General features: G+C 40.1%; 2 protein-coding genes across 2 annotated transcripts in view; one reads left to right on the top strand and one right to left on the bottom strand.

The window, feature by feature from the left end:
* The window catches only part of HADH (hydroxyacyl-CoA dehydrogenase), a 16469-nt gene extending 1507 nt beyond the window's left edge, over window positions 1–14962 (top strand). Inside the window, exons 2-8 of the mRNA XM_057379084.1 lie at window positions 1739–1867; window positions 3171–3328; window positions 6440–6566; window positions 7796–7885; window positions 9374–9446; window positions 12545–12661; window positions 13720–14962. Coding sequence (XP_057235067.1) covers window positions 1739–1867; window positions 3171–3328; window positions 6440–6566; window positions 7796–7885; window positions 9374–9446; window positions 12545–12661; window positions 13720–13838 — 813 coding nt within the window. The 3' untranslated portion in view covers window positions 13839–14962. The remainder of the gene's footprint in view (window positions 1–1738; window positions 1868–3170; window positions 3329–6439; window positions 6567–7795; window positions 7886–9373; window positions 9447–12544; window positions 12662–13719) is intronic.
* Window positions 14963–27233: 12271 nt separating this feature from the next.
* On the bottom strand, window positions 27234–52827 carry LOC130581148 (lymphoid enhancer-binding factor 1-like; the record flags this gene model as incomplete). Its single annotated transcript, XM_057379090.1, has 7 exons — window positions 27234–28355; window positions 41172–41220; window positions 44839–44946; window positions 47646–47808; window positions 48512–48634; window positions 50503–50586; window positions 52796–52827. Coding segments are annotated over 7 exons (639 nt in total), but the record flags the coding sequence as incomplete, so codon positions are not given.
* Between the last annotated feature and the right edge of the window lie 5 nt (window positions 52828–52832).

Here is a 52832-nt window from a genome sequence, read left to right as displayed (position 1 = left end):
TTTTTTTTTTTTTTTTTTTTTTTTTGCTAAGGACATAGCTATTTATTTATTGATTACCTGATAAAAACACTTCTCTGTATCTTGATACTAGAGCCTGAGTCTTCTACTGAAGAAAAGCTTTGAGGCAAGTTGTTCACATGATTGAGAAAGATGCACATTATGCAAAGCTTAAAATTTTCCAGGGAAAGTGAGATGATCTTCATGTTCTCTTAGACTGCACATTTTTAGAGAGCAGCTTGTCAAGAGAAACATGTCTGGTATTTGACAGTAACAGGGATTGCAGGCTTTCACCACTGTTAAGGACCCAGGATTGTTTKGCTGGCCATCTGCCTCCAATTTATCAATCCAAAATTAGCTCAAAGTAGTGGTGTTTATAACACTGAATGCTGTCTCCCCTGTACCCTGTTAATAAAACTGCTCTTCCTCCCTTTTCGCACACTTAAGAAATTGTGTCTCCTCTCATCTTGCCTTTTCATACTGTGAGGTGAAGCTAACCTCTGCTAAAATGTATGATTGAAAGCCATAATTTTTGATTCTGCTCTGTGAAAAGCTTTTCTGTATGAGAAAAGCATTAATTGACTCCYCAGCACTCACGTTTCTTATTTAGCATTCTTAAGGTCATTGGGTAGTAGAGTCTAGGCAAGCATGTGTTTGAATTGCTGCGAGATATAGTATAATCTTGTCTCATTTTCTTCCTTTTTGTTCATGTAAATATGATGGGGAAAGGGAGATTTCCCTTTTTTCTTTGATTTTTTTCCAGGATTTTTTACCAGCTGGTCAGTGATGGTGTCATAAATGGATCCTCAGTGAAGCATGTCTTGTGAATGTGCTTGGTAATGATTTTTCAGATGAAGATTGAAGGTCTTGCTTCATTGTTATGAATGATCAGCAACTGATTAAGTGTTAGGAGTGAAAATACAAGCTTGTTTTAAGTAGCTTTTATGATCCACGTTTTTTAATGGAATGGCCCATTAAAATAAAAGCATAAGTTGGATAAAGAAATGTCCATCTGCAGACTGGCCCCATGTTAGAGCTCTACTGCTGCTGTCCAGAGGGAATCTGGCATTTCTTTATTTGCTGGATTAGTGAGRCAAATTRGATGAGACTGTCATGTTGCTTTTCYTCTTGAGGTATCTGTATTTTTCATTTCAACTAACTTTGTTGGAGGAGGTCTTGTAGGCACATGAGTCTTTAGTCACCAGGTATAAGGTTAAATACAAAGTACAAGACTGCAGAAGGGAAGCTCTGAAGTTGAGTGACTTTAAAAACCATCATTGCAACAATGTTTTAACATCTGTTTTACACAGTTGTATTACAGTTCTATTAGTTCAAGAATTCTCAGAATGGAAATAGGCTGTTGCTACATGGGGATCATAAAAAAATGAATAGTGAAGTAGTAGATAATGAACAGCTAATTTTTAATATGCTGATGCGGGGTGAGAAAGTGATAGCCATGGTCTAAGAATTTAGATGCCTTGAGACACAAGATTCTGCAGTGTGAGGGAAAGAGGGATTTCTTTTTTCTTTTAAGTTGTTTGAGACCTTTTTCCCTTCGGCTCCACCCCAACTATGTACAGGTTTTTATGATTTTTCTAATAAAGTGCATTTAATTCAATGATCTTTAGCTCTCTTTTTTCCTAATTATTGCCTGGCATATTGTCTGTCAACACGAATTAATATGATTGGTTGTTTTATGATATTGGTGTTGAATTATTTTATTTTTTTTTTTAACTTTCAGATTGCAGCAGCCAGTGGTCACACTGTGGTATTAGTAGACCAGTCAGATGAAATCCTTAAAAAGTCTACAAAAGGAATTGAAGAGAGTTTGAAGAGAGTGACAAAGAAGAAGTTTGCAGATAAGCCTGAGGTTGACATCTTCTCTTTATTTCTCTGGGAAAACTTGGCAGAATAAAAACTGCCATATTAAAGTTCTGATATTGCAGTTATGCATTATAGAGCATGTTATTATACTTGCTTAAAAGGAAAACTTCTCCCAGTGTGCTAAAGAACTTTGGATTTTTTTTTTCATTTAGGAAGGYTGCAAGATGTCTTGCCTCATTTTCTTTCCTTAGTAAACTTCAGCCTTGATATAAAGRTTTAAACCAACTTGGTGATCTTTTAAAACAGATGCTAAATGTGAMATGGAGTCAAATTATTCATTCCAACTTAATAACAATCTTATTTGAGTGCTTACCTGGGAAAATACCCATTTTGTCCAAAAGCAAATAGTAAGAAAATTGTCTTAATACCTGAGTAAGGAGTCTTTATTTATTTTATTTTATTTTGGGCTCAGGATTACTGCAACGGAAATGAGAGTGCAGGTGACACTGTTAGAAATATAACTTTGCATTTGCATTGCCCAGTAAGACTTGTGTGCAGCAAGCCACTGTGGAGCTAGTGATGCATCTMAAAATTGTATCCTAAGAGTTACTTGTTGCTATTCCTGTTTCTCTAAATTCCACAGCAGATTAATTTCTTCTTTTGATACATATTAACTTATACACTGTATACTGATATTGATGGCTGCCCGAGAAATGATACAGCAGACCAAGGGAATGAAAAGGTCTTGTTTGCAGGAGTACAGAACTTCCAGGATAAGGAGAGCATACATACATAATTATGGGGAGTCTTTTAATCAAAAAGCAAACTGTCCACATAATACTTGCACTTTTTTAATGACATTCTGTTCTACCATGTAGTGGTTTTTTTGCTTGTATTATGTCTCCATTTACCCTTGCCTGAAAGTCTTGCATTTCTGTTTGATTTCTGCCCTCATAAGCTATGTCAACAGATTTACWAGTGAGAAAACATTATTTCCCCACTTTTGTATTGAAACTATAGCTRCTGATTGACCAGCGTGAGTGAGGTTGGTGAGGTGGTCTCTCAGACTGTAGTACTGAAGGTTGGACTGGAGCAAGTGGTCTTCCTGAAAGAATGAGTTTAAAGATCTCCTGTTTGCTTCAAAACAGATTTGGTTGGCCAGTAAAATTTTGTCAGTGGAAAGCATCACATCTGTACACACTTACAAGTTTCTCATTGATTTGGAAATGTGGCAGACTGCCTGTATTTTGGGGGGCTCAAAAACTCTTCAGAGGACAGAAGGGGATTTTAACATAAAAGTCTATTAAATCACTGTGGATAGACATTACAGCTTCTTGAAAATGTTTCAGGCTGGTGCTCAGTTCATTGAGAAGACCATGAAGAACCTCACAACAAGCACAGATGCAGCATCAGTGGTCCACAGCACAGATTTGGTGATAGAAGCCATTGTGGAAAACCTGGAAGTTAAAAATGAACTCTTCAAGACGCTGGATAAGTTTGCWCCAGAGTATGTGTGTTTTTCCTGTTACATTTTGAAGCTTAGGCTATTTTATTTTGTGTTTTTATACTCAATAGTTAGTTCTCTATTTTTGTACCTGCTTTATTGAAAAATTATTTTCTGCCTCTTGGACTAGCTCCAGATGATCGCATTGGTGTGGAATAGTTGTTGTGCCAGGTGCATATGTTACAATCATTCTCAGGTGTATTGCATTGCTTCATCTGCTTGTTGCATTGCTTCATTTGTTGTTCCAGGTGTGTTTAGTCCTTAAGGTTGCCCATCTACTCAGCATGTTCCAACTAAATCCAACTGCAAATGCAGAACAGTAGAATGAGCTTGTTCCAGTACACATGGGTTATGGTTYACRTTGTGTTCCCATACTTAAATAGGGMATTGGGATGATAAAGCATTTMTTTTCAGCACACCTGACATAAACAAGTTTTAAGAAGTCTCAGCTCAATAGCATCTTAAGTGAACTAAATTTACTTTGTATTACAAGAATTTGGGAAGAGCTCATTGCTGGTTCTTGTGTGTGGCGTAAAAGTGTAGATACTATTTTAGTATGCACTCATTGAGTTACTTACAGTCCCTGGAAATACCTTTAAACAGTATTTGATAGCTTTTGGAAGCTACTGTTAAATTKTATCCAAACCCATAAATGTTGTTAAGGTGAGCATGCAGTCTCAGAAATTTGATCCTTGATGAGTCAGGATCACAAGATCTGGACTGCTTGCAGGTTGAGATTTTAACTAGTGCAGGTAAATCTGGGGGTGTCAGCTAGGAGGTGTTCTAAACTGTCTAGCCTTTCAACTGGGCAAGCTGTGCCTTGAATATAATGTCAAGGGAGAAAAGATGTTATCATTAGTTGACTTCAGCCTGGGGAGATTTTCAGGCTCTCTTATACTGTCAGTAATTCAATTTACCTGGTACTTTTGAACACAATAAATGATCACAAGAAGCGAGGTACTGAGCACAGGGTAACTTGCTATTACCCTGACACACAAAAGCAAGTAGCTGCCTTCCACATTTATGAGAGGTTGRATTGTGCCTGTTTGTGCAAACAGACCRTTGRTTGCCTGAGTATTTAATAAGCAAAWTAGAGTGTACTAAATGGCAAACTGTCTAAAACAGTCAGCAAGGAAATGTGGGCATAGGGACTTGGAGCCTCATTTAAAAAWGTGTGTGTTTRAACACCTGAGTCTATTTTCCATAAGACTGAGCTGTTTGTCAGCATAACTGCTGCAAAACACCAAATTTTACATTACAGGATTAAAAGATAGTGGGAGTTCTCCAAATACACTCCTGCCCATTGCAAAAGGCATGATTTTGCGGGACTGGGAAAAATTACTAAGAAAAGAAGTCTTCCTTTTTAAGAAGATATTTGGAAATTATTATAAACATACTTGGACCTGTGTTATTCAGCTGTTCGCTGTGTTAGAATGAATGTATTATAAAACTATATCAAAAAGTAATGTTCAGTGTTTGCTGTGTAAGGCAGCTGGACTGTAGAATTCGGATTTATTGGAATGGTCCGTTTCTCTTGTGTTGGTGCTCTGTTTTTGATGTTTTCCCCAGAGCCACTAGATGGCACCAAGAGAAAGCACTCCGGGGCTCGCAAAACCATCGCTAGTGCTGACTTGCTAAAGCCTTCCAACTCTGCAGTCACCTGRAGCATGGATTGCGTAATTCTAAGTCACAGAGGCGTGAAAATTCTATTTTGAAATCAATTGGTTCGTCAGAGAAGAAAGTATAACTAAAAAGCACTTGTTTGCAGTGCAAATTCAAGGCTTTTTTTTTTTTCTGAAGGCTTTATGTTATGTGGGGCTACGAGTATTTACCCACAAAAGTGGTACAGAGGTAAATCACTTGCTGAAGTAAACTCAGATATAAGCCTAGAAATTATTGTAATTTCACAAATCACTTATTTTTTAATAAATATTTTAATTTTCAAGTTTTCGGTGAGGATAAGTGACTTTTGTATGCACTGACCTTGCAAGATCAAAACTATGAAATGCAGAATGCTCCTTTTAGTAYCTCACCTGAGAACAATGTAAGACCACTTTATGGTGGGGACATAACAAAAGAATATTTGTAAGTAGAATAAACGGGAATCTTCAGGATTTCTCTATTTTCTTCACTATAACAAAAAAGAAAATATAGTAAAAAATGAAAAAAATGAACTATGTTTTTTGTCCTGAAATGTTTTGTTTTAATGCCACTATAAGATGTCCCCATGACTTGGACATAACTTTTCTGAAAGCTCTATTGTAATGCTCAGTTACACCTTAGTACTATGTAAGCAAAATGTCAATGTTGACAAACATTTGTTGAGTCCAGTAGGATAACTTTGAAGGGACAGTAGGATGCAGCCCAGAATGAAAGGTAGGTTTTCATATCTAATTTAGTTTATTATTTTCTGTAAGTTTTTGATGTGATGTCACTATAGCAGGGCTGTTGAGGTTTTGAGATATTTCTGGGAAGRAAAACCCAAAGAAACAAAAATCCCRAACCATTRTAAAATGYAGTTCGTAAACCTGGTTCACATCTGGAAAAGGACTTCATATATGTCCTAAAATTCTTGGTATTTTTTGTATYCTTTGCAGTGTCCTATGCATGGCAGGTCTTTTCTTTGTTTTTTTCCCCATCAAATCTTWGCTCTGGTGGTAGGTTTACTCATCATGTCTGTCACTGATTATTTTAAAACAAAGTAGATTTCAAATTTCCCGTAAGACTCCAAAGTGCATTTTTGACATGGCATATGATTGGGTTTTAATAAACGTGTAAATGAGGGTAACAATGAATAAAAATACCCTTAAATTTCCAGGATTGCTGAAGGAATTACCTGGAATRGATTTGGGGAGTTAAATAAAATTTTATACTTGCAGAGTCTTTTTTCCCAGCACCTAATGAAAGTGTTCAATATCATTCCATGAGAATCAGGAATTCACATGGTCTTTGCAGTGGTTATTTAATCATTGCTRTGCTTAGACCTCTGCAAAAGGACCRTGACAAACTGCAGGGATATTTCTGAGAATTCTTGGATGGTGAGCCAATGGATGTGTATTTATGTTTAGTGCCTCCTACTGTCATTTATGCTATCTATATATTTCTTATTTCCAGGCATACAATATTTGCAAGCAACACTTCATCCTTGGCAGTCACTGACATGGCAAACGCAACCACCAGGCAGGACCGATTTGGAGGTCTCCACTTCTTCAACCCTGTGCCTATGATGAAGCTTGTGGAGGTGAGTGTCTTATGACCACACCTTACAGGGGCTATTATGGTCTTGTTCCGTCGTAGGAACAACTGCAGCCCAGCAGTGCAACTGTCAGGAGTGGCATTTCAGTTAGATTGACAGAGCAGATCTCAGTGTGCAGCTTTTCTGATAAGGAATTAGCTACCTCTAGTGATAACAGGGTGCTGCAGTTGAGGGACAGCTTTAAGAGACAGAGGTAACTCCTTCAATCTCAAGGCTCCAGAGTTCTCCCCTTTACTGCCAACAGAGGTGCTGTTTATAGCCATCATTTCAGACAGGCAGCCTTATTCATAAGAACTGCTGCTAYCAGTGTAGAAATTGATAGAAAATAMCAGGAGGTGAAATCTTACTGCCTTGTGACTTTTGAAACAAAGTAAAGCATGTTTGTTTCAATTTTTCCGGCACTACAGGCTGGGAGCAGGGTGGCTGGAAATCTGACCTTAGGAAAAGGATCTGTGAGTGCTGGTCAACAGACTCCCAGAGCATTGAGCCAGGGTGTGTCCAGATGGCCAGGAAGGCCAATGGCATCCGGGCCTGTATCAGCCACAGTGTGGCCAGCAGGACCAGGGCAGGGATTGTCCCCTGTGCTCAGCTCTGCTGAGGCCACACCTCGAGTGCTGTGTCCAATTCTGGGCCCTCACTACAAGAAAGACACTGAGGGGCTGGAGAGAGTCCAGAGAAGGGCAATGGAGCTGGGGAAGAGTCTGCAGAGTAACTCATGTGAGGAGCAGCTGAGGGAGCTGGGGATGTTTAGCCTGGAGAAAAGGAGGCTCAGGGGAATCTTGCCACTCCCTAAAATTACTTCAGAGGAGGTTGTAGTGAGGTGAGGTAGAGGTTACAACCTGTTATATCAGGAACTATGTCCATTCAAATGGTTCTCTAGAGTGATGTCTTCGTGTTTCACAAAAACAACAGAGGCTATGTAGCTTTTGAAGTTGTTTTGACACACTCTAATCTCTTAAGTGTGCCTTAAAAACTGGTCCGTTTTACCATCCAGCCATAGTGGCTGAGCTGGAAAGTRTGTTAAAGAAACACATAATTGCAAAATGCAGTATCTATCTTTAAAATAGTATTCTGTGTCTGTTACCTATTATGTCCATTGAAGTTATTTTTTTGCAAAACATTCTGTAAATTTCTGTAATAATGTTCTGGATTAAAATTTAACCCATACAATTTAACCAATGCTGTAATGCTCTGTCTGCCTTTCCTGTATGCAGGTCATCAAGACTCCAATGACCAGCCAAAAGACTTTTGAATCMCTTGTGGATTTCAGTAAAGCAGTAGGAAAGAGTCCTGTCAGTTGTAAGGTGAGTGCATTTTGACTTTGTAGCATTCAAAGGGTCTGCAATTGTAGACTTAATTTAAGGTGGTAGGTGTTAGTAGATGTAAGAGCACTTAAAAAATTTCCAGGCTGCTTCTTGTCCAGTTTGTCTTCATTATTAAAAGCAGTTTGACAAAACACTCACATTTGCCACAAATTCTTCAAAATTCAGTGACTAGGCCTAGACATCCTGTGTAGTTTAGCAAAACTCACTCACTTGGGGTTTACAATTTTGGAGTCTTTTTTTCAAGTCCTGCAAAAGCTTAGACTGGAGAGCTTAAGCAGATCAARATTGCTGCCTCTTCTACTGTGAGACAGTTTGATCAATCTTCTGTGGTGTTTGCTCATTGCAAGGCTTTCTTAAGATTGCAATAACTAGACACATATTAATCTTCATTGCCTCTCAGCTTTGGGATTTTTTCTCTAGAGGAACACCCTACTTCCTAAGCACCCTTTTTCTGAATCCATTAAGTTGTGGTCTGGATAGCTTTAAGTGCAAGCTACTGCCTTGAGTTTCACAGCCCCCAGGAGACACCTGCTTATGAAAAGAAGGGCCTGCAATCCAGTAGTTTACCAGCAATTCAGCATCTGGATGCTGGACTTGAATTCTGGCTGTTTTCTTTAATTTTGGCTATACTCTCTAAATTCTGGCTAAATTGTTCTGTGTTGATTGTTTTTCTATTTCTGTTTTGCAGCATGTAATGTATAGAATRTAGGATGCATTGTTGTAAATTAGTTTGGATAGAGGATAATGCAGTCTCCATGTCTGAAGCTCTTTTTTTTTTTTAAATTCTTGCTTATATAAGAATGCTTGGAATTCTCTGCATATTATGTTGAGATAAAAAGGAATGAATAATAAACATGTGAAACAGTAGTAGTATACAAAATAATATATTTGCAAGCTCTTTCTCTTGTGTTCATAATACTGATTTTGATTAAYGTTTAYRTARAAGACGTTCTGTAATCATTTAACTTCTGACAGGAWGTGTCTTACTTTTCATTGTTAGTGCTGAATATTTGCTGTTGAAATGATCCTAACTTAAAAAAGTGTGGGTCATCAGTGAGCTGTGGGGGAGAAGGAGACCWTTTAGTCAGGAGTGTTTCTGGTAATGGACACACACACAGAAGAACTTTTAGGGAAGAACTGCTTTTCTCCTGTCCATCAGGAAATTGTATCATCAGAATCTTGATAAAGACTGGCCACATTAAATTGTTTYAAGATTACCTGAGTAGGGCTTGAATACTCTTATTGTTCTTAGTCATGATGTCTGCTTATGTGCCATTCCTTGTTTGAATTTCACAATGTTTTTTGCTTTCATACTGAGCAGATGAGGTAAAAAATACAGTTCAGAGAGTATCTTAAGTAATGATACAATAAGTGTCTTCACCCACTTGTTTTATTTGTTCATATAGTGTTTGACTGTAGTTCTGGTAAAGAGTGTTTACTTCRAATCCCTTTTTTATTTTTTCATAGGATACTCCAGGGTTTATTGTAAACCGTCTCTTGGTGCCATATATGATGGAAGCTGTTCGACTTTTTGAGAGAGGTATTTGGTGGGATTTTGACTTCAGGGAATGTTGAAATGTGGCACTGCTAAATGTTGCATTGCTTYAGAAAAGCCTTGGGATTCCCTCAGAATTTTCACACCTTAAAGGCTGGAAGTGAATAGAGAATGTTAAATATGAACCAGCACAAGTAGCTGGAAAGGTCTTGCCTTCACTTTGAAATGTCAGGTTATGCAGAGTTGGATGGGACGAGTTACTCGTGTGTTAAATTCCTGGTTGTCGAAAATGCTTCTGGCTTGGAGGTGACAAGGTGAGCCTAGTGCCATTGTAAAAATATCCTCCACCAGCTATTTAGGAACTTCCTTCTCTCTATCCCATGAGGTGTTGATAAAAGTGATTGAAAATCCCATAATGGGACCATTAGTAAAGYTCTCCTGAGGGCTTGTGGATATAAACCACCAGTTTTGAGCTAAGTGGTGTAATAGTGTCACACTATGTTACTGGCATACGAGTGATTTGGGCTCAGCTACTGCCACATAAAACCTCCTGTTTCCCTTCTGTGTCCTTTTTTTAGGCACAGATTYTTCAGGGACTCCAGTCTCACTGCTGGTCTCTTTTACGTTGATATGTACGTAGAAATAATCATGAATCCCCAAAGAACCACTGAATTTTTCAAAGCATTGATGCTTGTTTTGAAAAGGAGCCAATAATGAATGTAGTGGATAAAGATGAAATTACAAACTATAATTGCTTTTATTTCAAGTGCTCTGCTCGTAGCTCTGTGCTACTAAGAATGTCGTTTGAAACATTTTGTTTTTGAAATAACTGCTTTTTTACAGATGAAAGCACTCCATTTTCAGGATTCCACCAAATATGCTTTAAATATTAAAAATCTCTTTTAAAGCACATGGAAGGGATGGTTTGATCTCCTGAAAAAAAAATAAAACAACACTACTTGTTTATCCATCAACAGATGTACCTAATTACATCTCAAAGGGAGAGAAGAGCAAATTTWGTGACTTGAAAGGCAAAGGCATGGATGCAAGGGGGCATTATTATTTTAGAAAAAGTCACAGTTTTAAATAAAGTGTATGGGTGCTTCATTGTTTTAAAAGAGGTGCCCTTCTTAAGTSACATGTATCATTGTGCACATTTCAGGAGACAGCAGAACTTTTCATTAAATGCAGAAGAAAACAGTCCCTGAATTTGTATGTTAAAATTAACTGCTTTCTGCCTAAGGAAGATAATATTTTGATTTAATCTTTATTCTTTTTGTATTTTGTCCCACTGTATGATATTTCCGAACTTGCTGAAGTCCATTTGTGAATTTTTAACTCTAAGGAAATATATTTTAAAAGCTGGTTGTTGTCTTTAGAAAGCTGATGACTGTCTTTTAATTCATATGTTCACTGAATCAGGTTAAATTTTCATCATATCCTTTGTGTTTATTCTCAGAGTACACACTTGAGCCAGAAAGTCATCTTTGTTAGAATGAAATGGTGTTGCTTTCCTTGTAACCCCAAGCACTGAAATACCATTTTATTGGGCCAATCCTTGAATKTTTATTTATACAAAATATCATTCTGGTAAATGTGCACTTCTGCATAGGCAAAATAAGTTCATATGTTAACAGTGATTTAAACTGGGGCATATTCTAAATATTAATATATAGTGGCCTGTACTTCTGTGCTCTTAATGGAAAAAGTAAAAAGCAGTCAATTAAGTTTCTGTGGAAGTCTGCTGCATACTAGGAGAAACTAGAATGAACTAGGGATATAGCCTTTCTCTGCCGTTCTACTATTTTTGGTTGTGTTGTAATGGAACTGTTGGGTGGCCAAGTCCCATRTTTGACAAAATGGGACAAATCTGTTGATAGAACAAGTATGTATGCCTGTATCAACTGCAAATGAGCTGAGGATTTAGGTGTGTTTGAATTTGAGGAACTGACATTATGTTAGAATTAAGTAAGGCTACTCTCCCCCAGTTTCTGAGAAATAAAATGTGGCTTAAAAAAAAACATTGTCAGCTTTAAAGAATAAAGGGAGGTATATATAAATTATTACTTCATACAGAACTGTCACTGAAGTTGTTACCTTTACAAGAGATTTTGTAAATTTATTTCTGAGATTCTCTGATCTTAGGTGTATAAATTGCACAGGCTGTGTCTGCCAAGCTTGTGGACACCTTGAATGCCTGTACGCATCGAGCACGGAGATCACTTAATAGGTACCTCTGGGGTTTGTATAACTTCATCCTTTTTATAAGATCTGCAGAGAAAGTGCACTGCCTTTATCAAAATATGAATTAGAAGTATTCAGTAGAGGTACATCTGCTTTGATGACAGCCTAAAATATGTATTCCCAGCTGAGGAATGAGGTTAAAGTTAACTGTGACAATGTGACAACACAGGATTTGTATTTTTATAGGCACAGACTGAAGTAGAAGTAATAAWTTTTTTAAAATTTTGATTATTTCCTTTTAAATAATCTTGGAATTCATGAATTCAACTGCACCTGCACAGACTTTTCAGGTCTCCTATCTGCCATCTCTGATCCCAGCAGATATCCTCTGGTGCTGTAGCTAAACATGTTACTCAGCTGCTCCTGCTCCCCTCTCCATGCCTGCCTTATCCATCAGCTGGATATCATTTTCATTCTGCCAGTTGTAGAGTAAGGGTAGCTCCATCCTGTGCATCATTCAAAAAGCTGCTGCTGATCTCATGAAGCTGAAATGGAGTTGTTTCCTTACTTACCCTGTTCTGCTGTCGCTAAARGAAGCTCTTGTTTCTTCATAGTGACCAGTTCTTGCTTTTAGTCTTTCTGATAGGTTCAGCACCGTAGCTGTGGCTCCATCAGTATCACAGTGCTCTGTATTGAAATGCAAGAGGAAGCCAGGAAAACAGAAAGCAGGCCTGCAGGGCTTGCTCTTTTTTTTTTGGTGTTTTTATTTTTTTTTTGAGAGATTCAGCTTTATGCTCCAGCATGTGTATGCTGACTCCAGTTTTTGTGGCTGTGAAACATGCAGAGATTTCTGTGAAGAGCTGCACCAGGGTGAAATAACACCCTGTTAATTATTTATAAGTGGTGCCAAGGAGATGCGGAATCTTCTCTGTTCATCAAACTGTCAATCTTTTCTCTAGGAGATGCATCAAAGGAAGATATTGATGTTGCTATGAAGCTTGGGGCTGGCTATCCCATGGGTCCATTTGAACTGCTGGACTATGTTGGGTTGGATACCAGTAAATACATTATAGATGGTACTGCATGCTTATTTTATTCTGCTTTCCCCCTTTTTAGCTAAATTGTAGATGTTCTAATGTAAATGTGATTCTTAATTATTTAAACTGAATGTTTATGGTATAGCCTTTGAAGTKCTGAGGAGAAAGGAGTGAGAATTCAGCTCAGGATGCTGTATGAGTGCAGCATTTGTACTGCATGCCTGTACCCTTKGTACATGGGGACAGAATAGTGGTAGCTTTGCTGACTGCATCAAGTGCTATTGGAAAATAATAATATTACCATTAATGGTGCTTTATATAACTAAAAAGAATCAGTGGGGGGAGTGACGTGTACTGGAGGTGAGAAATTCTGACGAAAAGCAACAAATGTTGAGACTCGCTATCCTTTTTCCCCCAGCCATATTTTCATTCTTAATTAACAGGAAACTCAGTAAATACCTTAAAAGGCGTAAGTGAACCATCTCCCTGTCACTTCAGCTRATAAGCGGGTGAATGCCAATACAGTAACAATACAGATACAATACAGTGACAGAATTGGTGACAGCTTGTTGATAATAATTGTGTTCTTTTGAATGAGCAGCCTAAATATTCTCTGAGGCAGAATGTCACTTTGAAGATGGCATTTTCAGTGGAATCTCTTTTGCTTTTAGTCAGTACTGTGGGGTTGTGTTATATTGTTCTAAGTGACCGTGTGTTTTGCAGGTAGAAATTCAACTTGGTATTTCTTTGTACTTGAATTTCGTTTCAGTAGAAAAGAGTTTTTAAAAAGGGTTTTATTTTATTTCCTTGTACTTAGCTTTCTTTCAAGTGTTCTCCTTAATTCTTTTAAAAAACCCTCAGTGGTGTTTATAAGACACGGAGCCTAAAGACTAATTGTTAGATTTGTACATGATCATCAGTAGACCATCAGATCTGTGCATTATTTAGCTGTACTGAAGGGTCTCAGAGAGCCTAGAATAAGTTCCAGTCCTTCAGTTTTCTGACTTCCAAATATTTTTCTGAGGAGATGCAGGTATCTATTATCTTTGCATATAAACAGAGCTGTTACTAATTCATCCACTTCCCTTCCTTTCCAGGATGGCATTCATTAGAGCCCAACAATCCTCTTTTTGCACCCAGCCCACTCCTGAATAAACTGGTACAAGAAAAGAAGCTGGGTAAAAAGACTGGAGAAGGATTTTACAAATACAAATGAACTCCGGACCTCAGGAGGTGTTAAACTCTCTGTATATGCTATTGAGCATTGCCACAATACAGGTGTTTAAACCTTCCAAGGATGGCACAAGCTGCCTTTAAGCATAACTCACTTGTGAACTGAGTGATTGCACTAGTTAACATGGTCAAGGCTTGATTGGGTAGATTGTTTTTTTTCTTGTAATTCCGAAAAGCTTTCTATGTGCAGTGCCTTCATGAAATGCTGATTTTTTTCAGGTGCATTACACAATGACAAGTGAATTAATGTATTTGAAACATTATTATATTGATGGGGAAAATACTAAAAATAACCTCACTTTCTTAAAAATAAAATTTTCAACAATTCTGTATTGAGTGTGAGGGCTTGCAGTTGGTGTCTTGGATGGAGCCCACAGGGTGGCAGTCTCTTCCCACTTTGCCAAATGCAGCCTGGAAAGGCAGTGAGTTGTTTTGTTAGGATTTTTCTGAAGTGCACCGCTAATCTGTAGGTGTAAATTACAGTGCCTTGAACAATCATGTTTTGAAGGACATATTTAAAAATAAATAAAGAATCTCACAATGGCAGGCTGTTCCCTGAACGGAAGGTTCCCAATAAAGCATTTAAAAGCAGAGCTCATGATGTGTGTTGGGGTTTTCTGGCATTTTCAGTTGGTGGTTGAGGGCCTACTTTTGCTAGAAAGTGCTGTAGAAACATAATTTCTGTTCTCAGGGGTATAAGYGAGGAAGCTGGTGAAAGCTTCTGAATGTTTTCTAGAGTCCTCTAGATTGGTTCTATTTAAAGTGTCATTTTTACAAAATAAACTACTACTGTAGTTRAGTACTTTCAGGATTGCAGTTGGGAGTTTGTGCTGTGTAAACAAATAGGTGTRTCTGGCTGTGTGAGGCACCTTCTCTTTTGCAACTTCATTTCCTGGGGGCTTAGCAGAGCCCATAGTGGGAGTGCATCAAATCCTGTCTTTTCTCCAAGTATTGCAGAGCAAGTGGACATGAGGATTGATGTTCCAGTTCAACTCAGTAGTAGTGTTCCTTTACTTTCTCTACTAAGTCCTTATTTTTTTTTTTTCAATTACAGAAATTATGAATAATTATTTAAYGCTAAGTTTACTCTTCCTCCATCCTCCATCACGTAATTCAGATTGCATATAAACTGAGGCATATAAACAGATTGCATATAAACAGATGTCACTTTCCTTGCACATAATCACACAAGAAATGTCTGAGTAGAGAATAAAATTTTTGCTTTATTGGATCCTGGATCTTAATTACATATCATCTGATTTTGAGTCACTTGTCTTGAAAGAAAAGGGTTAAAGAAACAGTACTCTACAGTCTCTTTACTAATATATTATTAAATTGACTTGGTCTGACTAAAATACATGCCACTTCTTACGTATGAAGTCTGTTTCACTGAAGGTTCTTAATGCTTGTAACTCAGTTTGGTGACTTTCAACTACTGTAGGGTGAAGTTGCTTCAGTACTACTATTTTCAATAGTAATTAAAAATGGGAATGTGTATTACTCTTGTGTCTTAAAAGATGCTATTTGTTTTTTACAAAAACATTTAGGCAGAATTAATTTGCTATTGCTCTCTTTACTTGGATTGTGATCTTTAATTTGGGAAGGAGTAGGTTTATAGCAAGGTATGGGCTATTTAAAGTTAAATGTGCAAAGTATTTTTCAGTATTAGATGTGATATTTTAGAAAAATAAACTTTCTCTAAAACAGTGTTTTCCTTTCAGGAGCTYTAACAGGTACAGTATGTGTATATGTAATAAATAGAAGAAAAAGTGCCTTAATAAATGCCTGAAAAAGAGGCATTTGTGAGTTGGACTTGCTGTTTGAGACTTCTGTTTATTACTAGAATAGGCCCTGTGGAGGTACTGTAATGGTGTGTGAGGATAGTTTATTTTATCAGCATGTGGAGTGCTGTGCCAGGATGAGTAGAGATGAGGTAAAGGGTGAAAWCTTCAAATGCTCCCTCTTAAATCTAGATCAGAATGCATGGTGGTAATTGAATTACCCTAGTSATTGGAACAAGGTAAGCCTTTTCTTTTGCTCCTCAGTGGGGAGGTGTAGAGAATATARAGGTCCCTTTTAGGGTTCAAGGTCATGAGGAAATCAGCCAGAAATAGGATATTAAATAGTTACTCCTGAATTTTACAAGAATTTCTACAGTTTTGATAGTTCAAGGATTTCTAGAGAGCTTAAAGAATATGTAATGAAATAAAGGAATTGTCTGTTGTCACCTTTTCCTCAGTGAAGATTATTTTCCAGCCCTTGCTGTGGCTATGACTGGAAGCAGAGGTACATGAGCCACCTTCCACTGCACATAGTGTTGATGAAGGGGAATCTCCTGCTGGTCAGAGAGTGTGGAAAAAAATGAGGCATAGAAGAGAAAGGAGGGAAGGGTGTTTGGTTTCTCTTACTGCCTACTTTTAAAATGTTTAATCTTTATTCTCCTTTCTGTCAGAGACCTCACAGATTTAGAGCATTTGTCTCACTTTGGTCAAAGCTTTGGGATGTACACTTGGCACAGCTCGAGGGCAGTTTGACAGCCAGCAGCTGAGGATGTGAGCCCAGTGACTGCAGCTGTGAAGATGGCTCCAGATTCAGCATCTGGGTCATTTCAGCTGCCAAATGTGCTCCATCTGTGGTCAACCTAGCTGCTGACACGGTGGGGGAGAAAATGGGAGCACTGCAAATTTTGAACAGGGACTTGAAAGCAGAATCTTAATTGGACAGAGRAGGGTGATCTGCAGGAGTGGCTTATGTAGTATAAAGTGCAAGAGGTGGCAGTAAAGTTTGATCTGAAGAGGAATTAAATGTGTAGAAGCTGAAATCTGACTTTGTTCTAACAAATGAAATATTCTCCATTAATGATGCTGAACATAGTAACACTTATATGTGGGTCCATAGTAATGGCTACATTGTTGAGAGCAGATGTCCTGAAGTASTGAATCTGCATCTGTGCAGGTCATTGAGCTTTTCCATTATGTCACAGGAGAACAGWTTTCTTGGAAGATGCAGGTACCAGCTTGCAGTGTGGATTTGAATCTGGAATGGAAAATGGAGTTTGTTGCTTCCTCCTTCCTTCTCTGTGGGGACTTGCAGAACATCACTTTAACAGGAGCTTAGTTGGAAAAACCATACTGACAAATAATTTCATGTTTATTGATTGTCTGCTGATGGAAGTTTAGTCCCTGAAAATGAGTAGCTGTCTCGAAGTGAATAGACCGGCTCTGTGCAGATGAGAGTTTTGTGAACCTGTGCCTTATTTTACAAAGCAGAAAGAATGGTTGACTTAACAGCTGCCTAAAATAGCTTGGAAAACTATCCTTTTTTCTTTCATAGATGAGATATTTGTCCCCCTAGCTGTCTGACCCAAGGGTTTTAAGGTGACAATGCAAATGTCCTTCAAAAACCAATTAACAGTAGTTAACTCCATCATCTAGCATGTGCTCTTCAGAGCCATGAGATCCAGTACTACCAGCCCTGTAGTCCAGCAGTGAATCAGGTCGCTGAAAAGCAAGGTAGTGGCTTCTGAATGAGATTTGGTTGTGGTTTGGATTTGTTTCCTTAATGCCATATTTGGTGTTTTGTTCTGTGGATAGGGCTCTTAGACACCTCCAGGTGTCTGTGAAACTTCTGAGGTTCATCATCAATCTCCTCTGGAGATCCACTTACTATAAATTAATGAATGTTTATCAGGGTGAAGAAGCAAAAAACAAGGAATTTTCTATATAAAGAGAAGTGCAGTGAGATATGGTTGTCTTGTTAAATCTGTATCWGTTACTAGAAAGAGAAGAGCACCTGAAAAAGAGGTGTTTTGTTTGCCTACACACAAAAAAAGATGGTTTTGGTGTGAAAAGGTTTTGTGTGTTCYTGACTTTGTGCCAGGCTTTGGTCAATGAAGTCTGCAAATGAGTTAGGTGTAAGCTAATGCARTGCATTGTGTTCCTATGGCCAGGTGTGGTGTTTAAGGGTGGGTGCTAGCAGATGGAGGTACTAGCAGACAATCTCTGTTGTTTAATGCATGCTTGTTATTCTTGCATCTAGAGAAAACCACTTTACAGTACTGAGTGACTTTTAAGATGTGGACAAACCAGAAGCAGATTCTGTAGTTTGTAGAGACCAACTTTCCTTAAAAATTTACTGCTGACAGTTTTGAAGTTAATTTTTTCAAGAGAGGCACCTGTAGCTGTGGTGCTACATTCTTACTTTGCTAACAAGTACCACAGCAGTGACCCACATCTCAGTATTTTTATTCACTACCGTTTGCAGCCATGTGAGCAATTACAAAACTGACCTTAATAATGCCTTTTCCCTGTGCTTTTTGRAAGAGCTGAGACCAGGAGCAAAAGCAGATGCTGTGATTCTTTTGAGAGCTAGATCCTTTCATGTTTCATGTTCCTTCAGTAGCTTTCCTGTTGTTCACAGCCAGAGGCATGTGCTTCTACTGAATTCTGTAGAGAAGGGTTAAGTAAAGCCACAATCTGGTAACTGTAAAAATGATTTTTAGAATGATCTGCCTTGAACTTTAATGGTCTTCTTGAAAGYTCATGTCAAAACTGAAATCACTCTTTAGACACCATTTACTATCCAGTACACTTGTCCATTTATAAATGCAATGCTAGGCAGAGTCTTAAATGTATGAGATCACAGAACACTCTGTGATGATGTAAGGTGTTACTGATTATATGTCAGTCAGATTCAGGTTTGTATGCCCATGGAGCAGCTTCCCAATTGTTCGATTCACTCTTCTCTTTTATTCCCCTAGAGGTTTTCTATTTAGTTTTCCATAAATTGTGAATAACTCACAGCAGTGCATTCTTTGCAGAGAAACCAGCACCATAAAGCTCTAATGCTGGCTGAAAGTTTCGGTTGCTTCCGGGGCAGGAATAATATAAAACATCAAACCTACTTATTAGAGGAGCCATTTCTTTTGTCATGTGGTGGCATGAGGCATCACAGTGAGGCGTAAGGCCAAGCTTTGCTTCCAGCCTGGGGTCAGATGCTGTGAGTTGGCCACGGCACAGGAGGRTATTTTAGCAGAAGGCTTTTGCTTGGCGGGCACTAAGGAACTTGTCGCTTACTTTGGCTGTCCCATGCTGCCAGATAACAGGATTTTTTCCTAGCCTGTTGTTTGCTGCTGCTTTGCTTGGTGCATCTCTGTCCTGCCTGGTAACAGCTTCTTCTATTCTGGTCCAATTTTTCTGCYAGCAACCACTTCTAGGGTGGTTTTCTGTAAATGGACAAACCCTTACAGTATTCGCYAGTTAAAGAATGCGAGTTTTTTGTCATTAGTAACTTAAACCCCCCATTTGGAGTCTTGGCTTCAGCGACAAAAATGTTGTGGATTAACCACTTTCACCAGCAAGAGGCTTTCTGATGAGCTGTGGGAAGAAGTGTATGCTTGGTGGTAGGTCTGCAGTAAACAGCTGGAATTTGCATGTGGTGAATTAACACCAAATAAAATCCCCCCTTTTTTTTCTCAATTATCCTTGCATGCTCAAATGGATCTATTAAACATTTGTGCAATAGAAATTGGYAAAACCACACATTTACAGTAAGTGGATCTTGGTTGGGCACAGGCTGATATTTCTCTGCTCTGTTGGTGGCAGGACCTGTGTAGGTAATGTATAATCCAATGAAGAGACCATTCTGTTCCCKGACTCCTTGGCATGCAGTGGTTCGCTGAGTTGGATTGGAGCACTGCAGTCATTGGAAGGAAGCCTTTGCTTCAACTCAGAATCTTCACTTACTCTACATGAACTTTGTCTGAGGCCTGCTGCTTTGACTCCTACAAAACCACAAGCATAAGCAGGTGCTTGATACACTGCATTTGTATTTCACAGGCTTTCTAGTTGGTTTTCTCTAAAAAGGTTGTAAAAGGTAAACTGTTTCTGACAACTGCTTTATTTCTCTGAGGATGTCAAGAGGGCTAATGGGTTCCTTACAGCTGATGTTGCAATTCTTTCTTCATTGCAATTTAGGCTGAAATTTCTAAAAGCCTTTTATTTCAGTTGGAAGCCTAGTGATGTTTTCCAGAATGTCTAAACAGATGAGGCATCTAGCTTCCTATGTTTTCTTCTCAGCGCTGAAATCCCTCTCAGAACTTGAAAAAAGTATTTATTGAAGAGCCAGATTTTGAGGGTCCTAGTTTTCTTTTAAATCTTGAACTTAATTTCCAAAATAATGGTGAATATTAGAAAAGAACTGGCATGGATTTTTATGGCAAGTTCTCCCACCTCCCTGCAGTTCTTGAGAGAATGTGAAAAACCAACAACTTAAGTACTTTACTTCCTCTTGTTTCTTCTTTGTCTTTCTTGAACACAATTACTTGCAGGAACAAAATTCTGCTCTTGCTAATTAGTAACTTCAATCAGTATCAATTGGACTTTGCTTCTAACAGTCTGAAAAAATACTGCCTCCTGATTTCTTCACCCTCTCTTCACTTTCTTTTGAGTCAAAGGGTTATCCCAACTGCTTATGGATGGATTTTTGGGTGTTTTTGTAACTTTAGTGTCAGAGACTGAGCAGTGGACACCCAAAGAATGTTATAAATGCCTTAAAAAACTTCTGTGAGTCCTTTAAGGTGAAATAGATGCAGGGAAATACTTCACTGAGAGGGAGCTGATATGAATGAGGCTGTGGATTCTAAAACCCATCAGGGTGCTTTTTGGAAAATGGCAGTGTGTGTGAAGTGTGAGATTGATAATGGGCATTTAAATAGCTTACTTTAGCATAAGAGGCAGAAGATACTTGGAGAATTTTTTTCTTTAGTACTAGAGAGATGAAAGTTTTAAAATGGTAGATATTTCTTTTAGAAGAGAGTATCGGGGGACAGGGAGAAGATTTTGTGAATTTAATGTAAGTTGTTTTCCTGATACCATCTTTTTTATTACTTTAAACAWAAGCATTACATAAAACTGAGGAAGAAGTCTTTCTCTTTCCTAGAGATTTAACATTTTATTTTTGGCTAAGACTGAAAGCTATTGTTGCCTAAGTTGACGCTAAACTGGCAAATCTATGAACTGAAGCCAGTATTGTTACTTGGATCTAAATTTGTAAGGGCATTTGGTTGTCATAGATTAAAAGATGAACATATAGTTTACCTCATGGACAGAGGTATAGTCTATATTTGCACACATTTACAGCTGAAACCATTGCTTAGACTATTGACATGTGATATTTGATGTAGCAATGGAAGGGGAGAATAATGGCAGACAATGGTGAATATTTCAAATTATTGTACAACAGGCACTATCTTCACCCACAGGCTCATTGGTTTTTGGCAAAGGGCAGAGCTTTTCTACAGTGGTAGACATTTCTAAAGTTATCAGGATGAAAGTTTCTAACGAAAACTGATTCTGAAAAATTGTTTTTATTGTGTTTTTAGGGAATGAAATGTTTCATTTAACAGATAAGACTGGACTTAGMTATTGCTGGTATCAGTTTGACTTAGAATTTAATTTAATTCATGTTATGAGACTAGTGCTAGTCCACAGGCACATAGCTCAACTTACAACTGATTTACATTGAAATGGGGAAATAAAATGCAAAAATCAATCTAAAAGGAATGCCATGTTCTCTGTCTTCTGCATGCGARGAAGTTGTGTTGGGGAACTTGCTGAATCTGCTGGGACATGGACACAATTTGATATTTGGTAGCTGAAAATCCAGCATGTGTCATTTTAGACACCCTTGACTAGAAGTGATTTCAAGATGTGAATTACCAAGGGCATCCTTCAACCCCAACTGTATGCTGCAAAGAACACGGGAGGTTTTTCTGTCCTGGCTAGGAGCTGTCATCTGCAAATCAYTTAATTATGTATTGACCCCAGTGTCTATAAGAAAGTGGATGAAATCTGGTAAAGGGACAGRTGAGAAAGTCCTGCCTAGTCTTCATTGTTCAGCTGGTAGTGGTGGGTAGTTGGAACAGGTGTTAGCACTTTCCCATTTCATCTTTTCTTGGAGCTGTCACTTCTGCTTTGTTCCACCCTCAGCCTAAGCGTGAGTTTCTCCACAATTCCCTGGGATCATGGCAAGGTAATGCTACAATAGCAGTAGTGCCCAATAGAAAATAGTTCAGGTGAAACCCTTAAATCCATGCCCATCAGCTTTCTCTGTGCTTTGTTCTCTCTCTCTCTATTCCCTAGCCATTGCCTCTGAAAGTGAGCTAACTCCCACACAAAAATGGCAAAGGGTTAAGCTRCTTGAGACAACTTCTGGAGTAAGGTGATCTGAAGAATTCTTTGAATTTTGGTTGATAAATACACTGTATTCCATGTTTATGTAAGTGTGTGGTAGCTGCTAGGATAACTGTACCTGTAGTGTATGCATATAATTTAAAATATCCCTCAAATCTTTTGTCTGTGGTTTACATGAGTTGCATATAATGGTATCTGATCCTCACAACATRCCTGCGAGCTAAGGAAGACCATCCTTCAAATATGCTTGGGGAATAGGTAGGCAGGGAAATTCTTCTTTCAGTTGCCTAGAAAATAGTCTTTCTCCTCAYTCTTCCTTCAGATTGTATTTATTTCCAAACTGGACAGAATGAAAATACAATATAGGCATTAGACCWGTGCTTTATGTTCATAGGAAGTCCAGCATTAGCTCATTGGAAAGAGGAGACTGCCTCTGAGTGGGCAAGAGCAGTTAGCAATGTTGTTCTGTCAGCAGGGAACTCTTTCTGCCAGTGAGGACAGGCCAAGAGCATGGGAGTCAGTCAAACACAAGAGAGAAGGGGGAGGAGGGAGAAACCCTACAGCAGAAGTGAAATCAAATGGACTAGAGGAAGAAGGGAATAAATTGCTTGAATACTGGGAAACTGCTTGGAATTCAGTTTCAGTAAGTRATTTCAGTAAATTCACACATACTAAACAATTAAACATGGGTAATAACTGCTTTACAGTACCAGTGTAGCAGAACTAGAGTGCTCAGTGATTAACTGAGTGCTGCAAATGGTTTGATTTTTGGGTCATGCAATTATACCAGTCCCACACAAAGGGAAACTTAGCCCATCTGTGAAATCTTCCTTATAAAAATTTGAATTTTCAAACAGTGACTAAAACCATTCATGGTTAAATTTGTTGAGGGTTATTAGATTAAGGTGTTTTGATTGTGAATTCTTTCAAGATACTGTCATAAAAAGTTGCATGCAGTTTGAAGCTATCAGGTCTTTACAGGCAAAAAGCAGTGACTGTTCTGTCACATGATTTGTTTGCAAATATGATTACTGCCTATTAATTTAAGATTAATAGAGCATAGAATGAAAGAAGTTGCTGCTGTTAGTCATGACAAAATTAAAGAGATTTCACAGAAGAAGAGTAAAAGGAAACATATTTCAGGGTAGCAAAGCTGCAACTGAAGTGTAAGAATCTTGTCCAGCTCTGGCTTTTTTCAGTCAAAGGATGTAGACACTGCCACATTGTTCTGTGTGCTGTCTCCTCTTCTGTTACTCAGCACTTTGCTTTCACAGGCAGATGCCAAGAAAAGCTAATCCTTCTATAGCATTTTACTTTGTCAAGATCTGAATCCTTGTTTCTGTGGCATTTTTTTCTGTCTTGAAAGACAGAGATGTCTTAACTCAGCCAAATAGACATCCTGTCAGACTTTTTAAAAAACACTTTTCTTAGCTGTCGGAAATTCATACGAATTCAAAGAATGACCTCTTCAAATAACTCTTGACCAGCATTCAGTTTTGGAGTATGCTRTTTTTCTTATTCTTCTGAAGATTGTATTATGTCAGTTATTATTATGATGCACAGTTTATTATGTCAGCACAGTGAAGAGGACATAACACTTCTTGGTAAGCTGATCTTTTAGTATGAAGCAGAAATTTTTCCCCTCGCTCTGCTGGTTTATGCTGGTTTTCCATAGTTGACAAGTTAATGAACCTCTTGCTTATTTGTATGTGTTGGGTTTCTGGAAGGYGGGATGGGTGAGTTTATCAAAATGTGTTTTGTAGAACATCATTCACAAGAAGAARACCTGAGTGTCCCAGACCAGGTAGACACTGAGTGTTATCTCAGCCAAGCAGGTTTCTGTGTTTCAGTGCATGGTTGTTGCAGCAGTGTCCCACTCAAAGAGAAGATATCATTTAAAATCCATGGCCTGAAGGCATGACTGTTTATTTTGGAGGATGGAGAGCAGTACCTCAATCCTCGTTTTGACCTGGCCAAAAACTGATCATTAAGAGGTTCATTTCCTGTATTTCTGGCAGGTATGTCCCTTTYGGCTTTCTAAAGCTTTTTGGCTTTCTAAAGCTGACTTTTGTATCTGTGAGGAGACTCAAAGGGTAAATTTATACACTAATGCAGAGTTTCTCTTCCTGATGTGTCAAGTGGAAAAACGAATATGTTTGGGCATACTTTCTAGGGTTTTGGTTTCATCTCAGAATGTGTTTACAGCTGACCATTTTCCTGTTACAACTGCTCTCCTTTTGGCTGACTTTCCTTTTAGCTCCGTAGTTTTTCACATTAGGAGAAATGTATTCATAGCTGACAGACTTCTGGCTATTTGTGGAGTTACTTCTTTCCCCTATAATGTTTTACTTTGTGTTAGGCCCTTATGCTGGAGGAGAGGCTTCCTTGCATGTTAGTGCCCTGGCAAATGAAGGGAACAAACTGCAGCTGCCTTATGGGGGAGGTTATGGGGCATTTCTTAGTCTCAGTAGTGTCCTTCGTTTTCTGCCAGTCTTGCTTTAGTCTAATTAGCTGCCATGTAGATCAGAGCAGGAGGCCACCAGGAAACAGGAGGGTTGCTTCAAAGCCTCGTGCACTGTACTGGTTTCAAATGAGCGCAGACAACTGATGCTGTGGAGTCTGCTGTCCTAGAGCCTGGAGCAAGGATTGGGCCCATAAGGTCCTATCTTTGCTGCAAATTGGCCCAGCTATCGAGTTTTTCCTTGTACAGCTAAGTTACTGCCTTCTCTGTTGGCTAATCCAGGGCGGAAACTACAACAGAAGATAATTTTGCAGAGCTGGTGAGTCCCTATAAGCACAGCTAGTGAATCTGTCATCACTTGCTGTGTAGGAAGTCRGTTAGCTGAAGCATTGTTCTCTTATGTAACACAGGGAAAATGGCCCTGGTCCAGGTGATCCAGAAGCCTGAGGAGCCAGATCATCCTGTGATGTTGGCCTGATTAGCTGTAAATAATCCTGGCTCAACTCCTCTGTTCTGTGTCCACTGTTTTCGGTGAGGGGAGGGGGAATGCTGTGCGTTTCCTGGGTACTGGATAGCTCTGTGTTTATAAACTAGACTACCTAGGCCATGATCCATGCAAGARCTGCTTTTAGCACATGCACGGAACCAGTTGTGGGGGGAGAGGATGGTTTGTGAATACTTGTACAGAAGTGTCTGGATAATTAACTCAGCCATTAGGTAGGAGCATTTAAATCCTTGAAGACATTTTCTGTGCGAAATACAGGATAATCATCTCCTCGGGCACCCAAAAGAGACAGGTTAGATTCTGACTTCTGCCTAAATTGCACATCAGGAATTTAGGTGCTGGTTTTGAGTCTCACCCGGAATAATTCGTTGTGTGTCACAAGGATTTAAACCAAGTCTTACAGCCATCATCACATTGGCCCCCTTTACTGGCTCATCTGTCTCCACTGACAAGCTGGCGCRGTACATGAGGGCCCAGGTCAGTTTGTTCTTTTGGTCCCACAGGAACCAATGGCAATTAGAGGGGAGGGCAGGACACAGAGCCCAGTCACAGAGGGTATTCCGGGATAGCCGGGTCACTCTTTCAGGTGCTCTCATGACAGCGTGCTAAGCCGTGCGTATTAGTTAACCTTTCCCATAGCTGCTGTATGTGAAAGGTCTTTGATCTGTGAATGAGCCCAACACATGGTGCTTGTTCACTGTGTGTTAACAGCAGAGATATTATTTTTAGCTCCCAAATTCTTTTTCTTCACTATTAGAGCTGAAAGACCTTTTGTCCTTAAGACAGGCAACTTTTCACAACAGTGTATTTGGGACAATGTGCTACATAAAGCCGACACTTCTATTGGGAACAATTTTTTTTCAGAGTGGGTAAATGTCTTTTTAAATAGCCATTAAAAAAATYTAAATGAAGTACTCGTGTTTTATAAAGTTCTAAAAAGAACTGTTGTCTTTGGAACATGTAATTTACAGATCTCACTGCAGTAATCCTTGATTTGGAACAATTACTGCACTAAGTAGTTGCCTTTTTTCCCCTTTAGAAAACAAAACCAAACCCCAAACCAAAAGCCAGACAGGTTTCCAGCAAAGGCTGGGATAATTGAATAGAAACATAGCCAAGTCTTGCAAAACTCCGGTATACAGTTGCTGTTCTCTCAAGAGATATTTTCTTCACCATCTGAGAGCCTGGTCATTTGTTTATCTTTCTTTTTTTTTAACATAATCACTAGTTGCTAGAAATAAAGATTGCAAGAACTAATATGCTGGTTACAGCCTTAAAACTGGGCTTGTGTGCAGTGCACCCTGGTTTAAGAGGAAGCTGTTTTATAACATTTTTRATTATGGAATTTCTTATGCAACAGAGTTAAAGGGTCATTTATAAACAATCCAATTCCAAAGCTTCCTTAGGCAGTAATTGACCTATGTAATTTCTTGTAGCTTAAGCTTGACTCAGTCCAGTTTCACACCAAACAATATTTGGGAGCTAGAATACAAGGACTGCAGATTCAATGTACAGTTTATAATATTTCTTTTGCATTCCCAAATCAGTGGGCTAGTTTATCTATGGCTCCAGTGTTTGTTTTTTTTTAAATCCCTTAGCAGAAGTGAGGCAGCTGTGCTGCTTGCTGTGGCAGGACCATCTCGCAGGCAGCACTGGCAGTAGGCAGGTCATGCCGACCCTGGATCTCAGAGCATGAAAGCAGGCCTTCCACAGCTGATTCTGCAGCCAGCTTCAGTCCCTGGCTCTGAGATAATTTATACAGCTATAAGAAATTTACCTGTAGGTGTCTACCTCTTGTGTGGGCATGGGCTGYGTCCAGAAAGAAGGGAAGGAATCCATATTCCTAATCATCAGCTTAAACCACTGCTCSTTCACTAAGATTTGCTAGGAAAATGAAGATGGAGGGATCCTTAGTACTTCCCTTTAGGCCAAAGCAAACTGAGCAGCACAAGGGAGCATGGAGCTTCCTCATTCCTTATTCCTGGTATGAAACTGAGRCTTCTGCTCACTTTTGAAGAGAAAGTCATTTTCCAAAATCACTTCAGATAAGCAAAGAGCCAAACAGACACATTGCATTTCCTGGAAGAGAAGACTGAGCCAAAAGTCTTCAGCCTTACAAGTGACTGTACCTTCCTGGGCTTGCTTTTACTTTTGAGGAATTCTAGCACAAACCATTCTCTTTTTTCCTTTTTTTCAGCACATTTTTAAGACAGTTGACTTCAGTTTTATTACAAAGCTTTTATTAAAAAACAAATGCTCAGCACATTAACTCAAACTGGAATGACAAAAAAAATTGGTTGACAGTATTTTTGGCAAAGGCTGTGCCTTACTATTTTAAAAAATGGGTACATCAATGCTCATTTCAACAACTGGCATAAAATCCCACTAACAGGCTAACAAAAACAGATACAAATACAGAACAATTGAAGTAATAATTCAAGTGCTGGGCTTTTTACAAGGAGAAGGGGAATGGGTGAGAAGGAGAACTCACTGCAGTCAGATTTGCTGGATGTATTGCTTATGTTTACAGAGTAGATGATGCAAGACTAACATGTCTACTGACCAGCTGACTGTTGTTACATTTATTTAGTTCTATAGGACACTGTATTATATAGACTGAGAGGCCACTATTTGTTACAAATAGTTTAACAAAACAGCCACCTTTTTTCCATACAGATTTTTCCTCTGGCAGAAAAAAAAAAAAAGAAAAAAAAAAGAAAAACTCCTTTTATTTAAAAAGTATTTCAGATTTTTGACACTTGTTTAAAAGCTCATACCTAGTAAAATATACACCAAAGAAATTACAAACTAAAAGTTAAAATATAAAAGCATTCAAGTTTCTTAAAAAAAGCTAAAACCAAAATTGATCCTGTCGCACCATTAAATAAAAAGAAGGTTGAGCGTGTCATCCTGGTCCAGGCAAATTCCATTCCTCGATGTGCTGTATGGGGCAGCTGTGGTCTACGTTATTCTGCTGGCTGAAGCAGGCAGAGACAGCCATGCTACTGTGTTTGCTGACTCAACATGGACACAGATGAGACGGGGGCTTAMGAGTGCAAGGCAGAGGTGAAGACAAAAGCTGCTCTGCTGACCCAGGAGCTCATTTGCTCTATTTATATCRGGGCTGGACCTCGTGATAGTGGAGGATTTTGGCAGTGATTGTCTTTATGATTCAGTGTCTCTAGCAGTGACATCAGGGTGAATGACATCCTAGACAGACTCCTTGGGGGTGGTCTGTGTGGATGAAGGACACACCTAGGGTTTAACAAGCTTCCATCTCCAGAAGGGGTCCTGGTGTCGCCGCCTTTGCTTTGCAAGTTGAGAAAGCATTTCTTTTCCCACCTACAGAGAAGGGGAGGGGGGAGAGAGAGAGAGAGTGATAAAGACTATATGAAGCCTTTAAAAAAAAATACTCTTCAAAGAAGTAGGTGATGGGTCACGGTAACTCTTAGGACAAGTGTATTAGTGGAATGTGCATTACAATGTCAAAGTTAAATGCAGAATTTATTACTACTTGCTTTTGCTTGAAGTTTGTGACTATATTTATGGAAAGTATGTTGGATTGGAAAGAGATACCAACTAGAAAAATGGGGTTTTAAGCATCCAGCATATTACAGAAGTACTTCCCTTTTGTAGTGGATTTAATTYATCTACAGCATTTGACCCAGATACCATTACAAAACTAGACATCCTCAGGCTTTGGTACTGCAGTGCAGTGGTTGAGGTCAATTAAATCTCTGTTTCAGAGCCTCAAGCTCCGCTCCCTGCAGAAATGAAAAAATGCTGTCTTCTGCAAGCAGTAGAGGAATGTGGTGGATGAGGCTTGTGTGAACACTGATTCTACCATCCGTCCTTGTGGCTGGGGAGGATTTGTTCTGCTCTTCTGCAGGGTAGGGAACATCTTCCAGCTCTGTAAGAACCATGGGCCTCCTCCCTAGCAGTAAAATTCACTAGGCTCTTGGAAAGATTTATATTCTTAGAGCATGTGAAATGGCCCGCAGTACAAGGCTAACAGGAGTTGCTCATTCAGAGAGGAGCAGTTCTTCCTCACTAGATCTCTGGGTTGCATCAGCTGATTCACGCAGTTGCTGACTTAGCTATCACCCTTGCTCTTCTGATCCAGACAAGTGGGTTATAACAGGGTCTCCACCCAAAATCTGTCTAGCGAGTCAGACATTTTTCCACACATGGACACATGCTCTCCAGTAACTGGAACTGGTTTTGGTATCTCAGAAAAATCAACATTAACCTCTGTGTCTCCATGTACTACTCAGCTGCCAAACAAATAGAAGATTCAATGAGCAAAGCTTTTGAGAATGATCAAAATTAGCACAAGAATGCAGTTCAGTGGAGAAGATAAACGAATTTTCACCAGATGACACACAAAATGCTTAGTCACATAAAAAAGATACACTGCCAGCACCTTGAGTCACGCAAGGCAACACAGAACAAGTTTATGAAGAAATGGTTTAAACCACAAGTCAAACTTCTTTTATACTAATCATAATAGATAGACTGCTTAAGCCTGCAAGAGCCACAARCCGAATTAGTCAGCAAATTTGACATTAAATTACATTACAGCAGTTATTTAAACCAAGGCCATTTATAACGGAGCACCCACCTCCCATCTGCTGCAGCTTCTGTGTAAACCATTACAATACAAAGCGTTTCACCTATAGTGACTGAGTAGAGTGGCAGCTCCTGAGTAAGGAGTTACACTGCCTCGCATAGTCCAGGGTAGAAAGCCTCCAAAACTGATTTTGTACTCTTTGATTTTAATCAGTGTAAGCTGAGGTCCCAAAATCTTACTAAAMAAGTATCTCCTTACCARAGGTCACTCATGTGGCTATTTTYATAGTAGAAWGGAAAGTTGAGGACACTGAAGTTTGGCTGCTAGACWAAGGTAGAAAGACAAACACAAATCTATAGCAAACTGTTCTGTATAGCTTAGATTTGATGCAGACTCCCTCCTTGCCCAAATACTCCGTCCCTGATACATAAGGAATAATTTTCACCTGCTGCTGGTAGCCGCAAAAGGACATTTAAAGCCACTGAGGCCTCTTAAACAGCACAGCTAAGAGTCCACTGGCAAACCAGCAGTTTCAACAGAGGTGGTCTGTATTGACTAATTCAGTTCCTATTTCCTCATAAAACCAGCCCATGTCCCAACTAAAAAAAGCCTCCTGAGCTTCCTGCTTTTTTTTTTTTTTTTTTTTTTTTTTTTTTTTTTTTTTTTTTTTTTTTTTTTTTTTTTTTTTTTTTTATAAAGTAGCGCAGTGCTCCGTAACACGTGCGGATCAAAGAGCTACGAAGGGCTCTACCTTTCCAAGGAGCACGAAAGAGAGGCCAAGCAAACAGCAGAGAAACACTGGGGAGAGCACCCTGCAGCTTTATATTTATTTTGTGCCTTTTCATCCCGGATTTTCAAAGGTTTGGTCTAGGTTGCTCTTCCTGGGAAGGTTTTCCTCTCAGTCTTACATGAAAACATTCAGCTTCCTGTTGAGGAATGGCCTTGAGGCGCCAGGCCAGTAGTTCACAGCAGTCTGATACAAGCGCTGTGATTCAGAGCTACTCCCCATTAACAGCCAGGAATGTCTACTTCACTGAAGGAAATGAAATGCTCTTCTGTTGAGATGGTTCCCTGCCTCCTCCCCCCTTCCCGTAYCAGCAAGATGTCTTTGAAGTCAGGAGGTTAAAATAACGACCATGGCCTTGCTCTGGCCCTCAGCTTTTTCCAACAGCGGCCATTGCTCCTTTCTCAATCCAGAGGCACCTTTTTCCGTAGCTCCTAACTATGCCCAGCTCTGCTAGAGAGGCTGCAGACACCACGGTGATTCTGGAAGGGAACAGGCACTGGGGAAGCCCCAAGTATTTTTATTTCCAAGTGAGTACTGCCGTACAGCAAATTACACAGTAGCTATCCYGAAAACAGCATCTAGAACCCAGCCTTTCCCCAGCTGCACATTAAGGCTACACACTGGAAATTGCTTCTACTGCTGATAAACCAAATAATACCTAAAAAATACGAGTGATGATGGTGTTGCCTTACAGATATAAAACAGGTCAAATCAGGATTCTTTTCAAGAAACCACAGGCATGTGCTAAGGAGACTGAAGACTTCCCACATCTAAGGCTTCACTGGGGGGCTGCAGCTGAAGTCTCGCCAGGCGAGGCATGCCCTAGCAAAGCCCAATCCACAAGTGAAGTCGGCACAAATCAAAGACTGCAATTACAGCTCCCTGGCTGTGGTTAGGCTTCAAAGAAAGTGCTGCAAGTCACATTTTACATATGTGAAGTCTTGAGCCTGAGCCACAATAGGAGGCACTGTATGTGCCATTTGCAGTGTGCGTCTGACTGAAGGAGGAAAGGGGAAAAAGAAAAAGAAAGCAGCACCCCGAGAAAGAAACAGACATAAGATTCAAGAATAATGCAGTACAAAAAGAAAAACCTTACTACTGAAATGACAAAACTAATTCAGGAATCGCTACAGTAAAACTCAAGTTTCCTAGCAAGCCTAGGCTCAGTGGCTGAAGGGATCACAAGGGAATCAGAAGTCCTCCCTGCACTTAGGAATGAGATGGATGGAATGGTGGGTCCACAAAGGTCTTGTGCTCCTCCTCTAGTCTTTTAACTTTTCTAGAACAAGGGAGAGAATTATGCAGCTTCATCCAGGTCATGCTGATAAGAAAAGGTTATTGAAAAATGTCAAGAGTATCTGGGTCAGTACAGAAGTAAATATGGAGTAAGAGATACCTAACCCAGGAGAAGGCATGCAATAGTAAACATTTTAAGTGAGCAACTTTTTTCTCTACCTTTCCCCATCAAGTTGWTTGGATACAGTTTTAAGAAGACACAGGACTACATATGTTACATGTATTTTTTTTAAAAAAGGAAAAATTAATATCCAAACCTGTCTTTTGTCCTGGTACTTTAAACAAKATGGCAAATTCAGGGACCCAAAAGCTGAAACTGTCATTTTCTTTGTAAGTCCAAAATGAACATGTTCAACTTACTGCCAGCCAGRGTTTATTCAATACTCCAGAAAGAGCAATGCAAAACCAGGTCATTATTTATCAGGGCGGTTCATGTTGTTTGTGAAGTGCTTCTGTGTTTTCTTTAACAGCAGAGCTGGAGAGGGTTTCAGGCACAAGCAGATAGATGCCGGCACTGCAGTCTGCTCCTCTTCCTGCCCAGCTGTGCCATGGTTTGTGGGTTTAGCCCAAACCAGATCCTTGAGATGTTCAGGGCAAACACAAACAAACACTCCACAACCTTTGTTGTTTCTAAACAAAAAAAGCAGCTCCCAACAACCCCAGTCTTAGTAATCTGATTTGCTGCAAAGTCCCACAGGCTGTTATGGAACATGGATGGAGAGACCTACAGGAGACAGGAAAAAGCCCTCTCTGCAAGGGCTGGATACCAGCAGGCAGCAGAGGAAACTTTTTAAGCTGCCTTTGTATCCAACAAAATGACATAAAATTGTACCCTAAAACTGTAACAGATGCTGCCATGTTAAAACTATGTCAGTATGAACTTTTTCTTGGTGTGTCCAATCCCTTGCTACTTTTAACATTGGCCCATTGCTGGAAACTCCAACAGCAAATTCCATTGAATGGAAACTCCAACAGCAAATTATTCACTGCTGGTTTAAATGCCCTTCAGATAACTGCCCCTGAAAATACCTCTCCATTAGCTACAGGTGGAGCCTGGAGTCCTAACTTCGGTTCCCTTAGTTTGACCTAAGCTAGATGCATTTAGTGACCGGCAGGAGTATTCCTCCCTCCATCTTCCAAAACCAGAGATGCCTTTCAGAGCAGATTAGTTTTGGCTAATACACAGTAAACATCCAGGTATTTATGGGTTCCCATTTTGTGCAGCTGACGGCAATGGTGCCAAGCAGGTGTGGCTCTTACCAAAGGCCCCAGTGTAGGTAGCACAAAACTACAAGCTCTATCAATAAGCTAGAATCTTTAAAATTATCTCACTGGAAAACCCAGGATATATTTTTCCTGTTGGGAGTGGGAGGGGAGAGAGGCTCCATGWTTGTAATAAGAACCAGATTGCCTCCAGACAGCCGTCTCTAGCAGCTTGTTAAAGAGGAACAGTGTACTAAATGTGAGGAAAAGAGAGGAAGAAATAGGCTTGTCTCCTTTTTGTATCTTTATGGCATRTAATAAATATTCAGAAGACTATTTTTTAAATTATTTGTTTTCTAGATTGAGCTAGGGGCACTGAAACTACTTCAGTTTTCATCCGCTGTAACAGAGAAGACATGAGGTATTTCTATTTCAGAAGAAAGAAATAACACAGGTACAGTTTCCTTTGTAGATCATTTTTTCTGCCACAATTAAACATAGGTTAGAATTTACACTGTACTTTGAAAGACAATCTCAACAGTTAAATCTTCTGATACATGGAATAATTTAAATAGCTGCTTTCATGAAACCAAAGGCAAGTCAGCTGTAACTTGAATATCTTCCTGAGCTTCCATCAACTATTCTACACACAGGCATCCACAGAGCAACACTACAAGAATAAGACAACAGCATGCAGAAACCACTACAGAATTCAAACCTATCAACTTTACTTTGATGCAATTAAGTCATCTCATCATAAAATCTCTACTGGTCCAAAATACACAACAGGAAGCTTGTGTACCTCAGAAGATACACATATGGGAAGAAAACCAACTATTCATCAAAATGTAGTCCCACCTAGTGTGYGCATTTGCCTTTACACCATAGAAACTAACTCTGTGTAGTTATTTTGGCARTAACACTTTACCACGTGCAATTTCAGGTATCCCTGAAATGAAGATACGTAGAAGCTCTCATAACTCCTGAATTTAACCCTGATACAACTTTGATATTAACGAGGGAACACATATCCTGTAACTTTTACAAGGAGGAAGCAACTTCAGAAATTATGTCTCTCTGGTCACTTAAAGTTAGTTCTCTTAACCCCTGATCCCACTGTACTTGCCTGTGGCAAGAGCACCAATTCAGAGATGGTCCATGTACCGTTTTCCTCAATTGCCTCTAACGCTGCTCACACACTACACCCCAGTGCCAATGACGCCTTCACTGCACAAATGCTTCCAACATTTGCTCCTACCACTGGAAGGAGGAGCTGAAAGCTCATGCCCTGGAAGCTCTGACTAAAGCCCAAAATGTCTCACTCTCTGACTTGCCAGGATCATGTTTTAACTGGCCAGACAGTGGTGCTTCAGCTGGCCATGCTATGARCTTCCTCCCTTGTACAGCTTTCCAGTCTGCAAGCTTTCAAAACTGTCCATATGGTACAGTCTTAACAAGCAGGGAAAGGGTTGGAGATTTAAAAGATGATTTGCATCAAAACGTCTTGAAGTAGGGGATTAAGGAACTGACTGCTATGACAAGGTATGCTCTATTAGCAGTGACTTTTGCAACATCATGGTTAAGGCTCTTTGGGTTTGTTCTGTTCTTTTTATTTTTTATCTTCAGGATGGCTAGGTTTGCATTCATGTATATCAGAAGACCCTTTCAATCATAATCTCTAAAATCAGAGGCAAATGGAAGCAAAAATCAGTGSTAGGGTATGCTAGGGTTTGCATTTGAATACAATTCTGTTGAAATTAGAAGACTGATTTCACCGAAGCTTAGTCTCCAGAGACAAATGGGAGAGGCTTTGACAGTGTCATAAAAACTTGCTTCCTAGCTGGTCAGGAACACAGTATCAAAGCCTCATTTTGAAAATTTTCATGTAAATGCACTTAAAAAAAGTGAAAATGCAATAAAGACCTGAGAAAAACACTAAAATTCTGAAGTTTTCTTCCAACTGGAAATGAAACAACATTTGAAAACCTGACATCTTATTTATGAAACAGTTTGTTTCTACAGAGCTTTTCTCACGACCTTAGAATTCTCTGTATGGTGGTGAGTTTACTAAATCCAGCAAAATACACCGTTTTTATCCAGAGAAGAATGCTACACCAGCAGTCAACTCCCTGTCCCCACCCTGTCCCACAGGAAGAGTTAGAACAATAGTTGTCCCACAGCTCTCCTTCATTSTAGCCCAAGCTGCCTACTGCTAACACCTCAGAAGCAAAACCGTGTAGGGCTTTTTAATCACTTGTAAATGTAGTTGAGTTCAAACTTCATTAAGCATCTCTAATTTCACAGTAGGTTCTGCAACTTGAGCATCTGCAACAAAATACATACATTCAATTCCTGAATTATCTATCTTTTCCATTTGTCAATGTCAATTTAAAATATGAAATGCTGAAGATCAGCTTCATAACCTGATCATGCTGYGCCTATTTTGCAAAAGTCCTTAACATTTTTTCTTATTTCTCTAATCCCACATCTATGCTGATTGCCTAATTGAAAGTGTTCTGCTGTTCTTTATTTGTGAAAACTGTGCTTTGCTGCTACCCTCATTTACCCTTAACCCCTCCCATAGGCTCTGATTGCACCCAAAATAGCTTTTATACGCTTCCTTTCTTCCTTCCTTCCGTCTTGCCCTTCACGAGGGACCTCCACCAGGATGGTAACAGGCAGCAGGGAGCTGGCTCTGCTCTGCTGCACCTCTCCCAGCAGGTGTCAGTGCCCCTCTGTACCTGCCACCTACACGGGGCTGTGGCTTCTCTTCTGGTTTGCTCTTGTGACCTTTTCCTTGTTGTCTGAGAGCCTGAAAGAGAGGAGGGCTTCTGTCTTTCACCCCGGCAAGATCAGTGTCAGGTCAGAATTAAGTTGCGGGAGGGGACACATAGGTCCTGGGCTCATCCAAAGCAGCGTGGGCAGCAGGGCGAAGGCAGGGGATGCTGCTCCTCTGCTCCTCTGCTCCTCTGCTCCTCTCTGGTGACACCCCACCTGCAGTGCTGCATCAGCTCTGGGATCCCCAGCAGTAAAAACACAGGGACCTCTTGGAGCAATCCCAGAGGAGGCCACAAAGATGCTCAGAGGGCAGGAGCAGCTCTCCTYTGCAGACAGGCTGGGAGAGCTGGGGTTATTCAGCCTGGAGAAAGCTTCAGTGAGACCTTATAGGAGTCTTCCAGTTCCTAAAGGGGGCCGACAGGAAAGCTGGAGAGAGGTTTTTACAGGGGCAGGTAGTGACAGGACAAGAGGGAATGGCTTTAAACTGATAGAGGATAAGTTCAGATTGGATATTATGAAAAAAATTCTTTACTGTGAGGGCAGTGAGGCCCAGAGAGGTTGCCCCATCCCTGGATGTGTTCAAGGTCAGATTGGATGAGKCTTTGAGTAACTTGGTCTAGCAGAGGGTGTCCCTGTCCATGGTGGGGGATCTTGGAACTAGATGGTCTTTAAAGGTCCCTTTCAACCCATGWCATGATCTCTCTGAGGTCTGTACTAATTTTGTTTAAAATTTTATGCCTTTCTGAAATAATATAAATATTTCAATCCAGAAAATTTTCTTCTGGTCATTCTGTCCCTCTTGTCTGTGCTGAAGGCTGCTATTCATGAGCAAAACAGGGAACAGAGAAACATGGGTCATACAGGAAACAATTTTTAAAGCAAATCAGGACACGTCTCTGCACCACCATCACCACACACATTCTCACACAGACTAACTTCTATGCAAGTTCTCCAGGCTCTGTTTAAAGTTTCTGAGCAGTGGAGCTATGGGAAGGGGTGGAGCATTTGTTTCARTTTGAACTACTCCAGTAGCAATTTCAAGAGCACTGGACAAGCCAGGTTTGAAAACATGCCTCAGAAAGCAAGATACCACATCCTCTTTGCATCTCCTTTCTCTGGTGCTGGCCAGAAATCCATGGTAAACCACAACCAGTCATTGTGTTCTTCTTTTCCACAGTATTCTGGCTGTGCACTGGTCTGCTTTATTGTCTGCTTTCACAGCCTCACTCCATTTTATTTCTAAGTAATAGGAAAAACATAATCCAGTTGTAAATTCATACCCAAAAATCACTTCTGTGCTGAAATTTGGCTCCCATTTTCAATGTGGGAAGTTTGAAATGTTAAAATAATTCACTGTTCAAAGTTAAACAGACTTAATCTGATCCTTTCAAGTACTTCTGATTGCAAATCTGAATTAGTCAAGTTTTCTTAGTTTTGTAGGCTTTGTTAATGTAGGTGCTAATTGTCATGGAATTTTTCAAGCCACAAATATACTTCTCACAGGTTTTCAAGTGTCTATTAAGCTTCTCTATCACTCTTTTTAGCCCTTGAAGATATGCCAAAACATAGTGTTAAATTATGTAGTTTCCCAATTGCATCCTGCCATATGTTGAATGACGTGCCTTTCACAATTCCATACAGAGCAAGTCATAAGAAGTTAAGTATTTCCATGTTGCAGAACAATCAGGAAGAATTTTTGTTAGCACACTTCTGTTTCCTTGCTGATTTCAAAATACTCACGGAGATGCTAAAAAGCACCTTTTTTCTTTTCTTCTRAAAGTCAAACTGAATAGGAAATTAGAAATCTCCACTTCCAACACAGAATTGTTCCTATTTACAAATCATCTAGAAGCCTGTGCTTGAAGTAAAAGAAAAACACTCACCTTTCAGAAAGGTGCTCAACACATGATCTCTACATTGTCCTTAATCTTGGCTTTCCTCATTTCCCCTTTCCTCCTCAATTTATTTTTATCATTATCAGGTCTAATTCCASTCTTGGTTAATTCCAAAATAAGAGAATAAATAAGAGATTTTTCTTCAATAAATCAAAGTTGTTTCAAACATTGTGTTGGGCCATGTCAACAAAAATCTTGGGATATTTCCACAGCTCTTGAAGGACATGCTTTGGAGTACCCCAGTATAATATAGCAAAGACTGGTGCACAGAGTCACAGTACTCCTAAAGCATTCTGAAGTGTTTTACAAATCAGCCATTCAGCAGGCTGGAGATCACAGAACTCAGATAAATCCTAAGCAATGAAGCCATAAGACACCTACTGCTGTGTACAACYCTTGAAAAAGGGGCAACTTAATGCTTACCACCTTGACTTTACCACTCTAAGCATGTGCAAATCAAAAAGTGGGACTAAGAGATCCACCTTAAAAATCAGTCAGTTGCTGAATGTTCATGGACCAAAAAAAAAACAACAAAAACCCCACACCCAAAACTTTCACAGTATCTTAAATCATTTCTGTTTGCATGTCTCTTCCGTTACTTTCCTCTGAACATCCCACCACACAACCCTCCCACCATTTCATCCTTCTCACTTACATCACCGTAATTACAGCCCTGGCTGATCTCCTTTGTGCTGATCTTGAGATTCTTTCTTTGGTCTTGCCACCTACTCATTTCTGATTCTTCTCAGATAACAGAAYGCTTGTCTCCTTCCCAGACCTCCCACCCTCCTTCTCCCTCTTCCTTACACCATCCATGCAAGTAAGAAAGCTATTCCCAAGCTTATTATCTGCATCCAGTAAAGACTACAACAGCTCTGCTGTGGGCCTGCTAAGATATTATGCTTGTGGGCAAAACATTCCTTGGATTAGGYTTGCAGAGGGCAAGACTCTTAACCTTCAGAAGTTTACTTTGAAGTCTGGCTGCTTCAGGTTCCCTAAATCATTCCGTACATTTACTTCCAGCAAGAGCACATCTGTACCTCTCCMGTGCAGATCATTCACTCGGCATGAAACCCTGAGTGAGGCTGCCTTCATGTGCATATATGGAGTCAACAGGACACTTCCCCTTCCCTGGAAGAGCATACTACTGTTCTCTTATTCTGTGTTACAAATTGCTTGGAGACAGAGAGACAGGTATTGCCAACAGTTTCCACACTGTTACAAAGCCTGAGAGGAAGGCAGAAGTGTAAAGGTCAAAGGGAGAGAAAGYCCCCACACTCAGAACATTCAACCTCTAACACAGAAAACGCAGAGGAACTCCAGCAAAAATAGTACAATGTAGACAAGACAGTCCTCCTTGGACTGTAAAGCATCCTGTAAGGCATCCAAGAAACCAAATGTTCCCTGATTTTTACCTGTCATTTGAACCTTAGTTGTATTCCCATCACAATCCAGTGCTCTGTATCAATTCTGATAAAATTGTGAGTGTTTTGCTTACTGGTACTGGGTTAAGATCAAAGGGAAAAATATTCACAACAATCATGGACCTGGGAAACTAAGCTGAAATATCAATTACAAAACTCAAGGTTACAGCACTTTTTTATTTAGTAGGTATAATGCCCTAAGTAATGGTACATTACAGCTACATTTGTTGAATGGGCTACAGAATCCCAATGCTGCAATCCCATCTCAAATCATCCTGACTCATGCATATCGCAAGGGGCAAGGCTGTCTGCTTTCCTGGAAAACTTCTGCTTATTAGGAAGAGAAAAAGAGCACACATTTTGCCTTTTCACTTTACTTCGGCTTTAAAAGAAAATAATCAACAAACCACCAAAGTCTTGTCTTAACCAAGTTCAGACTAACCAACATAATGGCATAACTTCAGAAGAGGCTTGAATCATGCTGACTGCTGACTGACACACTGCACACAGGAAACTGAAGCTGGCTTTCTCTGGCTGAAAGTCCAAGCAGAGCAGAGGGCCAACAGGAACCTGCTTTGCTGACTACTCCCAGAGCCACAGGGATCCCATGCCCAAACAAGGCAGAGGAARAGAGGTCAGAGAGCCCATTTCTGATACAGTGTGTAAGTGAGTTTAGAAAGTTTTGGGTTTTTTTGCATGGTTGCTAGAATACTTGGGGATCTCTCAAGAGCAATCTGGGTTAACTAGACAGTTCAGAAGCAACTATTATTTAAAATTAATGGCATTCCTAGCAGAAAACRCATCACACTGAGAGGAAGAGAAGGACCAGCCTTCCAACACAGACACTGAGAAATTAGAATCTCACTGTGGTACTGTGTGCACTCACAAGCTGACTAGAYGATGTTATTGCATGAGTGTAATCACCAGTCATTCCACCCTCAGTGCAGATAATATGGTATAAAGARAGAAAACACATGCTGGAAATACAACAACCACAAAAAACCCCAACCTGCACCACACATAAAATACCACTTTACAGTGGGAGAAATTCTTGAAACAACTGAAACACAGTCCCATTTTCACAGCAGCTGTTTTGTTAGTATACAGGTGAATAAATTGTTTTTAAAAGGTRTACCCAGCCAGCCAGCATCTTGATGTCAGGACATCAACTGTGCTCCAAAGCCAGCATCTAACCTGCTCTTATGAGCTGTGACAGTCTGGGAGGGCTTGCACTGCTTAATAAGCCCATCCCTGGTTCACAGGCAGACTTGCAGCGAGTCAGTGAGGTGTGGTCAATTTGAAAATATTATGGTTAAGCATTGAAATGGTGAACACTTAATGGATAGCCGGTATAAAAACCATCAGTAATCAAAGTAGCATTAGCTTTGGGATATGATARTTCTGCAATTTTTGCTAAATTCATATTATTGCATAAAATTTATAAGAAGGCTTATTTTACAATTCAGTTTTATCAGCAGGAAAGCTTTAGAGATGTTCTTACCATGCTTCAGATGTAGGCAGCTGTCATTCTGGGGCCTGTACCTGTAGAAGATTGTTTTCCTTTAACAAATTTCTGTTACAGAGTTTTTTGTGCATTCCAAATAAGTTTGTCTGCTACAGTGTTACATGGATTTTTTTGTGTGTGTGTTTTTTGTTTTTGCTGTTTGGGTTGTTTTTTATGGTTCTTATACCAGCCATTTTTCCTTGGGGAAAACAGGGTGTTTCTTTATATATATTTTGCAGGCAAAGAGGAGACCTCACTGATGCTTTTAGCCAACCTACTAGGCAGCTGTTAGTGTACAAAGAAATGTAAAATACAGTGAGAAAAAGTACAGTTACTATGCAAGATCTGTGTAAAGCTTCCAGTGTCCAATAATACCACACAGTATTTGAGACACAGTTAAGTCTAAAGATGATACAACACTGACCGAGGAGAAAAGCAAAGGTAAAACAGGACAGTGATTGCAGCAATGCATAAGTTCAGCCAAAGATGTTGATGCCGTCAGGACTGCTGCTCAGAAGGGTGTAARGGAAAGGAGGCATGGGTTGTGTGCATGTTCACAAACTTACATTCCAAGTGAAATATCTTAAAACATCCATCAGAAGCAAGTGTTAGACAAAAGCTCGTAAAAATTAAATAGCGCAAGCCCTGGTTTCTAACATATACCCGAGGTGAGTGACAAGGAAGAGTTGGTCATGGCCTACCTGATGCTGATTCCTGCAACTTTTCTCTCTTCCTCTTCTTTTTCTTCCCCTGAAAAATAGGAAATATTATCATACCATTACATACACAGAACTTTTTTTGTTGCTTACCTCACAGCAAGTCATCTGGACACTGAGAAAGCTGTTRGGAAAAAAGGACAATTATTTTCAGGGCAGCTTTTCTATATCACTTTCAACTAGTTCAGTGGTAACAAATTTGCTCTCAGCATCTCAGAAATATGCACATCAGAAATACACATATTTATATCCACATGGAATTACAATTTCTGGCAGGTTTTCAACTAATGCTGGCAGCCACAAGCACCTAAGAGACTTCTCACGCTCAATAATCTGATGACATGTATGTTGATATCATAATTTATGGCTCTCACAAGAACTCTTCACACATTCAGATACTTACACTGTCATACATGGTAGGAGCAGACAGGGTGTTGAAAGTACCTAGGACGACCATGACTTGTCCCCAGGGTGCAAACCAGCCAAGTAAAACTGTTCTGATAATCCTCGTACCTGAACAAAAGCCAAGTCTGGTGTGGCTGAGCCCAGAGAGCGCGCTCTGCAATAACCAAAGAGCAGAGACTGTGCAGCAGAGCACCCCTAACGTGGCTGAGGTGCAGGACACGAGAGAGTGCCTGGCAGCTCTCTTTSTGGGAGACCACACTGGCCCCAGCATGCCAACCTACACACTCAGCCTTCTCCTGTCCCCTGTCTATGGAAATGGCCCCAGCTCCTGCTTCGCACAATCTGTCAGGAAACAAAAGGTCAGWGTAGACCCACAATTTAAAACCTCAATCATCTTGCATCACTCTAACTACCACTYTGATATTCCTCCATATGGCTTGTCTTTATTGCCCTGTATAGTCAGTCAAAGCTTTTTGTGTGTGTTTTAAGAAAAAAACATATCCATTTRTGTTTTAAAGAAGCCTCCAGACAGGCTGTAACTGATGAGCTCTGGCAAAGGCTGATGCAGTTGCTGTGACCAGGGCTGTAGCCTGCTGCCCCATCTTCTGGCCCCCCACTYTCATGGCTGGCAGCTGAATGTCCCAGCACAGAGCATGCCACACACACAGCGGCCAGAGTGGAGGGGCTGGGATGCTGGGATACATCTTTCCAAGAGCCAGCTCTGCAAGGTGATGGGATGGACAGCAYAGGTGATGTGAGAAACCAACCCAAGCCTGTGTAGTGCTCACTGATTGATGGACAGAAGTGAGGACTCCAAATACAGACTATGGTGAAGCTCCAGCACATGATCCTAAGTAGCCTCCAGCCTACTCTGACAGCCTGGGACTGCCTGGTCCTCAAACTCCTGTCCTTATTTATCCCAAGGCTGGCAACAGGGCTGGGCAATGCCTTGTGAGCAAGAGTCTGAAGTCAGGACCAAGACTAGAAGTTGAAAAGTACATTTCAAGGGCTCTGRAGTGCTCACGGCAATATACTTTATCACTTAGGTACCAAGGCAATACTTCTTTACAGAGGAAAGTGCATTAGTTCTGATGTTAACATGGAAAAATCATTTGATAAAAATTTGTTATATTTTCTATGTCAGGCTGACTTCCAGTGCTAAAACATCCTGAAAGTTGATCTGAGATCTACCTATGAGATAACGTAAGTGAAGGAATAGAAGGCGGCTGAAAACTAGTTGTCAGCATTCCCAGCTAAGATAGTTTCTGACAACTGCAGCACACATAGACACTCTCATGTTGTGAAAACACTGTGCTTCCATGTCTATCACACAATTTTGCATGACTGCTTTGAGTATCAGTAATAAAAACATATGAAAAAGATAGTTTCAACAATTGAATAACAATATTTAACGGTTTCTTGAAATTCCTTAAATCCTGAATAACCAGGCAAACCAAAATAGAACTAAAACCAAACAGTACATATTTTTTACTTGTACTTGTGTTTTGTGAAATAGAAGAACCACCCCTAAGTCACTTCCAACCTTCAAAATACTGCAGTAATACCTGTGCTAAATTAATACAATTTGACTTTTTGACTGCTTAAATTAGAAAAACTTAAGAAGGAAAGAAAAAATATCTGAAAAGGTTTCAGCAATAAACTGCTCTCCTATGATCACTGTCTGACCACCACTGCAGAACGTGTGCATTCCTGGAGAAGCAGAGGGGAGGGCTGCAAGAGGAAGCCAGCAGAGTTCTTCATTGTAACATACAGCACTGGAGTATGTCAGAGCTATACTTCCACACAGGATGTAGGCTGGAAGCACATCAAAGAGATAACTCATACGTGCCACCTCACACACTCCAAATGTCTGCCAAGGCATTTAAGAAACCACAGGTCCACTGCTTGTGCTGTGTGGCATAGGCTGGGGCAGAACACAGGGTTCTCAAAGCCAACATGACCAAACATCACAGGACCATCTAGAGGCCTGATGTTCACTAAGCATGAGGTGACAAGACTCCTAAGTGGCATGATTTGCCAGCAAGTAAATTGGAGACAAGCAAAATCCATTTGTTTCCAGGGAGCCTTTCCCTAAGACCCTGTTTGTTGCCAGCTATACTTCAAGACAGCTCTGTGGACATGGTCTGGTTACTGGAAAAAAAACCCTACCTGTGTAATGTCAGGACAGTTTATTGGCTGTAGAAAACAGAAAGAAGCTGCTAGGGCTTACAACAGTTGTGTATGTGGTTACAAAATTGGGCATGCATGTCAGCAAGACCAGGGCATTTCCTTCCGAAATAATCCCATAGTTTCTGTGTCAGCGCATTCTGTGACAATTTCTACCATTTCTGTTAACACTCTATTTAGGTACCTCAATCCTGGTACAAATGTACAAAGGATTGTACAATGTACAAATGTCCTTCCAATGTACAAAGACATCACTGAAGTAGAGAAAAACTACTGTCCCTGTAGTGCAGAAGGAAAACTGAGCCAGAAACATTCCTATCCCAGTAGACAGTGTCACATCTAATGGAGGGACAGAAAAGAGCCCAGATCTCAGGTTAGGATCAGTCTCTCAGGGCCGCAGCTTCTGAGCTTGATGTCATCACATTTGGCTACACTGACAGCTCGTTGTAGGCACCATAGTGTGCAGGGCAGGCTGTGCAATGTGCCATGAACACTTGTTTGATATTTAATTATAAATCAAGAGTAACTGTAAGAAAACTTCYTTACATATATACACACATGTRTAGCAGCAGGCTCTACCATGAAGGTTACTTGTACAAGATTTGCACAGATGGACCATTATGAATTACTTTCAGCTAAAGTTCTGTCTGCATTGAGACCGCTGGGCTTGCAGTTCTCTTGAAAGCAAGACACCCGTTTTTTTTCTCAGGTCTAAGAAAGATTTTTGGATAATAAGTGATCAAATAGAAAATTATGGAAAATTCACAGCTACACAATATATGAGCTTCCAGACAGTGCTGGCCACTGTTTTAGGAAAATGTTTTCCATGTTATTTTTTTCCCTCAAAAACGATGAACTTCAATAGCAACAACAAAATCTCATTTTCTGGGTGTTCAAAATGAAAGCAAATATAAGGTCTATGTTATAGGTATGTTCACCAACCCTCATCCAGGGTCTCTATATCTTTCAACAAGTTACAGAGAAAAAGAAGAAATAATAATTTAGCAAGTTATGAAAAGAAAGAGAATTTAAAGAAAGAACCTTCAAGTGAGTGACTTACATAGTTGTCTCTTGCAGACCAGCCTGGATAAAGCTGCATGTGTAGCTGCCTTTCTTTACGAGCTAGTTCATAATATTTTGCTTGTTCTTCACGGGAGAGAGCATGCCACTGCAAACAAAATAAACACAGCTTTAGACTAGAAACTAAGTTATACCTAGACAACAGATGACTTGAGCAAGTGTTTTAGTGACTTTGATTCAGTCCTTCTCCACTGCAAAAATGAAATTCATTAGCAATTACAGGCACCTGTGTTTATTAACTGACTTTCAGGCATTTGTCAGCTCTGCAACTGCCAAGTGCCTTGAGCAAGACAAAAATTATTTATGGAAACAGCTCACCAAATAATCTGCTCACAGAACCACACTCTCCCAACACTACTTAAAAAAACCAACAACAAACAAACAAAAGCAAATCCCAACAAAAAACCAGCAACAAACCCCAAACTTTAGCTCCTGACAAAAATCTGAAGGGTTTTGTGCTGCTTTTAAAGGGCAGCAATCTCCCCTTGACAGAAGGGTCTGCTGTCTTAGTTTCAAGCAGCAGCTAGACACAAGTTTTCAATGCCAACACAGAAGGCTTTCTGGGGACCAGCACTCCTGTTCCAAGATCAGCTTCTAAGTATTGAACTTCAAGGTACCTGCTTTCTGATTGAAAAAGAAAATGGCAGCTGCAAAAGTTTCTAATATTAAGAAATCACAGAAGTACAATGTTACAAATTACATGGGTTGACCTTTGTAGACAAGCAGGAATACATTTCCTGGTTTCATGTACTTAATAACACCCCCCCACACAAATGCAAACAAAAATCCCTCACAACCTGCACATTTGAAAAGGCACCAGCTACATTCGTATTTAGTGATTTTGTTCTTGTTGAAATACCTATCATAGACCTGAACCTGCAGGAGTAACGGCCTTTTATTTAGAATTAAGTTCTACTGCTGCAGCAACATTAGATGCATCTTCTTGTTTGACAACATCCATGGGGAAGTGAGGGGAGAAGAATTTAAAAAATGCTCCAGAAAACAGACAAACCTGATATCATTAAGGCACTCATACAACAATAACATGCTAATAACATAACATGAACTAAGATTTCAGATCAGATCATTTTTGCATGATTGAATATGTTGTTTTGTTACATATCAGAGGATGTGAACTAAATCACTTGTCTGCCTCAACTTGGCGAGTTGGATGAGTTATTGAGAGTACAGCAGCTCAGCCTGTCTGCAGCTCTTAAACTCCATAAGCACTTACAAAAGGTGGAGGGCAGTGAACACAATGCTGTGGCAGCGGAGAGCCCAGCAGCACACAAAGTGTCAGCTCGTGAGAAGAGGTGGTTCCTGCTCTGGGGTAGCACAAGGTAACATAGTGGCCAGGATGACTGAACACAAACCACTTGACCATAATTAATCTTCAAGCAATTACATTGGATAACTCATGCATTGTTTGCACCACAGGTGCAAAAAAGTGGGATTTGAGGTACTTTCATGGAGAGCAGTAACTTGCAAAGAGACTTCAAGCTGCAGAAAAAGCAAGCAATGGAGCCCTGGGGCCTGATTCCTTACCAAAATAGAGATAAATAAGCCTCTGCTCTAGTTCAGGCCAAGAAAACAAGGCTGACCCACTAAGATCAATCATCTGGGACTGCCATCAGCTGTAAGGGTAGTTCACAGATCACAGAATATTCTGAGTTGAGAGGAACTCTCAAGGATCATCAAGTCCAACTCTTAACCAAATGGCCCATACAGGATCCTAGAGCCTTGCATGAAAGCATGGAAAAGGCAAGCACCAAGATGTCCTGTAAGGGGAGGTAACAAGAACAGAAGGCAGAAAACTGCACGAACTGGGACAAGTACCAATAGATTTCTGCTCTGTTTGGAGCAGAAGTCTTCAGAGTGTAACATAAAATAAGCACTTTAAGGTCGTGTGCTGATTTCCCATTTAAAAGCACAGGGTTTTCCCAGAGTCACAGTGCCTCTCAATACTGTCTTGGTCAGTGATCAAAAAGAGATGTGCACTGGGTATTTGAATAATCCCTACTCAAACTCAGATTGGTACAAAAGTCACCCCTTTTCTCATTTCTGGGACTCAATTGCAAAATGGGCATTTCCCTCAGCTGCCTTCCCTTGGAAGAATAACACTGGCAATGAACACAAAGTCTGTACTGTGAGTTGGGCTGCATGGGTTTTTTTTTCTGAGTGTGGAAAGTACAAAACATGACTACAATGCCACAGAAGCAAACAGATCTCTGCAAGGCTCTGGTACATGGACTGGGATCACCAGTACTTGGCTTTTGACTTCAGAGACATTCAAAACTTGTCTGTACAGGCTCCTGAGCAACTTGATGTAACTGGACCTGCTTTGTTGGATGTTGGACTACACAATTCCATGGGTCCCTTCCAACCTACATGACTTACAGATGGACTGCATCATATTCACAGCTGAGTTTCAACTCCAGTGGCATCCAGTGTTTGTCTTTGAATGATCCCTTCCTGCTCTGATGGACACTGGCCTAAGGGAGGACCCAGAACGTGATCTGAACGCTCCTTCCATTGAGGATTTTTCATGTCTGAGCTGTGGACACCATAACATGAGTGGAACAGACACAAATTTGATGATGTTGCTAATGCTGAAGAAAGAACATCAAGATACTGCATTTAGTTTTGCTGCATGTTTTATCTTCGTTAGCTAATTCAATAGTTGCACATCAGTAATCAACTCAAGCAGAAAGTCAGCCTTCACACCCAGCTGAAGGGAAACACAAATTAGCAGCACTTGTGAGCACTCCCAAACCCTCCTGTACATACCCTTCTGCCAAGGATCTGGTTGATAGCTGCGCTTTCTTTCAGAGTACACTCTGCTACAACATTTGCTCTCATTTCTTTCATGTACAACATGAAAGCATTCAGAGGTTTCTTGATATGAGGTCTTTTTGGCTCTTGTTCTTTTCTCTGTTCGTGCTGAGGCTTCCTAAAACGTGGTTGGGAAAGGGAAAGGAAAAAACATTAATTTGCCTTCAACCTAAAAAGATCCAATTTAAAATTACTAACTTGTGGTTAGAGTAGCACTTAAGTAGTAAGTGAGAATATCAGTGGTCATATCCCATCCATTTCATATCTTTCTGTTTAATACGCAGATAGGGTGTCAGGTGACATTCTCTAGAAAGTAACATTTAATCTGTGAATCTGCTCCAAATTCATCACTTGTCTCAATTCTCTTTTTGAGAGGCTATCTATCCATGGCACCCTAAAAGACGAATTTCACGGCAGAATAGCTTCTCATTCCCTTCTTTCCTAGGCCTTTTGCCTTTGAGTACTAAGCAATGAGATTGCTTTTTACTAGCGAATTTTGCAGGTAAGAACTTTTCCAGCAGAAGTTCATGAGTTTACACTCAAGCACCAGTCACAGCTGGACAGGTCCATGATTATGACTGAATCAAGATGGCTGTTGCCAACAGCTTAAAAGTGCTGCACTGGAATGAAAAATGGGTTCATGTCTCATTACCCTTACCAAACAGTAGCCCACAAATCCTTTTTTCGCTATAGGAGAAGAGTTAAAATTGAAAAAGGTCATGAAACACACTTTTTTAAAAGTATCCTTGATCCTTCTTCATATAGAATTAGTTCTCCAACATTTATTCACTAAGGTTTCTAGTGCAGGAAGGCAGACTCACACATGCATTAGCTCACTGTCGTTGTGCAGATGTTCTTGTTTTACTTGAGGTGTTACAATAGCTGGGTGAGGGATTCCAGTTGTGTGAGGGCCTGGGGGACCAGGAATCATGTGATGTGAAAACCTAAAAGAGAAAACAAAGCAAGGTCTGTAACCCTCACTGAGGACAGGCATCAAACACATATGACAGCAGCAGGACACTCCAGGAATGCAAATGCTACGGAGCTTGCAATGACGACAACTCCTGAAGAGCACACGAAAAATATTTGGCTAAGATTTGTGCATTGTACCCAAATTATTCAAGAAAAACAAACAAAAAAACAAATCAGTCAACATTTTGGTTGGAGAGAAGGTATTTGATTACCTTTCAGGCAAATACTTTTAGCAAATACTTAAATACTTTTAAGTATTAAGAAATACTTAATACGCAAACAAGAAATATTTAATGTTTGTACTGTTGCACTGTCTAGCAATAAAAATACACATTTCTTAACCAAAAAACCATATTTCCACACCAAGATATAAACATTCTTAAAATATCCACCACCAGCCAATGCAAAGGAGGAAACTGCCATGCAGAAACAAATAAAATGAAAGAAGAGTCTTTTCAAGAAGTCCCTGATGGCTCTCTTTACTTTTCAAGGTACTGAAGGTAAAAGATTTTAACATCACCCACTATTCTTACCTCAAATGCTTAAAATAAAATTTGAAAATCCTGCATCCTGGATGAAGGATGGGAGCAGGGAGAGATTTTTGTCCTAATTAAAGCTTCCTTTCATTTGTACCAGAAGGAAAATGGAAAATAAAACCAAAGTATCATTAACTGAATAATCCCACCCTGCTAACCCAGGTCATTCTCCAGGACAGCTGAGACTGATCTTGAAGGTGTTGAGCATTGCAAGCTCAGGCGCAGCAGAAAACCTGCATGCTGTATTTTAAACTGGTGGGAAGTACTGTTAACATCAAAAGCAAGCTCATGCTCTGAAGTTTTGCTGAAGGAGAGATGGCTAAGGAATTGCATCCAGCCTCTCCTTTCACCCTTCCCTAGTCCCCTTGTTGTCCTTTTCCTTCATGTCATCAAAGTGAAGGAAACACAAAGCCCTGTAACCAAATCAGGTGATTTTATCATGGAGAAAGAATGGGCTTTCTTCCCAATCACCTTGACAGGCACATGCTTATCATTCCTCTGTAAAGAAGTGAAGGGACAGTGATAATCCAAAGGAGCCCACACACAAAGAGACAAGAGGACCTACCACTTATCAAGTGGCCTGCCTTAAATCCCTGTGCAAGAGGATGTGTCTTCTACAGGTCACAGAAAAAACTCAAGAATTGTGTATTGCAACCTTGTGTACCCCAAGCACAGGACGCAGAAGCTGTCTTTAGAATGCGAAAGCAGAGCAGAGAGGTCTGGAGTGTGTCACGGCCAAGTCTCAATTAGCATTGCTTGCACTTCGACACAAAGACACAGTGCCTGAGTCACACACCAGTACAAACACTGTGCTGGCATCCCCTGCCATTAGTGGCTTTGGGCTATGAAATACCTACTTGCGAGCAAGTTTCCACACAGAGCATTACCTACGTGATTCAGCACTGATTTCCAGCAACTTAGAAATTGGAACTACAGAACACAGACTAGAGCGACAATCCACCTGGTTGCATACTGGCATGAACAAAACCCAAGGATGCACACTGTGTGTTGCATCTAGAAATGAACTTGCAACTCATTTCAGATGAAACAGCTCAATTAATTGTTGGCAATTCACTGGCGCTACTCATTGCAACACTTCAGAAACTGACAAGAAAATGCTGAATGAGACCAGCGTGGGATCCAGGCAAGCTGCATATACACACGTAAGTTAAATTAAAATGTATGCGTAAGGTTTTAGCTGACTGAAAAGCAAGCAAAGGCAGACCAAGATGCAAGCGGAAGAGCAACTTGCCCTCTAATGCCAGCAGTTACTCCCCAGTCAGTCATTCACCTCCTACACCTACCTGGACATGGAAGGGTCGACTGAGAGTGAGGATGGATAGGGCTGCCTGAATCCACTGGAGATGGGATATACAGGCTGACCTTGCCTGAGGTCACAGAAGAAAGGAACCCATCAATCATCCAATATGGTATTCAATGGTTACTCTAGAGTTACAAGCTCTTGATGGGAACTCAGTACTAGTCACAAATAAATAGTAAGAGCTAACACTTTCAAGAGCTCTCCTAATGAAACTAATGAATACTTAAATTCTTTGAACTTTCTCCCTTGCTATTGAAAGATTCCCAATCTAAGTTTCCACTGGGAAGGAAAGCAAAACAACCAGCCTTCCTCCCCCAGGGTACACACGCACACATGCACACTCCTCTATCTCTATCCCTCTCTCACCTAGTTTTAGAAGCACTGGAATAAGATTTGTTAAACAAGCTCGTAGGAAAAAAGCATCTTATGCCAAATAGTTCTACTCTAGATCAGAGCAAGAACACCAGATGGTGAATTATTAAGCTAAAAAGTCTTTTGAACAGTTTTACTAAGTCTTTGAAAACTTAGGACTCTCTCCATTAGCATATGCTATAGTGAGGTACAAGTGGACAGCTTTTCTAAGTAGAAATTTATTTGATAAAAAAACACCAACCCAACCACGTAGAAGACCACAGTAACACAAGTCTGTCTTACTACTTAAAGATCGAACTTTGCAGTCCAGTAAGAGAAACTTGTGTGAAGTTTTTGCCTCCTTTACACTCCCATACACACAGAATATTTTGTCACCATTCTGTAATTTGGGGTCTTTAATTTTTATCGGCATCCTACATTTTGATTAGTTTCAGTTTGCAATGGTTCAGTCATGACTAAATGAACACCCTTAAGTAGCAGGTGATGGTAATGTGGGCAAATACCAGTTCAGCCCAAACACCTCTAGCAGCCAGGACACCATACACATCAATCCTCTTCAAACAGTTGCTTATGGACTGGTCAGCTCTCAGAGGAGAGAAAATGGAACCTGGCCTTTGTAAGGTTCAGGACATAGGTTTCAGACTTGGAGCACGTTACTGGAAATGAGCAGTGCTCAAAGGGAAGAGGAAATTAAAAGAAAAGTTGAAGTCTCAACAGCACTACCTCACAGCAGGGAACCATAGCATAAGGGACAGCTGCGTATGTCCCACGCTTGGTCAGTGCTGCTGAACACATCCCCGAGTCTTGTCAGGTTGGATCTTGTCTCTCCTTTCTCTTTTCCCTCTTCCCTCCCCCCCGCATCTGCATCAAGATATCATTCAGATTGACCACATCTGGAAAATGCATGCTAGCAACTGCCTGGTGGCAGTGGAAGTGAGGAGTCAGCTAAGCAGCAAAATGGGAAGGGGAGGGGAGGGGGAAAGATTAAAAAAATAGATAGGTACTTTGTTATCTACTAATAATTTGCTCCAAAAAAGCATGTGGCCTTTTCTGAAAGATTTGCCAGCGATACAGCATTTCATACATTTCTGCTCTCTACTTTCTCTGCCTGTTGTCATTTGGATCATTTTTCCCTCCCTCGGAGACATTAAAAAAATCCCAAAAATCTGCATCCCTCATTGCATGGGCACAGGCTAGTAACAGTACAGATTCTAAAGCACTGAAATTGTGGCCGAGTTTCCTTATTTCCTGCTCCAAGAGAACTGAAGGCGAGTATGTATCTACCCTTAGCAGACATGAAGCACCCTGCCAAATCTATTGCTCTGAAAATACCACATTTCCTCCAAAAGGAAAAGGACACCCAGAGTGGCAGCAAGAGATCATGAGAATGCTAGTATTAGCAAGAGCAGCAAGATCTCCCAGTGACGGAGGCTTCTCTCCACACAGAAACTGTAAAAAGCAGCAGACTACAAAAGTTTGTTCTCCATTTGGGGCAGTTTCAAGATTTCCCCACATACACACACTTCGAAGTTCCTTCTTACCTCCCCTCTCCTCAGTAATTGCAACATTGTTAATTAAAATTTAGATTACATTCCTTGAGAACTATTTTCTGCTATCTTTCCAAAAGCTATGAGCCACAAATCTGAGCCATAAGAAATATACAGACTTCAAAGTGAAATCTACACACTTCAATTTCTGTACCTGTTCAAAAACCAGATTCAATTCATTTCAAAGACTCACAGCTTTTCATCCTTTCAACTAAAATAAAGTATCAATTTCTTACTGCAAATACATTATTATTATTATTATTATTATTGTTATTATTTTGTAAATGCTATGACTGATTCAACAATAGCAAATGGTGTGAACATGCACCTGTCTAAAAAGAAGCTAGAAAATCTTACCAGCCAAGAGGTGGTGTTATCTGTCCAACCCCCCCTG

This window comes from Malurus melanocephalus, unplaced genomic scaffold (assembly GCF_030028575.1).
Source record: "Malurus melanocephalus ecotype Western Australia unplaced genomic scaffold, MMel_1.1 scaffold_386, whole genome shotgun sequence".
In the NCBI taxonomy this organism is placed as follows: Eukaryota; Metazoa; Chordata; class Aves; order Passeriformes; family Maluridae; genus Malurus; species Malurus melanocephalus.
The sequence above is the reverse complement of the archived record's forward strand: the minus strand, read 5'-3'. Positions and strand labels throughout refer to the sequence as shown.